The sequence below is a fragment of the Mobula birostris genome, chromosome 23 (assembly GCF_030028105.1).
Source record: "Mobula birostris isolate sMobBir1 chromosome 23, sMobBir1.hap1, whole genome shotgun sequence".
Lineage (NCBI taxonomy): Eukaryota > Metazoa > Chordata > Chondrichthyes > Myliobatiformes > Myliobatidae > Mobula > Mobula birostris.
In genome coordinates this window covers 31,504,416-31,576,504 of record NC_092392.1, presented here as the reverse complement: position 1 = coordinate 31,576,504, position 72,089 = coordinate 31,504,416, and the positions used below count along the sequence as shown (strand labels likewise).

At 42.1% G+C, this 72,089-nt stretch overlaps 1 protein-coding gene across 1 annotated transcript; it reads right to left on the bottom strand.

Moving 5' to 3' along the window:
- Positions 1 to 53,572: 53,572 nt before the first annotated feature.
- mlc1 (modulator of VRAC current 1) lies at positions 53,573 to 71,383 on the bottom strand. Its single transcript, XM_072241860.1, has 10 exons — positions 71,204 to 71,383; positions 70,641 to 70,730; positions 69,505 to 69,558; positions 69,319 to 69,420; positions 63,925 to 64,026; positions 63,222 to 63,293; positions 59,530 to 59,646; positions 58,711 to 58,767; positions 54,929 to 55,051; positions 53,573 to 53,764 (listed from the first exon to the last, which is right to left on the bottom strand). Exons 1-10 carry the CDS (start codon positions 71,381 to 71,383, stop codon positions 53,573 to 53,575), a joined length of 1,089 nt encoding a protein of 362 aa, XP_072097961.1.
- Between the last annotated feature and the right edge of the window lie 706 nt (positions 71,384 to 72,089).

Genomic DNA, 72,089 nt, shown 5'->3' with positions numbered 1-72,089 from the left:
ATAATTGTACCCCTTAAATATAAAATTCCAAAAGGCAAACTTCTAAAATGCCAAACTCACTTAGCAGCAAGTATCACTTAGGCAACATTCAATGTAATATTCGTTTTTCAGCAATTCTGCATTTACAGATGAAGTCAGAAGTTTACATACACCTCAGCCAAATACATTTAAACTCAGTTTTTCACAATTCCTGACATTTAATCCTAGAAAACATTTCCTGTCTTAGGTCAGTTAGGATCACTACTTTATTTTAAGAATGTGAAATGTCAGAATAATAGTAGAGAGAATGATTTATTTCAGCTTTTATTTCTTTCATCACTTCCCCAGTGGGTCAGAAGTTTACATACACTTTGTTAGTATTTGGTAGCATTGCCTTTAAATTGTTTAACTTGGGTCAAACGTTTTGGGTAGCCTTCCACAAGCTTCTCACAGTAAGTTGCTGGAATTTTGTTCCTTTCCTCCAGACAGAACTGGTGTAACTGAGTCAGGTTTGTAGGCCTCCTTGCTCATACACGCTTTTGCAGTTCTGCCCACAAATTTTCTATCAGACCACTGGGAAAGTGATGAAAGAAATAAAAGCGGAAATAAATCATTCTCTCTACTATTATTCTCACATTTCACATTCTTAAAATAGTGATCCTACCTGACCTAAGACAGGGAAAGTTTTCTAGGATTAAATGTCAGGAATTGTGAAAAACTGAGTTTAAATGTATTTGGCTAAGGTGTATGTAAACTTCTGACTTCAACTGTACATTCTTACTATAATACCAAAGGAAGTTATCATCCGAGATTCCCACAACTTACTATGTCTGCTTACTGAGAGTGAACCACATTCCTAATTTTGATTACCAAATTTACTCAGCTGAACAGTCCCCTTTCATGTTACTCCAGGTGATACAAGAAACAAGTCAGAACTCTCCTTTATTGTTCACACAATTTCTTACAAAGTTTGCAATCCAGATATAGATTTTCACTTTAGGTGTTTATCTTGCCTAATTGTCAGATGATAGTACACACTCTGTTGTAATGTGAGCATTTTTAAAAGTAAGTTAATACTAAGTAGGATAATGGAGGGGTTTATTTCAGTTCTTTTTACTTCCAGTGGACTTTGTATATAGTGTCCCTGCCATGCCGTACGGGTTGTGGAAGCCTCTGTACATACATAACGTTTTTGGAGTTCGAGGTAAAGTTGTTTCTTTGACATGAAGTTGTCGAGTGTGCCTTTTTCAAAGTAGAAGTTACTACATATTTTTGCAACAAGGTGAACTGGTTTTGTGGACGTGTCGGCACTTTTCGAGTGGGAGCAGCAGTGCCGATAATGGGCCTCACGTTCAGATGGCTACGTTTGAGACTATCGTTGAACTTGTGGATGTGCCGGAGGACTGACCAGAGTATGAGGAAAGGTTGGGACACTTTTCCTGTGTTAATGGAATTACAGAGGAGGCTGAGAGGTGTTCTATTCTCCTAAGTGTGTGTGGGGCAAAGATTTACAAGCTAATAAGGAATTTAGCCACACGGCGGAAACCGGGGGACATTCCATTTGACGAACTGGTCATGCTCGTGGGGAACCACTACAATCTGAAACCTTCTGTGATAGTCCAATGGTGTAAGTTTCACAGCCGTTTCAGGAAACCAGTCAGTCTGTGGCCAATTTCCTGGCCGAGCTTCGGCAGCTGTCGGAGCATTGTGATTTCGGAGCGGTGTTGGATGACATGCTCTGTGATCGATTGGTATGCGGCATTAATAATGACGATATACAATGCCGCCTGTTAGGGGAAACCCCACCACTGACTTTCAAGAAAGCGTTAGAGATTGTCCAAGGCATGGAGATGGCTGCTAATAATGTCAAGGGTATCCAGAAAGGACATGGGGGGGGGGGGGTGGAGTTGCATTCGGTGGCAGTTCACCAAATCAGGAGGGAGACTGGTAAACAGGCAAAGCGGGTGGAATGTTTCCAGTGTGGAGGGATGCACTCCGTAAATGATTGCAAATTCAAATACACTGTCTGCCATGCTTGTAGCAAAAAGAGGCATTTAGGTAGAAAGTGCAGAAGTTCAAAGGGTAAGTTTAAGCCTGGGCAGGGGAAAGCTGAACAGGCTCAGGCAGTCACACACCATCTAGAAGAAGCAGATGAGCAACATCGCAGCCCCCTCAACCATAGACAAACTCAGGCAAGTATTTGCAGTCCACGGGTTGCCTGACACTCTGGTCACTGATAATGGCCTGATGTTCACCATTGAGCTGTTCAATGAGTTCATGCAACAGAATGGCATTTGTCACATTCAGACGGCTCCTTTCCACCCAGCCTCAAATGGTTTGGCTGAGCAGGCTGTTCAGACAGTGAAGGAAGGCCTGAAGCGGATGACAGGGGACTCGTTTCTTGTTTAAATACGCCTCACGCCACAGACTACGACTGCCCGCACTCCAACAGAGATGCTGATGGGGCGTAGGCCCAAGTTAAGATTGGACCTGCTGCGCCCGGACATGAAGACAAAAGTGAAGAGAAAGCAGGAAAAGCAGAAGGAGGAACATGATCAACATGTGAGAGACAGTTAAAACCAGATGACAATGTCTATGTGAGAAACAATCAGCAATGGCTGCTGGGGTTATTCTTAAGCAGAGTGGTCCCATCTATGTTGTTAAGCTAACTGATGGGCGTGTTTTCCGCAGACATCAGGACCATGTGCACCTGCGTCATGATACCGGCTCAGAGGCGGACAGTTCCATGGAATTTCTAATGGTGAGACGGACTACGGTGGAAGCATGTCCACCAGTGACTTTGCCAGAGGGCGAGACGCTGGCAGAGGGGTCGGGGTCCCCTGAAGAGGATGGACATTCTCACGCAGACACACAGACCCCTCTCATGCCCCCAAAGCCAAATCCACCTAAAACACCCTCACCAACGGTGCCTGCTGGGTCACCAGGGGTAATGCGCAGATCACAGCGCACTCGTAAACCTCCTGACAGACTGAATCTTGACGGGACAGTTCTTTTTTTGTTGTTGTTAGATTGAATGTTGAATCTGTCATGTTTTCCAGGTGTTTTGTATTGATAAACTGTTGCTGAGATACTAGTATAAGTTTTCAGGGGTACGCAAGTTAATGACACCACTGTTTTTATTTCCTAGTTTTTTACATTTGGGAATGTTGGATTTTAAAGGGGGAGAAGTGTTGTAATATGAGCATTATTAAAAGTAAGTTAATACTAATTAGGATAATGGAGGGTTTTACTTCCGTTCCTTTTCGCTTCCAGTGGGCTTTGTATATAGGGTCCCTGCCATGCTGTACAGGTTGTAAAAAGCCTCTGTATATAAATAACAGTGATAAAGTGGTTTCTTTGGCATGAAGTTGTCGAGTGTGCCTTTTTCAAAGTAGAAGTTACTACACACACCAGTGTTGTAAACTGACGTCTGTGCTAACATGCTGGCTGCCAGTCATGTCAAGTTCACGTGAGAGGCAACTATTAATTGTTAAACTCCAAAAAAATCCTACAAAAAGGTGGTGGCTTTGGTCCAGTACATCACAGGTAAAGCCCTCCCAACCACTGAGAACATCTACATGAAACGCTGTTGTAGAAAAGCAGCGTCCATCACCAGAGATCCTCACAACCCAGGCCATGCTCACTGCTCACTCCTGCCATCAGGTAGAAGGTACGAGAGACTCAGGACCCGCACCACAGGCTCAAGAACAATTATTACCCCTCAACCATCTGTCATAGTTATTATTCTATAGATTTGCTGAGTATGCCCACAGGAAAGTAAATCTCAGGGTTGTATACCGTGACATATATGTACTTTGATAATAAAATTTACTTTGAACTTTTGAACTTTGAACTTAATTGACTCAAACTAGCTGCCACAGGAACAAACAGTCCCTTTCAATCTCTTCTTTGTACATTTTCCACATGACTTCATGGGTTTCTCCGGATGCTCTGGTTTCCTCCCACAGTCCAAAGGTGTACCGGTTGGCAGGTTAGTTGATCCTTGTAAATTGTCCCGTGCTTAGGCTGGGATTAAATCAGGGGATTGCTGGGCAGTGTGGATCAAAGTACCAGAAGGGCCTATTCTGTGCTGCTTCCCTTTTATTGATAAATAAATAATAAATCATGTAGACCTCGTCATTGAAAACTGAAAAACTTTGCTAGGTTGTCAATGACACGTGCACGTTGGTGCGAATCTGATAAATTTTATAACTTACTGTAGATACTTGCAGCCCCAATAACCCCCTCCCCCCAGTAACTATTCTTTGGGCTGTTTGCCCAAGTACCAAGTTTGTACAGGCTATTAGAGTTACAACTGAACTTCACACTACTGACATCCAACATCCACCCAAGCAGGTTCTAAGCCTGAATTCATCTTTTCTGAGGCTTAAATTCACCTAAGCCTTCCACACCCCAACTCAGCATGGAAAGCGTTCCTTCTATTCTGTTGTGTTTTCATCATCCAGTGTTAGGACTTGCTCAACTGCCTCTCAGCAACAAAAATAACGTATCATCTAACACATCTAACAAAAGCAAAATATCCCAAGACACAGCAGAAGCATGTCGAGAAACATTTGACAGCAAGCCAGCTAACAAGACATTGGAGCGGGAAACCAAAAATCTTGTTCCAAAACATGGCAGGATTTGAAAACAGGAAAGAGAAGCAGAGAGGTTTGGGAAGAAAATCTGGAGTTTAAAACAAGCTGAAGTCATGGCTTCCCATGCTGAAATTATTAAACTCATAGATGATCATGAAACTTGTGACAGAGTTTAAACAAAAAAGCAGAAAATGCCAAAGGCACTCACAGGTCAGGCAGCATGCACAGAGAAAGAAAGAGCACCAACATTTCAGGTCAATGACTCTTTGTCAGTTGTACTTTTCTCTCTACATGTTCTGCCTGACCTACAGAGAACTTCACGGAGAAGGTGCACAAACACCTTCATAAAACTCAAAGTTTGTAGGCAATTACAGAGGTTAAATGACCCAAGACTTTGAAAAATCTAAATAACAAGAACTACGTTTTATATCAAAAAATGATTATACCCATTGACAGATACTAAGAAATCAGACTATCTTTTGTACTAGGTTTCCCCCGCTTTTCGAAGGTTCGCTTTATGAAACCTCACTGTTATGAAAGACCTACATTAGTACCCTGTTTTTGCTTTCAGAAGATGTTTTCACTTTTACGAAAAAAAAAACGCACGGGGAAAATCAGCACGCTATAAAAGGCAGCGCACCACGCGCCCCAAGCAGCCGCTCTCCCCGGATTCGGAACTGCATTCTCGCCGGCATTGCTTAAACGCGTGCCTGTGAGCAGTCGTTTGCAAGATGAATTCTAAGGTATTGGAAAAGCCTAAAAGAGCTCGTAAGGGTGTTACACTTAGCGTAAAACTAGAGATAATTAAGCGTTTCGATCGTGGTGAACGAAGTAAGGACTAAGTGAGTTTGGCTTGTGGAAGTTGATGAAGATGATGTTGAAGAGGTTTTGGCATCCCACGATCAAGAACTGATAGATGAAGAGCTGATGCAATTGGAAGAGGAAAGGATAACAATCGAAACCGAATGCAGTAGTGAACAGACCGAAAATGACTGCATGAGATTTTCGCTGCAATGATAAAGTACGACTTTAATTTTGAAAGGGTACATAGGTTTAGAGAATATTTGCAGGATGGTTTGAGTCCTTATAAGGAACCGTATGATAGAAAAATGCGTGAGGCTCAGCAGTCAAGCAAGCCTTCCGCATCAGCCACAGCAGACCAAGAACCTCGACCTTCGACATCGAGGCAGGTAGTCACAGGAGAAGATGAGCTGCCTACCCTGATCGACAGTGAGATGACACCCCTGTGTCCCACCACTCCAACACCCAGGCCGCGGACAGATACTGTACTGATTCGCGGAGAATGCAGCAGTAGCCGGGAGGCACACAGCACATCTTTAACAAAAAAGCTGAAATAAACATGCTAATTAATTAGGTGCCGCCCGACACGTAATTAATTAGCATGTTTATTTCGGCTTTTTTCTTAAAGATGTGCTGGACGCCTCCCAGCTACCGCTGCACCCCGGGTGCTTCGCAGTTCGGTATCTGTCGGCAGCCTGGAGGGTGGGGGTCACTGCACCACCCAGTCTGTGATGACTCAGTCTAACACACCATCATCAGTGTGCTCGGCGCTGTCCCAATTCCGGTAAGTGATACTACACCGTACATACATTATTTCTACTTTATATCGGCTGTGTATTTTTACATGTTATTTGGTATGATTTGGCAGCTTCATAGCTTAAAGGTTACTGGAGAGCGCTTGTGCCATGTTTTTGCCAACAGTGCTTGCGTGAGATTTTCACTACGGAGAACAGTTCAGTAATGATTGTGGAAAAGTATTTCTACTTTATATAGGCTGTGTATTTATCATATCATTCCTACTTTTACTATATGTTAGTTATTTTAGATTTTATGTGTTATTTGGCATGATTTGGTAGGTTATTTTTGGGTCTGCAAACGCTCACAAATTTTTCCCATATAAATAAATGGTAATTGCTTCTTCGCTTTACGACATTTCAGCTTATGAACCATTTCATAGGAACACTCTACCTTCGGATGGCGGGGGAAACCTGTATACATGTTATTCATTATGCAAAGTAATGGATGACTTCATATGAAATTGGGTGCCATGGTAGTGTAGTGGGTAGTGCGACACTATTATTGCTTGGGACATTCTGTTTAGCCAGAGAGTGGTGAATCCGTGGAATTCTTTGCCACAGGTCACTGTGGAGGCCCCATCTTCATGAATATTTAAGGCAGAGGTTGACAGTCTTTCAATTGGTCAGGGCATGAAGAGACACGGGGAGAAGGTAGGAGATTGGGGCTGAGAAGTAAAATGGATCAGCCATGATGAAATGGTGGAGCAGACTCAATGGGCCAAATGGCCTAATTCTGCTCCCGTATCTTATAGCTGTCTGGTTCTGGAGTTCGGAGTTCAATTCCAGCACTGTTTTATAAGGAGACTCTCTACTTACTGTACTGAGATTAAGTTAGGGTTAATAGGGGTTGTGGAGTGGCAGGGGCAGCATGGCTTGAAGGATGGAAGGGCCTACTCTGCGCAGTATTGTTAAATCAATAAATAAATAAATAACCAGGCACATGGACTTAAACACCTAAAATTAATTTGAACTTTGATCCACATTTGATGATTCAACTCTTACTAGTGCACACCTTCATATTGTCTGCAAACTTTGCAGCAAAGCCATTAATTCCATCATCTAAGCCCCCCTGCTTCAGCTCCAGCTCCTTAATCCAGTTTTTTAAAAACTGCAGCTGGATGCACTTCTGACAGTTTTGGTCGTCAGGGACACTGGAGGTCTCCCTGCCTTCCCACATCCCACAAGAGGAACATTTCATTCTCCTGCCTGGCATCTCTACTGTCCTAGCTGAGCAGATATAAAAGAGAAGGGGGAGAAAAATGACTTTTTCTTTCCTTGTTTTCTCTGAGTGAAGCCTCTCTTCAATGAAGTCTCGAAGAGCTAAACCCTCAAGATCACCAGTTTGTCTATGCCCACTCTGAAGACAGCCACTGCGACGATGGCTGCTGCCTTTTCAGTTTAGTACCTGTTTTCTCTTGTTTTGTGGCCCCTTGTGGCTGTTATTTTGCAGTTTATTATTAAATTTATTGCTCACTGCTTCTCTGCCTTTGGGTCAAACCTCCTTTATATTTCCTCAGAATCATAACCAGAATCAGATTTAATATCACAGGCATATGTTGTGAAATTTGTTAACTTTGCAGCAGCAGTACAATACAATAAATGACAATAGAAAAGGAAAAAAGCTCTTAATTACAGTAAGTATTTATATAAATTAGTTAAATTAAATAAGTAGTGCAAAAATAGGAAGTGTTCATGAGTTCAATGTTCATTCATTGCTGAGGGTGGCAGACACCAACAGAATCAACAAACTCATTCGTAAGGCCAGTGATGTTGTGGGGATGGAACTGGACTCTCTGACGGTGGTGTCTGAAAAGAGGATGCTGTCCAAGTTGCATGCCATCTTGGTCAATGTCTCCCATCCACTACATAATGGACTGGTTGGGCACAGGAGTACATTCAGCCAGAGACTCATTCCACCAAGATGCAACACAGAGCGTCATAGGAAGTCATTCCTGCCTGTGGCCATCAAACTTTACAACTCCTCCCTTGGAGGGTCAGACACCCTGAACCAATAGGCTGGTCCTGGACTTATTTCCTGGCATAATTTACATATTACTATTTAACTATTTATGGTTTTATTACTATTTATTATTTATGGTGCAACTGTAACAAAAACCAACTTCCCCCCGGGATCAATAAGGTATGACTATGACTATGACAATGACATTCAGAAATCAGATAGCAAAGGGGAAGAAGCTGTTCTGGAATCACTGAATGTCTGTCTTCAGGCTCTTGTACCTCCTCCCTGATGGTAGAAATGAGAATAGGACGTCCTGGGCGATGAGGGTCCTTAATGCTAGATGCCTCATTTTTGAGGTATTGAGGCGTTTTTGGATCGGGACAAGAAGAGCGGCGTGAGAGCTAAATTCTGAAGGAAGGCAGATTTTTTTTAAAAACTTCTTCGAGTACAAGAAGGATGAGACTGCACAGGCGCGTGATGTAGACAGGACAGCACGGAGAGTTTAAAAAGGCGGCCACCCTATACATCGGGCAGCGGAGTGAGTGGCAGCAGAGTGTATGGCTTTGGCTCAATGGGCTTAGGTGGTAATGGGAAGAGGCGAGAGCGAGGCACCAACTCTTTCTTTTCACCTTGGCGAATCGGCCTGGACAGACAGAGGAACATCAGATCTCACACAGCTAACGGTATGAGCTAACGGTTTAAAAAGTTCATGTGTTTGGCAAGGTAAGTGGGTGAGTAGACTTATTTTTCCTTGTTTCACTCCTATAGCATTAGGTAGCATGTCTTCAGGGTTAGTGCTTTGCTCAGGGTGTCCGATATGGGAATCCTGGGAGACTTCCAGCCTCCCTGATGGGGACAACCACATCTGCGCCAGGTGCACCGAGATGCAGCTCCTCAGAGACCGTGTTAGGGATCTGGAGCTGCAGCTTGATGACCTACTGCTTATCAGGGAAAGTGATAGACAGGAGCTACAGGGAGGTAGTCATCCCTAGGCTACAGGGGTCAGAAAACTGGGTGACTATCAGGAGAAGGAAGGAAAATGCCCGGATAGTGGAGAGCACACCTGTGGCTGCCCCCCTCAGCAACAGGTATCTCGTTTTGGATGCTGTTGAGGGGGATGACCTGACAGGAGACGGCCACGGTGACCGGGTCTCTGGCACTGAGCCTAGCGCTGTTGTGCAGGAGGGAAGGAGGGAGAAGAGGAATGCAGTAGTCATAGGGGATTACATAGTCAGGGGGACAGACAGGAGATTCTATGAACCTGATAGAGATACCCGCATGGTGTGTTGCCTCCCAGGTGCCAGGGTACAGGATGTCTCTGATCGGGTCCTGAATATTCTGAAGGGGGAGAGTGAGCAGCCAGTTGTCTTGGTACATGTTGGTACCAATGACATAGATAGGAAAAGGGAGGAGGTCCTGAAGAAAGTTTTCCGGGAATTAGGAAGGAAGCTGAGAAGCAGGACCTCCAGGGTAAAAATCTCAGGATTGCTACCTGTGCCACGTGCTAGTGAGGGCAAGAATAGTCAGATCAGGCAGATGAATGCGTGGCTGAGAGACTGGTGCAGGGGCCAGGGCTTCAGATTCTTGGATCACTGGGATCTCTTCTGGGGGAAGTATGACCTGTTCAAAAAGGACAGGTTACACCTGAACCCGAAGGGGACCAATATCCTGGTGGGAAAGTTTAATAGAGCTGTTAGGGAGGGTTTAAACTAATTTGGCAGGGAGATGGGAACCGGAATGATAGAGCGGAGGAGGGAGAAAACAGAAATAAATCTAAGATAGTGAGAAGTAAAGATGTCAGGAAGGACAGGCAGGAGATGGGCAAATTTACAGCCATTGGGATGAGTTGCAGTACAACAAAGCAAAAAGTACCAAATAATGGACTTAAGGTGTTATACTTAAATGCACGCAGCATAAGGAATAAGGTGGATGATCTTGTCGTACAGCTACAGATTGGCAGGTATGATATTGTGGCCATCACTGAGACGTGGCTAAAGGATGCATGTCTCTGGGAGCTGAACGTCCAAGGATACACGGTGTATCAGAAGGATGGGAAGGTAGGCAGAGGGGGAGGCGTGGCTTTATTGGTAAGAAATTATATCAAATCAATAGAAAGAGGTGACATAGGATCGGAAGGTGCAGAATCTTTATGGGTTGAGCTAAGAAATTGCAGGGGTAAAAGGACCCTGATGGCAGTTATTTATAGGCCTCCAAACAGCTGCAGGGATGTGGACTACAAATTACAACAGGAAATAGAAAAGGCTTGTCAGAAGGGCAGTGTTATGATAATTGTGGGGTATCTTAACATGCGTGCCGATTGGGAAAATTAGGTCAGCACTGGATCTCAAGAGAGAGAATTTGTAGAATGTCTATGAGATGGCTTTTTAGAACAGCTTGTTGTTGAGCCCACTGGGGAATTGGCTGTGCTGGATTGGGTATTGTGTGATGAACCAGAGGTGATTAGAGAGATTGAGGTGAAGGAACCCTTAGGAGGCAGTGATCATAACATGATTGAGTTCACTGTGAAATTTGGGAATGAGAAGCCGAAATCCGATGTGTCAGTATTTCAGTGGGGTGAAGGAAATTACAGTGGCATGAGAGAGGAACTGGCCAAAGTTGACTGGAAAGGGACACTAGCAGGAAGGACGGCAGAGCAGCAGTGGCTGGAATTTATACGAGAAGTGAGGAAGGTGCAAGACAGATATATTCCAAAAAAGAAGAAATTTTCTAATGGAAAAAGGACGCAACCGTAGCTGACAAGGGAAGTCAAATCCAATGTTAAAGCAAAGGAGAGGGCATACAAGGAAGCAAAAATTAGTGGGAAGATAGAGGATTGCGAAGTTTTTAAAAGCTCACAAAAGGAAACTAAGAAGGTCATTAAGAGGGAAAAGATGAACTATGAAAGGAAGCTAGCAAATAATATCAAAAAGGATACTAAAAGCTTTTTCAAGTATATAAAGAGTAAAAGACAAGTGAGAATAGATATAGGACCGATAGAAAATGATGCTGGAGAAATTGTAATGGGAGATATGGAGATGGTGGAGGAACTGAATGAGTATTTTGCATCAGTCTTCACTGAGGAAGACATCAGCAGTATACCGGACACTCAAGGGTGGCAGAGAAGAGAAGTGTGCACAGTCACAATTACGACAGAGAAAGTACTCAGGAAGCTGAATAGTCTAAGGGTAGTTAAATCTCCCGGATCAGATGGAATGCACCCGCGTGTTCTGAAGGAAGTAGCTGTGGAGATTGCAGAGGCATCAACGATGATCTTGCAAAAGTCGATAGATTTTTGCATAGTTCCGGAGGACTGGAAGATTGCAAATGTCACTCTGCTATTTAAGAAGGGGGCAAGGAAGCAAAAAGGAAATTATAGACCTGTTAGCTTGACATCGGTGGTTGGGAAGTTGTTGGAGTCGATTGTCAAGGATGAGATTACGGAGTACCTGGAGGCATATGACAAGATAGGCAGAACTCAGCATGGATTCCTTGAAGGAAAATCCTGCCTGACAAACCTATTGCAATTTTTTAAGGAAATTACAAGTAGGCTAAACAAGGGAGATGCAGTGGATGCTGTGTATTTAGATTTTCAGAAGGCCTTTGACAAGGTGCCACATATGAGGCTGTTAAACAAGATAAGAGCCCAAGGAATTACGGGAAAGTTACATACGTGGATAGAGCGTTGGCTGATTGGCAGGAAACAGAGAGTGGGAATAAAGGGATCCTATTCTGGTTGGCTGCCGGTTACCAATGGTGTTCCACAGGGGTCCATGTTGGGGCCGCTTCATTTTACTTTGTACATCAACGATTTGGATTATGGAATAGATGGCTTTGTGGCTAAATTTGCTGATGATACGAAGATAGGTGGAGGGGCCTGTAGTGCTGAGGAAACAGAGAGTCTGCAGAGAGACTTGGATAGATTGGGAGAATGGGCAAAGAAGTGGCAAATGAAATACAATGTTGGAAAATGTTTGGTTATGCACTTTGGTAGAAGAAATAAACTGGCAGACTATTATTTAAATGGGGAGAGAATTCAAAGTTCTGAGATGCAACGGGTCTTGGGAGTCCTCGTGCAGGATACCCTTAAGGTTAACCTCCAGGTTGAGTTGGTGGTGAAGAAGGCAAATGCAATGTTGGCATTCATTTCTAGAGGAATAGAGTATAGGAGCAGAGATGTGATGTTGAGGCTCTATAAGGCGCTGGTGAGACTTCACCTGGAGTACTGTGTGCAGTTTTAGGCTCCTTATTTAAGAAATGATGTGCTGACGTTGGAGAGGATTCAGAGAAGATTCACTAGAATGATTCTGGGAATAAGAGGTTTAACAAATGAGGAATGTTTGACCGCTCTTGGACTGTATTCCTTGGAGTTTAGAAGAATGAGAGGGGACCTCATAGAAGCACTTTGAATGTTGAAAGGCATGGACAGAGTGGATGTGGCAAAGTTGTTTCCCATGGTGGGGGAGTCTAGTACAAGAGGGCATGACTTAAGGATTGAAAGGCGCCCATTCAGAACAGAGATGTGAAGAAACCTTTTCAGCCAGAGGGTGGTAAATCTGTGGAATTTGTTGCCACAGGCGGCAGTGGAGGCCAAGTCATTGGGTGTATTTAAGGCAGAGATTGATAGGTATCTGAGTAGCCAGGGCACCAAAGGTTATGGTGAGAAGGCGGGGGAGTGTGACTAAATGGGAGATTGGATCAGCTCATGATAGAATGGCAGAACAGACTCGGTGGGCTGAATGACCAACTTCTGCTCCTTTGTCTTATGGTCTTATGGTTGCTTGAAGATATCCTGGAGGCTAGTGCCCATGATGGAACTGACTGAGTTTACAACTGTATGCAGCTGATTTCAATCCTGTGCAGTCGCTCTCCGCCCCTCCCCCCATACCAAACGGTGATGTAACCTGTTAGAATGCTCTCTACGGTACATCTGTCGAAATTTGCAAGTGTTTTAGGTGAAATAACAGTAAATGTTGCCAAAATTCACAAGCTGCATCTTGTTTAAATCTGTTATGGATATAGGCATTATGAGTCATAGTTACATGGGAGCCTTTATCTAAAGACACAAGTAAATAGCTCTTTCACTTGTTTTTTTTATATAAATTATATCCTTCTGTGGGAAAGTAACTAAATTTTGACTGATGAGAGGTGGAGGGGCAGTTAAAATCTAGATTGTAAATTACTGCCCTTTTTTACAGTATCAACCAAGAAAGAAATCATTTGTTGTTTTAGAGAGAACTACTAAGAAGAGTTGGGTGGTGGGGTGGAGATACGTCTCTACCAAAGGTGGTGTTAGATGCTCCTTCCCTCCGCTAGTGTGCAGGTCAACCTTGGGCAAGGTGTAGCACCTGCTTAGCCCCCAATCAGGGCCACACGAAGCCATGGGAGCAGGTGGTGGATGGTCGTATGAGCAGCTGGTACATATCACAAGTCCTGGTTAAGTGACCACTGACACCAGGCAGACAATCTCTGAAGAGTATTGATAATGGCTGGGGTCACCCATCTTGTAAAGACACTGCCCAGAAGAAGGCAATGGCAAACTAGTTCTGTGGCAAAACTTGCCAAGAACAATCATGGTCAAACACCATGATCACCTATGTCATACCAAAGGGCACAGAATGAACAAAGAAAAGTGCTGCAAGTTGGTGCCAATATAGGCAAGAGAGGGTGTATGAGGAAGTAATTTGAACACTTGTCTCAATTATTTGCTCCTGAAGTTCTTGACTAAAACATGCCTATTACAAGATTCCTCTGACTCACCTTCATTCTACCCTTTTCTCTTTAAAGGTCATTCAGATTCTACTGCTGTTGTCCAGCAGTAGCTTCATTTTCTCATTCACACATCATCCCTGAATAATCCCACCCATCAGTATCAACGTCTCTGATTCACGTGAAGTCATCCATGACATTGCCTAATGAATGAAATGTATAAAATGTAGTCAGATTTCTTTGTATCAATCTATGGTACAATCATTCGTGAATATAATGGCTCATTCATTCATTCATTCATCTATCTAGGTATTTATGTATTTATTGAGATACAGCGAGAAGTAGGCCATTCCAGAACTTTGAGCCACGCCCCACAGCAATCCCCAGATTTAACCCTTGCCTATATAACCACATAACCATATAACAATTACAGCACAGAAACAGGCCGTCTCAACCCTTCTAGTCCGTGCCAAACTCTTGCTCTCACCTAGTCCCACCGACCTGCACTCAGCCCATAACCCTCCATTCCTTTCCTGTGCATATAGCTATCCAATTTAACTGTAAGTGACAACATCAAACCTGCCTCAACCACTTCTGCTGGAAGCTCATTCCACACAGCTACCACTCTCTGAGTAAAGAAGTTCCCCTTCATGTTACCCCTAAACTTTTGCCCTTTAACTCTCAACTCATGTCCTCTTGTTTGAGTCTCCCCCATTCTCAATGGAAAAAGCCTATCCACATCAACTCTATCTATCCCTTTCATAATTTTAAATTCCTCTATCAAGTCCCCCCTCAACCTTGTATCCTCCAAAGAATAAAGACCCAACTTGTTCAACCTTTCTCTGTAACTTAGGTGATGAAACCCAGGTAATATTCTAGTAAACCTCCTCTGTACTCTCTCTATTTTGTTGACATCTTTCCTATAATTCGGTGACCAAAACTGTACACAATACTCCAAATTTGGCCTCACCAATGCCTTGTACAATTTCAACATTATATCCCAACTCCTATACTCAATGCTCTGATTTATAAAGGCCAGCATACCAAAACATTTCTTCACCACCCTATCCACATGAGATTCCACCTTCAGGGAACTATGCACCGTTATTCCTTGATCCCTCTGTTCTACTGCATTCTTCAATGCCCTGCTATTTACCATGTATGTCCTATTTTGATTGGTCCTACCAAAATGTAACACCTCACATTTATCAGCATTAAACTCCATCTGTCATCTTTCAGCCCACTCTTCTAACTGTCTCTGCAAGCTTTGAAAACCTACTTCATTATCCACAACACCACCTATCTTAGTATCATCTGCATACTTACTAATCCAATTTACCACCCCATCATCCAGATCATTAATGTATATGACAAACAACTTTGGACCCAGTACAGATCCTTGAGGCACACCACTAGTCACCGGCCTCCAATCTGACAAACAGTTATCCACCACTACTCTCTGACATCTCCCATCCAGCCACTGCTGAATCCATTTTACTACTTCAATATTAATACCTATCGATTGAACCTTCCTAACTAACCTTCCGTGTGGAACCTTGTCAAAGGCCTTTCTGAAGTCCAAATAGACAACATCCACCGCTTTACCTTCGTCAATTTTCCTAGTAAACTCTTCAAAAAATTCAATAAGATTTGTCAAACATGACCTTCCACGCACAAATCCATATAGACTGTTCCTAATCAGACTGTGACTATCCAGATAATTATACATACCATCTCTAAGAATACTTTCCATCAATTTACATACCACTGATGTCAAACTCACAGGCCGATAATTGCTAGGGTTACTCTTCGAAACCTTTTTAAACAATGGAAGAACATGAGCAATATGCCAGTCCTCTGGCACCATCCCCGTTTCTAATGACATTTGAAATATTTCTGTCAGAGCCCCTGCTATTTCCACACTAACTTCCCTCAAGGTCCTAGAGAATATCCTGTCAGGACCCGGAGACTTATCCACTTTTATATTCCTTAAAAGCACCAGTACCTCTTCTTCTTTAATCATCATAATTTCCATAACTTCCCTACCTGTTTCCCTTATCTTACACAATTCAATATCCTTCTCCTTAGTGAATACCAAAGAAAAGAAATTGTTCAGGATCTCCCCCATCTCTTTTCGTTCCACACATAGCTGTCCACTCTGATTCTCCAAGGGACCAATTTTATCCCCCTCTTGTCGCTCCGATTCTATCACATCTGAAGCAATTAAATCCAGGAATATTTAGTTGCCAAACACACCCCTTCTGCAACCATGTTTCAGTAATAGCTCCAACATCATACTTCCAGGTATCAATCCATGCTTTAAGCTTACCCACCTTCCTTATAATGCTCCTAGCATTAAAATAAATGCATTTAAGAAATTTTCCACCTCTTACTCTCTGTTTATCACTAATGGTGCAAACAATTTCACTATTCTCTTTTTCTTCCTTCTCCCCTACATCTGTTCCTACACTCTGGTTCCCCTCCCCCCTTGTATCTAGTTTAAATCCACTGGAGCCTCTCTAGCAAACCTACCTGCAAGAATATTTGTCCTCCTCCAGTTCAGATGTAAACCTAGTGAGGGGACAATTTACAATGACCAATTAACCTACCAACCGGTATGTGTTTGGACTGTGGGAGGAAACCGGAGCACCCAGAGGAAACCCACACAGTCACAGAGAGAACATACAAACTCCTTACAGGTAGCAGTGGGAATTGAACCCAGGTTGCTTCAAGCAGATGGAGCACCTCAACTGTGGTTGGAAGCTGATCGAGGAGAAGGAAAACTCTGATCTCAAATCTTCGCTGCCTTGCAGCTATACCCATGCATGGGGAAGGCTTTGGGAGTAAACCCCGAGGAAAAAATTCAGAGCTGGAGTCCCTAGGGCAGTCCCACGTTGAGTTCAATGCTGATTGGCAACTCCTGCGATGCTGCTGGTGCCAAAATGTATCGGTCTCTGCCGTTCCCTTTGGATTCATCAGATGTGTGGACCGGGGGAGTCTGCTGCATGAGCAATAGCTTGCTCTCATATCGTACCATCCCGGCTTGTGTATCATGTAGCCAGTTAAGACACAATATCGATGTCTAACCTTGGATTTCCAACTCAAACCTAGAAATCCTGCTACAAAGTTAGAAACTTTTGAATGTACTAGTTGAAGAGTTAAATGAACAACATACAGGAAGACTCCACTTATCTAGCAAGCTTGTAGCCCTGGTGATGCAAACCGACAGATTTTCCAGACTACGGGATATTATTTCCAATTAATGCCCGGAAATGATTTGAATTCACTTTCTTTTTAACCTGTTGCACACCAGAATAATAATTTTTCAGGTGAACCATGTATGCTTAAAGAAAACATGAAGTGTTCTGGTAGGTTTAAAAGGACTGGGGAAAATGAGGTCTCTGAGAGTGAATGGTTGGGCAGGAACAGGGGCCAGAGTGTGATCGTGCTTAGTGAGCTGGATACTGAATTAGCAAGATTTACAAATATTCGGGTGACAGATTAGCTTTGCAGGCAATCATTCCTGTATCTGTCCTGTAACTGTTTATCATACCTGTAGCGGCAAAACTAATCCAAAATCAAAACCAAAAACAATTGTTGCTTCCCTGTGCCTGTACGGATTGTTGTACTTGTGTGACATGCCCACAGCTCAAATGATTGTTGCAAAAGTCGAACCCTATATTCAATCCTTCATTATCAATTAGCAAACATATGCAAAGATAAGCATTATTGAGCATTATCTCAGCAGTCAGCAAAGATATGACCCTTGCTGGTCCCAAGCTACAAACTGCCATGAAATATGCAAGAATATGTAACTTATTCCCTTTGTTTTTACCACGCCCGCAGACACGTGACGAGTTACTATAATAAACATAATAAATGTGTTACAATATCGATAGAGAACAGATACATGGTTCCTGCAATACCTAAATGTGTGACAGGACTAAATTACTTAAGAACTGTTTGATTTGATTTGATGTTCAAGAAAAAAATTGCCCCAATTTCTATTGAGTCACATGAATTTGAAGGTGTGAGGGAGCAGGAATTTATGTTTCTTCTTTCAAGTTAGGATCATCAGTTCACTGGAAAGGATTGAAATTTATTCCACCTCTCTATACCCACTTCCTCACACGTTATTTGTGGTAATGTATTAAAATGGCAGGATTTGCAGTAAAACAACTGGCTTTATATGCGGGACTTATCTCCAGATTAGGACACCTCATTAACTTCTCCAAGCATTTGCTTTCTATGTTGATCAATTTTAGTTTCCATCCTACATATCGATAATGGCTCCCTTTAATCACTCCAGTCTGGGTGGTGGAGTGGAGATACTGTACATCGCTACCAATGGAAGTGTAAGGCGTTCATTCCCTCCGCTGGTCTGCAGGTCACCCTTGGGCAAGATGTAGCACTTGCTTAGACCCCCTTGATCAGGGTCACATGGAGCAGGTGGTGGATGGTCATATGAGCAGCTGGTGCATATCATAAGTCCTGGCTATGCAACCACTGCCGCCAGGCAGATAATCTCTGAAGTATTGATAATAGCTGGGATCACTCATCTTGTAAAGACACTGCCCAGAAGGAGGCAATGGCAAAGCACTTCTGTAGAACAATTTGCCAAGAACAATCATGGTCATGAGACCATGATGGCCCACGTCATACGACACAGCACATAACAAACAAATAAGTTCTACCTCAGACACTAAATTCCCCTGATAGGGACAGGAATGAAGTGCTGTTGTCTCAATACTTTATCTAGAGATGCAGCATGGACCTGGGCCTTCTGACCCTTCAAGCCACGCCTGCCTGTAACACACCGATTTGACCCTAGCCTAATCACAGGGCAATTTACAATGGCCAGTTCACCTACTAACTAGTATGTCTTTAGACTGCGGGAGGAAACCCTCGTGCACACAGGAAGGAATTTACAAACTTGCTTACAGAGGACGCCAGAATTGAACTCTGAACTCCAATATCCCAAGCTGTAACAGTGTCGCATTAATCACTATGCTACCATAGCACCCCAAATGGGTTCACATTGCAAGCAAGTTCATCAGCAACAAGAAGAAATCCAGCAACTGAGTTCAGATGGGCAGTAGCAATGCCTCCCATTTGACAGTGGTACAGTGTCCTCCATCTGGATTGCTTTAAAGCAGGTGTTCCCAACCTGGGGCCCATGGACCCCTTGTTTAAAAGTAGGGCACCATGGCATAAAAATGGTTGGGAACCCCCTTCTCTAAAGGATCCGTCTGCTACCTCTCAGCAATCATGTCTGCCTAATGAATTCATCACATTGAGTAACACACACAAAATGCTGGTGGAACGCAGCAGGCCAGGCAGCATCCATAGGAAGAAGTACAGTTGACTTTTCAGGTCGAGACTCTTCGTCAGGACTAACTGAAAGAAGAGATTGTAAGAGATTTGAAAGTGGGACAGGGAGAAGGAAGACCTGAAATGATAGAAGAAGACAGGAGGGGGAGGGATGGAGCCAAGAGCTGGACAGTTGATTGGCTAGAGAAGGGGGAGTATCAGAGGACGGGAGGCCCAGGAAGAAAGAAAGGTGGGGGAGCACCAGAGGAAGATGGAGAACAGGCAAGGAGTTATTGTGAGAGGGAGAGAAATAAACAGAGAGATAGATCGTTAGATAAATTAATTAATTAATTAATTAATTAATTAGGGATGGGGTAAGAAGGGGAGGAGGGGCATTAATGGAAGTTAGAGGAATCAGTGTTCATGCCATCAGGTTGGATGCTACCCAGATGGAATATAAGGTGTTGTTGTATCTGCAATCACATTGAGTAGCTTACTTTCTTAGAGGTTAGCCTTCAATGTTCAAAATAAATTTATTATCAAAGTATACAACCCTGAGTATAATTTTCTCACAGGCATACTCAATAAATCCACAATAGAATAATAAACATCATAGAATCATTGAAAGACCTCCCTGCTTGGGCGTTCAACCAGAGTGCAAAAGACAACAAACTGTGCAAGTACAAAAAGGAATCGTTCCTGAACCTGGTGGTGAGAGTCTGTACCTCCTTCCTGATGGCAGCAGTGAGGAGAGAGCCTGACCTGGGTGGCGGGGGTTCCGGATGATGGATGCTGCTTTCCTGCGATGGAGTTTGACACAGACGTACTCAATGGAGGAGATAAGAGAAAGCAGCATGGAGATCCAAATTCAGCCTGCTTTTACGCAGAAGACCCTCTGGTTCCTGCACACACTCCATTTTTAAATGTAGTGACAGTCTGATGACAGTCACCCTTCCTCAATTACTCCAACGTTCACCCCTGTCGTACAGTCGTCCCTCGGTATCCGCGGGGAATTGGTTCCAGGACCCTCCGCGGATACCAAAATCCACGGATGCTCAAGTCCCGTATATAAAATGGCGTAGTATTTACATACAACCTACACACATCCTCCGGTATACTTTAAATCATCTCTAGATTACTTATAATACCTAATACAATGTAAATGCTATGTAAGTAGTTGTTATACTGTGTTGTTTAGGGAATAATGACAAGGAAAAAAAAGTCTGTACATGTTCAGTACAGATGCAACCATTGTAGCCCTTCTGCGAACGCTGATGCTGCCTGGGCATTAGCCGATGCAGATTCTCCCGTGATCTTTAAGTTCCTGAGGCTGTAGTGCTTTACGTAGCTAGCCAGCCATCCCTTACTAGCCTTAAACTCCTTCCTCTCGCTCACAACACAAGTAGCGAACGAACGAGACGCGAGGCGAACAATGCTCAAACAATGAGTGCTGGAGAGAGACTGTGAAATGGCGGGAAGCTACAGCAGGGTACAGGTGTCCCCCGCTTTTCGAACGTTCGCTTTACAAAACCTCATTGTTAGGAAAGGCGATTGCCGATTGCGTCGCCTCTGATCTGGGCTGACATTTACGTGCCGGGTAGCACCTAATTAATTAGCATGTTTATTTTGGCTTTTTTCTTAAAGATGTGCTGGATGCCTCCCGGCTACCGCTGCACCCCTGCATGCTTCGCGGATCGGTATTGGTCGGCGGCCTGGAGGGTGGGGGCCACTGCACCATCCCAACCTCCAACGACTCAGCCTAACACACCATCATCAGTGTGCTCGGCGTCTTCCCGATTCCCGTAAGTGATACTACACTGTACATACATTATTTCTACTTTATATAGGCTTTGTATTTTTAGGTGTTACTTGGTATGATTTGGCAGCTCCATAGCTTAAAGGTTACTGGAGAGCGCTTGCGCCGTGTTTCTGCCGAGAGCGCTTGCATGAGATTTTCGCTACGGAGAACAGTGCGACAATGATTTGGAAAAGTATTTCTACTTTATATAGGCTGTGTATTTATCATATCATTCCTGCTTTTACTATATGTTACTGTTATTTTAGGTTTTATGTGTTACTTGGCAAGATCTAGTAGGTTATTTTTGGGTCTGCGAACGCTCACAAATGGTAATTGCGTCTTCTCTTTGCGACCTTCCGGCTTACGAACCATTTCATAGGAGCCCTCTACCTTTGGATGGCAGGGGAAACCTGTATACCTACACATCACTTCATTCAGATGGATTCACATGCACGCAGAAAATTCAAGTTTTGCTTTTTGGAACTTTCTGAGATTTTTTTTTCAAATATTTTCGATCTACAGTTGGTTGAATCCGCGGATATGGAAGGCCAACTGTACTCACAATGGAATGCATTCAGAAATCAAGCCTGGAGAATGGGCTTTACACGATCAAATTTGTCAAGTTCTAGCACCATTCATTTCATTTATTTTCTTTTAAGTAGTCTTTGGCATCTAATTCTCTATATTCCTAATTTAGCCTTGGGTAGCCTGGTATTCAGACCTTGTGATTTCCACTCCAACAGTTAATGACAAAGCTTCACACTAACCAATGTTGATTTACCCACTTTGTCCCTCTTTCATAACCATCTATGCAGAGGCTCCTGATAATCCACTGCTTGATACTTCTATGTATCATCTTACCAAGTCACCTGGTTGAGTTCCAAATAAGCACTTCACTTCATCACCAGTACCAGGAACTACTGAAAGCTACCACATCCTGCTTTCCTGTTTTGCTAACCCAAATCTTAAAAGAATAATGGCTAAATATTTGCATGCTCTGTCAAAGGAAGCTAACCCAGATTCTGTGGTTTTGCCTTTTGTCCTAATCCTGCCAAGTTCATGTATCAAGCACTTGTTCAAAATGTGAAATGAAAAGTTTCAAAGGAGGTTCAACAGATAAGAATGTACATATAGCCACACCGAATGCAAATCATCTGGCCTAATTTCTACACAGTCATGTGATGAATCTGGGATTAGAGGTACTGTTTTCCTTAAATCATTTTGTCACTCTTTGGTGTGGCACATGAATTGGTTCTGATATCTAAATCAGTGAAGCATTTATCTTGTTTCAACCCAAATATTATAAAATGGAACAGTCTGTCTTACCTCTAGTGTTGTTTGACTAGCATTGCCTTTGTTAGCCCTTTGAATGTAGAAAACAATGTCAATCTTTTCTGATCACTGAGAATCATTTTGATCAGAGGTCAAACACTTCGAATGCATCTCCAATTTTTGAAGATTAGATACAATGTTTTCTATGCACCATAGAAAGTATTTTTCCAGGGTGCATCACAACCTGGTATGGAAGTTGTCCTGTTCAAGACCGGAAGAAGCTGCAGAAGATCGTGAACACAGCACAGCACATCACACAAACAAATCTTCCGTCCTTGGACTCACTTTACACCGCACGCTGTTGGAGCAGTGCTGCCAGGATAATCAAGGACACGACCCACCCAGCCAACACACTTTTGGTCCGCCTTCCCTCCGGGAGAAGGCTCAGGAGCTTGAAGACTTGTACGGCCAGATTTGGGAACAGCTTCTTTCCAACTGTGATAAGACTGCTGATCGGATCCTGACCCGGATCTGGGCCGTACCCTCCAAATATCCGGACCTGCATCTCGGGTTTTTTTTGCACTACTTTACTTTCCATTTTTCTATTTATGATTTATAATTTAAATCTTTAATATTTACTAATTTTAACTATTTTTAATATTTAATATTTGTAATCCAGGGAGTGGGAATCGCAGAATCAAATATCGCTGTGATGATTGTACGTTCTAGTATCAACTGTTTGGCGACAATAAAGTATAAAGTATCACAGAGTCACAGAGTCTGGAAACAAACCGAACCAACTACATGTCGAGCTTCCACATTGCACTCCTATACTAATGCCAGATTTTGTTGCCCTCTCCTTGTTCTCATCAATTCCTCTGAGAATGTACCATGGACAATGGTGGCGTGTACGTACAGTACCATGCAAATGTCTTAGGCACATACATACAGCTCGGGTGCCCAAGGCTTTTTGCACAGTACTGTATTTGTCAAGGTGGAGTAGAGAGCCAGTTTGTAAACCCAGAGATCAAAGGATGTTGGGAATGGTGAGGGTGGAGCACCACGGGAGGGCATGGGACAAGTGGCAGAGAAGGAGGAAAAGGAGTACCAGGTGCTGTGGGTGGTGCGAGTGCAGGCACACCCAGCCCTGAGACACCAGTCAGGGTCATTTGATTCCAAATAATTGATTTATTGATCATTGCAGCATGTCCCTCGGGTGCTTCCTGCTCCCTTCCCTCTTTTCCCAACCATGATTCCCCTCTCCCTGCCCCCTTCCCGCTCTCATTGCACAATAGAGACCCATATCAGAATCATGTTTATCATCACTCACATATGTCATTAAATCTGTGTTTTTTTTGCGGCAGCAGTGCAGTGCAATACATACAATTACAGCAGTACTAGGCATCTCAGCTATATACATGTGTCTAAGACTTTTGCACAGTACTGTACGAGGATCGACATCAGCCCAAGCAACAATCACCAAACTATTACAAATTGATTAACTCATCCGGATGTTGCTTCATCATGTTCCTCCTTCTCGGTAAAGATTGAAAGAAAAACAGTAGAAATTAGTCAGAATTTAGCTGGGCTTATGAAGCAAAATGAGTCTAGACAAAGTTAGGTAATAGAATATGCATTGGGATTTTGTCATTGGCTCAAATGTTCCTATGTGCAACTTTTTGCAGACTGTCCTGATCAAAGGCATAGCCATTCCAACCTTTGAAACTCAAGTCAATCTCAGACTTCAGGTACATGCAGAAAAATGTGGAAGTGCCAAGCATTTCGTGGCTCCCTGGCTGTGGACTCACTTTTGTGTCCTTTAGTTCTGAATTTTATTTCTTTACTTCTTATTTTTTTACACGATTTGTTCTTTTTTTTTGCACATTAGGTGTTTTTTAACGGGCTTCTTTGATTTTTGTGGCTGCTTGTAAAAAGAGGAATCTCAAGATTGTACATAGTATACAAAGTTTGATAATAAATGTACTTTGAACTTTGAGCTAATTCAGAAGATCATGTTTATCAATTCACACTAACACTGGGATCCAGAAGTTGCAGCGACAGTGCACAGTCTTCCTGGAATTTACCGTCATTCCCTCTGCTGTCTGTAAGGCATTTGTACCTTCCCATCATGACCGCGTAGGTTTGCTTCCAGGTGCACCAGTTTCCTCCTACGATCCAAAGATGTAGCGGTCGGTAGGCTAATTGATCATTGTAAATTGTCCCTTGATTGGACTAGGGTCAAATTAGGGGTCGCTGGGCAGCGCAGCATGAAAGGCTTGTTCCACACTCTATCTCAACAAGTTTTTAAAAAATGTATATATCTTGTATGTTTTTAGTTAGTAATAAATTTTTTTGCAAAGAATTATAATAATTCTGTTATATTTTCATCATTTATTACAATATTAAGATCAATAATGATTACACAGCCGGCAAAGGTCTTCAACTCATTTTGCAAACTGTCAGAAGCCACCCAGCCCAGATGTTGCCCACGCCACACAACCAGACTTTCAGAATAGAGAGAGCCAGCAAAAGGGACCACCATCGTTTGGGTCTGCTAAGCCTGTCTGGATTCTGGACAGTGAGACTGGCCCAGGGCAAGTCTCCGTATGTAGTGACCTATTGCTCACCATCAGGGTCGTTTCATTCCATGCTCAGATCTTGTTAAATGCTTCCATTGTTTATCAACAACAAACTGCAGAATCACTTCTAATTGGGTTGTAAAAATGCTTTCCCGCAATAATGATTATCATTTGATCTTTGTGTAAATAGCAATGGCCAATTGCATCCCTTCTCAAAGTAGGGAGTTTCTTTTGCTGTCATTTTTGACTGAAATAAAAAATAAATTGAAATTGAATTTGCCGAGTGGGCACCACAGTGGCGTGGAGGTTAGTGCGACGTTATTACAACTCGGGGCACTGGAGTTCGGAGTTCATTCCCAGCATCCTCTGTAAGGCGCCTATGCACGATCCCTGTGGAGTGTGTGGGTTTCCTCCCACAGTCCAAAGAAGGACCAAGTAAGATAATTGGCCATTGTAAACTGGCCTGTAATTAGGCGAGGGTTAACTCAGGGTTGGCGAGGGTTGCTGGGGTGACACGGCTCGAAGAGCTGGAAGGACCTACTCCACACTGTATCACTAATAATAATAAAATATTAAACCATCAAATGATAATTAATTATTCAGCTAAGTCATTTTAGGAACATGCAGATAAATTGGGAGGTCCCTCATGAAAGGTCTCGGCCCGAAACGCTGGCTGTTTACTCTTTTCCATAGACGCTGCCTGGCCTGCTGAATTCCTCCAGCATTTTGTGTGTGTTGCTGTGAAAAGTCCCAGTCATTTCATTCTGAGAGGAAACTGTAATATTTATTATTAAAGCCAAATAGCAAAATACAACATGACATTCATACTAACCACTGTTCGAGTTGATTCATTGGCACAACCTGTCAGGCATAACATTGTACTTCTTAAAGCAGTGGAATTCCTTACACCTAGTGAGGCTTAACGCCACCTCTCTCACCCACATCAATCTACCTGTAGGGTGCACATCCAAAATAAACTAATTCAAGCTTTGTAGCTTTTGTACCTTCAGTAACCATGTTTCTTTCCCATGGTTACCACAAACAGAATCATCAATCAGTGTAGTGTAACAATTTCATCCTGTATCTACACAGACATGTTCTATGCAGAGCCTCTTTAATTCTTTCTTGGCTTCTGTTGCTGGGGGTCGACTATAGATGGTTGCGTCCTGGCTGTCTACGTGATATGCAAGCCACAGGGCAGCACGATACGGAGAGCAAGCTGTCTACGTGATACACGAGTCAGGGCAGTACGATACGGAGAGCAAGCTGTCTACGTGATACACGAGTCAGGCCAGTATGATACGGAGAGAAAGCTGTCTTCGTGATACGCAAGCCACAGGGCAGTACGATACAGAGAGCAAGCTGTTGCCCACGTAGCTGGCTCCCCCTCTCCACACAGCTAATGAGTCCAAAGGAACAGCAGAGACCAATACATTTCGGCACCAGTGACGTCACAGGAGTTGCCAGTCAGCGTTGAACTCAACGTAGGACTGCCTTTGGGACTCCATCTCCGGGCTTTCCTCGGGGTCTACTCCTGAAGCCTTCCCCATGAGCGGGTTTAGCCGCAAGGCAGTGGATGTTTGAGATCAGGGTCTCCTTCTCCAACCACAGCTGATGAGTCCCATCTTCCTGGAGCCACTGGTTTTATGGCACCAGCAACCCACCTTTGCCCCTTTCTCCTGTCAATAGAAATGGTTCTGCAGGGCTTAGTAGCGAAGCCACAGGAGCTGGACTTGGTTGTCAGAGGCTATTTGAGGCACACACTATTGGGGGCATTTAACAGGTAATGGGAGCTTACTCCCACTACCACCCCCTCCAGCAATGATAAACTTAAGGAACAGCCTCTTTAATATGGCAAAGCATTCCAAGTTACTTCTGATTTAAAACATTATCAAACAAAATTTAACGTCAAATTACACAAGGGCACATTTGAGTTCGTTAACAAAAATAGTTTAAACAGTCAGTCTAGCAGGGTCTCTCACAGAAGGAAAGAGATGTGGAGGCAGAGGGATTCAGAGAGGAAACTCTGGAACCTGCATGTGACAACAGCAATAGAGTGTTGATTAAATTCAAGGAATTTACACACAGTGTAATGGAAACAATTACCTCTGGAAATTATAAGAACAAAAGTGATCACAATAAACAGGAAGAGCAAATCTTAAGGATAATTTGAAAGCTTTGGGTGATGTTTTGAAGTTGGAGCGCTGTTCACCTGTAAACAAGCACAAGTGTGATGCGAGTTTGGACTTTTAGGTTTTGCAGCAACTGTAACATATTGTAACTCCCCAATATAGTATATCGGGTGAATTATAAAGTAAATCCTGTCCTTAAGGGAGATACGTTGTTGCAGAAACAATGTCATATAATCCTTTGTATCACAACCATTTCTTACTTAAAATTCTTTGGTAATAGAATATATCTACAACTTGGTTGTAAAGTTATTAAAAATGCTACAACTTGAATAATTTCTTGTATTCAATAAAAATATTGTTATCATATTATGAATCATGAATGCCTCCGAGACAAAATCTACTGAACTCAAAGGCATGTACCAACAAATGAAATCATACAGTTTAATGCATCAGATGCTAACAATAAAGTGTACAAAGCTCTGTTGATTATCGTGTTGGCGATCAGTGAAAAACATGTAAAGTCAACCACACATGAAAATGTCCATGAAAACAGAAACCTTTCTATCTGTGAAAATCACTATCTCAGTACTTGCCTTTCAACTCCATTTGTTGATAAATACTGTGACTCCTTGAGGTTGTCATTGCCAAGGGGGGGATAAGCTTGCACTACCTATTAAATGCCCCCAATGGCGTGCGTCTCAAATAGCTTCCGACAACCTAGTCCAGCTCCTGGCCTTCATTACTAAGCCTAGAGGAACAGTTTCTTCTGACAGGAGAAAGGGCAAAGGTGGGTTATTGGCACCTTAAAACCAGTCGCTTTGGGCAGATGGGGCTCGTCAGCCACGGTTGGCAGCTCATCTAGGAGAAGGAAAACTCTGATCTCAAACCTCTGCTGACTTGCAGCTATACCCGCTCAAGGGGAAGGCTTTGGGAGTAAACTGTGAGATGGCGTGCTCGAGCAGCTCATCGAAGGTCAGTGGAAGCCGCTGGCTTTTTTCAGCCGGCACCTACGACCCCCGGAACTTAAGTACAGCGCTTTCAACAGGGAGCTGCTGGCCCTGTACCTTGCCATCCGACACTTCAGGTACTTCCTGGAGGGGAGGGAGTTCAAGTTCTTCACAGACCACAAGCCCCTCAATTTCACGTTTGCCAAAGTGTCAGACCCGTGGTCGGGCTGCCAGCAACGCCACCTGTCGTACATCTCAGAGTTTACCACCACGATCAAGCACATCTCCGGGAAGAACAATATGGTGGCAGACGCGCTGTCACGTACCTCCGTCCAATCAGTGCACTCTCTCTCTCCAGGGGTGGATTATGCGGCGTTAGCTAAGACGCGAGATGCCGGCGTACCGAACCGCAATCTCAGGACTCTGCCTTCAAGACGTACCCATTGGGCCCGAAGGTAATGAGCTCCTTTGCGATGTGTCTACTGGGCAACCTCGGCCCATTGTTCCGACCGCTTGGAGGCGCCACGTTTTCGATGCCTTGCACGGTTTAGCAAACCCTTCTATCCGGGCGACCATCCGGCTGATCGCGGACAGGTTTGTGTGGCACGGCCTATGCAAGGAGGTCAGGCACTGGGCCAGGACATGCACGCACTGTCAAACTTCCAAAATCCAGAGGCACGTGAGGGCCCCACTGCAACCCTTCCAGCCGACACATAGGAGGTGTGAACATGTCCACGTGGACATCGTCGGCCCACTGCCGGTTTCGAGAGGAGCGAGATACCTGTTCACCATGGTGGACAGGTTCACGAGTTGGTTGGAAGCTGACCCACTCGCTGACACGGCCACGGAGACATGCGCCAGAGCCCTGCTTACCACCTGGGTGGCACAGTTCGGACTCCCAGCCCACGTCACTTCAGACACGGGTGTGCAGTTCACATCGGCCTTGTGGTCTGCACTGACACAACTCCTCGGAACCCAGCTCCACCAAACGACTGCTTACCACCCGCAGCTTAACGACCTGGTGGAACATTTCCACAGGCACTTGAAGTCGGCCCCGATGGCACGCCTCCGAGGGCCAGACTGGGTTGGTGAACTCCCCTGGGTGCTGCTTGGTATCCGCACCCAAGGAGGACCTGGCCGCATCATCGGCCGAACTTGTTTATGATGCCCCGCTCGCAGTTCCCGGTGAGTTTGTGCCAGCTTCCCGTGGCCAGGAGGACAAACCTACGGCTGTCCTAACTAAACTCCGGGAGCAGCTTGGAACACTTGCCCCAGTCCCAACGTCCCATCACGGAACAACACCCTCTCTTGTGCCCAAGGACCTACAACAGAGCAAGTACGTTTTTGTTCACCGGGCACACACAGACCACCCCTGCAGCGACCATACGAAGGACCCGACAAGGTTGTGCGCCATAATGGGACAACCTGCGTTCTCGACATCGGCGGTCGTGAAGAGATTCTTACCATTGACTGTCTCAAACTGGCACATCTAGACCCTGAACGCCCGGTTGCGGTGCCACCCCCACGACGACGAGGCCGGCCACCTAAAAGAACTGACAGTGTGCAGGCTGTGGACTCTGCACCTCCTAGCACCGGTTCTGGGGAGGTGGGGGGGGGGGTCATGTGGTGGCTCGCCCTCACGGCAAGCGAACGGGCTCCAGCAGTCGCGGGCGAGTCCGCAGCCAGCAGCAACCGAGAGGGCTCTGAGTGCGGGGCAGACCTCGGCCCAGAAGCCGACATCACTTCCACCCCGCAAAGAGCAGGGGATGCTGGGAGCAGGCACTTAAGCGTGCGCGGATTGAAACAGTAAACAGTTCAACCAGACACTGCTCGACTCAGTGTGTTGCTTTCACTCGGTGCATACCAGTGCGAATCCAATATATTCATTTTTTGCACTATTTTTAATCTATTCATTATACATATACTGTAAGTGATCTACTTATTTATTTATTTATTGTTTTGTTTTGTTTATTTACTTTTCTTCTATATTATCTATTGCATTGAACTGCTGCTGCCAAGTCAACAAATTTCATGACACATGCCGGGTGATAATAAACCTGCTTCTGAGAACCAGTGATAAGGCAGGACACATTAACCTGGTTTTATTTGTGCTTTGCATTAGAGATACGACTGTTACTGAGACAGGTTGGGAGCAGCTTTCCAGCACAATCCAGATCATGTGCCGTATGAAGTCGCTGACTGTTGAGATTTGCAGCTTTTGTGAGACAAAGACGTCTGTAGTTGTGCATTCCTCTGGAGAGCACGGTTCCTGTCCTTCTTGATGCACTGAGTGCCTGCTTGTCCTGAAAGAAGACTGATCAAGCTTAATGAGCGTGGACTTAAAGGGAACAGAAGTAACTGCTCATGGGGGATATGTATGCAACAGGATTTTAACTGCGAATTATGGCCACTGACTGTCAATTTTTAGAATGTGGAGCTAGTCCTAGCAGTCAAAGTTCAAAGTTCAAAGTAAATTTATTATCCAAGTACATATATGTCACCATATTCAGCCTTGAGGTTCATTTTCTTGCGGGCATACAAGAAACACAATGAGACCGCCCCCTTAACAATGTGCAAAAGACAACAAATTGCGCAGGTACAAAAGGAAATAATAATAATAAATAAATAAGCAATAAATATCAAGAACATGAAATGAAGAGTATTAATGGCGGAGATGTGAGTGTTTCACCTTGCCTAACCTGCACAGGCTGTTGAAATATGTGTTGGCACTCATAAACGCTGATTCCTGAACCTCTGGCACAGGGTTCCTGAGATCACTGATGAGAACAAATCCCCTTGCATCCAGCCAAATGTAACAGGTGGTTTTTATTTCCAGGTACACCTTGGGTGTCGGAGTGGAGATACATCTCTACCAAAGGAGGTGTAATGCGCTCCTTCCCTCCGCTAGCCTGCAGGTCACCCTTGGGCAAGGTGTAGCACCTGCTTAGCCCCCTGATCAGGGTCACATGAAGCCATGGGAGCAGGTGGTGGAAGGTCATATGAGCAACTGGTGCAAATCACGAGTCCTGGTTATGTGATCACTGACACCAGGCTGACAGTCTCTGAAGAGTATTGATATTAGCTGAGGTCAACCATCTTGTAAAGACACTGCCCAGAAGAAGGCAATGGCAAACCACTTCTGTAGAAAACTTTGCCAAGGTCAATCATGGTCATGAGATTGCCCATGTCATACGACACAGCACATAATAAATGAACACCTTAATATTTTTTGAAAATATAAATTAATAAATTAATCATTTGCCATTTAATGTAGATCAATGTGTCATAGATTTAAGTTATGCTTCTGATTATTTCTAATGAAGGAATATTAATTGAGTTTTCTTGTCTGAATGAAGGTATATAGCTCCGTACTGCCACACTGTGGTAGGATGTAGATTCACAGCTACAGGTCTCCATATTCCAATTTTAATTACAGATTTTTAGTCATGTGTTTCTGAAGATTTTTGTTTCATTTTATTTATTTATTGTGATACAGTGTGGAATACGTCCTTCCTGCCCTTCAAGTCACACCACACAGAAATCACCCAATTTAATCCAAGCCTAATCAACAGACAACTTACAATGACCAGTTAACCTACGAACCGATACGTCTTTGGGCTGTGGGAGGAAACCAGAGCATCCGGAAGAAATGCACGCAGTCACAGGGAGCAAGTACAAGCTCCTTACAGATAGTGGCAGGAATCTGACGGAAATAAGTAATTAAGTATGAATTACCAGCCATTGTTGTTAAATTTGGGGCAAGATAAGGGTGGTCACTTTCGTGAGTGAGTAAGGCCTTCGTCAGTAAGGGTCGACCATGGATGTTGCATCCTACCTACCTAGATACACAAGGCTGGGCAGAACAATATGGAGAGTGAGCTGTTGCCCATGTAGCAAGCCCCCTCTCTCCACACAACTGATGAACCCAAAGGAACAACAGGGACTGATAGAGCTGGGCACTAGCAGCATTCCAGGAGTTACTAGTCAGTGTTGAACTCAACATAGGACTGACTTAGGGACGCCAGCTCTGGATTTTTCCCCTGGGGTTTAGCCCCGAAGCCTTCCCAGTGAGTGGATACTGACGCATGGCAGCGGGGGTTTGAGATCAGAGTTTTCCATCTCCCAGATGAGCTGCCAACCATGGCTGACAAGCCCCACCTGACCGGATCTATCTATCTATCTATCTATCTCTCTCTCTCTCTCTCTCTCTCTCTCTCTCTCTCTCTCTCTCTCTCTCTCTCTCTCTCACTTACTGTCCCCAAGGGAAGGTCCTTGCATGCCAATAATCTCACTCTCTCCCTTGATGCTCTCGGAGGATGCTGCTGGAGCAAGGTTTAATCCATGAGGTATATAGATGGGACCCTAACCCATGTTTATGATGTGTTCTATTTTCTAGTTGCTCCTATTTTTGTTGCAATCTGTTGGGGATTTTTGAACTGGGACGGCCTGCAAGAAATGAACACTGAGCTGACCTGAAATATACCTTTTGATTTTTTTTTAGATTATGAGAACACTCAGTCCTCTTTTATTGTCATTTAGAAATGCATACATGCATTAAGAAATGATACAATGTTTCTCCGGCGTGATATCACAGAAAACAGGACAGACCAAAGACTAACACTGACAGAACCACATAATTATAACATATAGTTACAGCAGTGCAAAGCAATACCATAATTTGATGAAGAACAAACCATGGGCACGGTAAAAATAGTCTCAAAGTGCCGAGTCGATGACTCCCAAGTCCCCGATAGCGGCGGCAAAAGGGAGAAACTCCCTGCCATAAACCTCCAGACACCGTCAACTTGCCGATACCTTGGAAGCAGCTGACCACAGCCAACACTGAGTCCATCCATCCGAAAACTTCGAGCTTCCAACCAGTCCCTCCGATACAGCCTCCCGAGCGCCTTCGACCTAGCCCCGGCCGCTGAAACAAGCAAAGCTGAGGATTCGGGGCCTTATCCTCCGGAGATTCTGGTTACCACACAGTAGCAGCGCAGCGAAGCAGGCATTTCAGAAGTTTTCCAGATGTTCCTCCGTACTCTCACATCCGTCTCCACTTGTGTTTTATATTCTGGGTTTTGGCTTTTTCTTTTTTCTTGCGGTTTGCGCATCTTGTTTTTTTTAAGCTTGTGGGGGTTGATGTTTTTCTTTGAACAGGTTTGATGCTTGTTCTTTGTTTTGTGGTTGTCTGTGAGGAAAACAAAATGCAGGGTTGTGTACTGCATGCTTCCTTTGATAATAAATGTGCACTGAATCCTTTGAAACCAGATAGGATGATTAAAGCTGATCTCCATTTCTTAAAGGGAAATTGCCTTGTGATTTTCAGCTGTTCGTGAAGATAGACATAGAAAATAGGTGCAGGAGTAGGCCATTCGTCCCTTCGAGCCTGCACCGCCATTTATTATGATCATGGCTGATCATCCAACTCAGAACCCCGCCCCATCCTTTCCTCCATACCCCCTGACCCCCGTAGCCACAAGGGCCATATCTAACTCCCTCTTAGATATAGCCAATGAACTGGCCTCAACTGTTTCCTGTGGCAGAGAATTCCACGGATTCACCACCCTCTGTGTGAAGAAGTTTTTCCTAATCTCGGTCCTAAAAGGCTTCCCCTCTATCCTCAAACTGTGGCCCATCGTTCTGGACTTCCCCAACATCGGGAACAATCTTCCTGCATCTAGCATGTCCAATCCCTTTAGGATCTTATACGTTTCAATCAGATCCCCCCTCAGTCTTCTAAATTCCAACAAGTGCAAGCCCAGTTCATCCAGTCTTTCTTCATATGAAAGTCCTGCCATCCCAGGAATCAATCTGGTGAACCTTCTTTGTACTCCCTCTATGTCTTTCCTCAGATTAGGGGACCAAAACTGCACACAATACTCCAGGTGTGGTCTCACCAAGGCCTTGTACAACTGCAATAGTACCTCCCTGCTCCTGAACTCGAATCCTCTCGCTATAAATGCCAGCATACCATTCGCCTTTTTCACGGCCTGCTGTACCTGCATGCTCACTTTCAATGACTGGTGTATAATGACACCCAGGTCTCGTTGCACCTCCCCTTTTCCTAATCGGCCACCATTCAGATAATAATCTGTTTTCCTATTTTTGCCACCAAAGTGGATAACTTCACATTTATCCACATTAAATTGCATCTGCCATGAATTTTCCCACTCACCCAACCTATCCAAGTCACCCTGCATCCTCTTAGCATCCTCCTCACAGCTAACACTGCCACCCAGCTTCGTGTCATCCGCAAACTTGGAGATGCTGCATTTAATTCCCTCATCCAAGTCATTAATATATATTGTAAACAACTGGGGTCCCAGCACTGAGCCTTGCGGTACCCCACTAGTCACCGCCTGCCATTCTGAAAAGGTCCCGTTTATTCCCACTCTTTGCTTCCTGTCTGCTAACCAATTCTCCATCCACATCAATACCTTACCCCCAATACCGTGTGCTTTAAGTTTGCACACTAATCTCCTGTGTGGGACCTTGTCAAAAGCCTTTTGAAAATCCAAATATACCACATCCACTGGTTCTCCCCTATCCACTCTACTAGTTACATCCTCAAAAAATTCTATGAGATTCGTCAGACATGATTTTCCTTTCACAAATCCATACTGACTTTGTCTGATCATTTCACCACTTTCCAAATGTGCTGTTATCACATCCTTGATAACTGACTGAATGAAGATATGACTGAAAAAGGGCAAGAACAGATGCTTGGAATTCCTGATACAGCTCTGGGGGCCACTGAAAGAGAAAGGATGGGAAGATCTCTAAGCACAAGGAAACCAGCAGAGAAGTGAGAAAGTAAAAGGAGATACCAGTTAAGGTGAAAACGTGGAGCAAAGCTGTTGGAGCACAAATGCAATGCTGCAAGAGGTTTAACAGAGTTGGGCTCAGAACATTTTCACAATCCAAAGATAAAACTTTATTGAAAGCCACTTATTTATTCCTCCTGAAACAGGTGAATGACTTTTTTCAGATAATGGGCCATTTTTGAACTTCTAGTTCTCATAGGCTATGTTATTTTTCTTGAGGCTGTTCTCCCATTTTGCTGGTGGTTATAAACAATCAGTAAAGATAAATTCATTATCCTTCTGTGGGAAGGAAGTATATGTTCGAGAAATGACACTATCTTCAATTAATTTCTCCAAAATTACAACTTGTGCTGAGTGCCAAGAAATACGTGACAACTTTATAACTATTTCACAAAAATAAATCAGTGAAATTTGCAAGTAAAAACATTTAAAAACAAATGGAAAATAAATGAGTTTTATTATAAATGCAGTTTGAAATAAAAACAATTAGTTAGAGGCTTTTGATGACTCCTATCTGCCTGATTTCGCTGAGCAATATTTTCACTATTAACTGCATTTAATCCGTATAATTGGGTGGCAGGGTGGAGATATGTCTCTACCAAAGAAAGTGTAAGACGGTTCTTCTCTCCGCTAACCTGCAGGTCACCCTTGGGCAAGGTGTAGCACCTGCTTATCCCCACAAATCAGGGTCATGTGAAGCCATGGGAGCAGGTGGTGGATGGTCGTATGAGCAGCTGGTGCACATCACAAGTCCTGGTTGTGCGACCACTGACACCAGGCAGACAATCTCTAAAAAGCATTGATAATGGCTGGGGTCACCCATCTTGTAAAAACACTGCCCAGAAGAAGACAATGGAAAGCCACTTCTGTAGAAAAAACTGCCAAGGTCAGACATGGTCAATACAGAAGGAAGGTCATGAATGTCCACGTCATACCACATGGCACATAATGATGATGGTAACTGATCTCCACATTACAGGAAGGATGTGGAAACAATAGAGAGAGGCAGAAGAGGTTTATCAGAGGGCTATCTGGATTGGAAAGCTGTAGCTATAAGAAGAGATTCGATAGGCCAAATTTATTCTCGCTTGAACATAGGAGTCCGAGAGTTGACCTTATAAAAGTTTATAAAACTATGTAAGATATAGAAAGAGTCAGGGTCTTTTTTCTAGAGCTGAGGTTCCCAACTTTTTTATGCTATGGACTCCTACCATTAACCGAGAGGTATGTGGACCCCAAGTTGGGAACCCCTGTTCTAGAGTAAGAACGCTTCGAACTAGAGGACACAGGTTTAAGGTGAAGGTGGGGGAGAATTTAAAATAATCTGAGGCAAGTTTAACAGATAAATGAGGTAGTAGAGGTAGATAGAATCACCGTGTATACAAACCTCATACAAGTTAAATGGTTTTCGCATAATGAGAGAATTGGGATTATCACAAAAACTATCATGGCCAGTATGAACAAAGACGGCCAGAAGGGCCTGTTTCTGTGCTGTACCTTTCAATGATTCTAAATTTCTTTGAGCTGGTCAATTCCATTAAACCATCACCACAAGTTAATGAAGCATACTTCACCATGAATGTTATTCACTCTTCAGGCTAAGATTACTGTGAAGTCAGATGGCACCTGCACACAACTTTCCTTTGGTCGCCATCTTCTGGATAGATCATGAAACCATCTCTTTTACCGCTTTTTATGTCGTTTACATTTGCTTCTCATCTCAAATGTGATTCTGAAACTGCAGTTTAGGAACCTAGCGCTCTGCGGTGTCCGAGGCCACAGCCGGTGTTTGGCTCTATTTCACCGATTAAAGCTCCCAATGTTTGCTGATTAAAGCCATGGGGGAAATTGAAGAATCAAAGCAAGTGCCCAGGGTGAGCGCCGGCTGCTTGCCTTTTGATTGGTTGCTCTATACCGGAGAGGAGAGAGCCTGCCGCTACGTTCGGGAGTGTTGCCCAGGTTTTTTATGTGTTTTGGTTGTGGACTTCGGACTATAAATCTTATAGATTTTATATTCTGTGTTTTTCCCCCAATCGTCTCAGATTTTTTGTGCAGGGAGGGGTTTGGGGGTGGATGTGCCTGATCCGTTTTGTTTGGGGTTTTTGTGTGGGAGGAGGAATCTGGGGATCGATGTGCCTGATTTGTTTGAGTATTTTGTGCGGGAGGAGGAATCTGGGGATCGATGTGCCTGATTTGTTTGAGTATTTTGTGTGGGAGGAGGGGTTTGGGGATCACTGTGCCTGATTCGTTTTTTTTTGTTTTTTTGTGCGGGGAGGTAGGATTTTGGGGTTGATGATCGTGCTGCCTTTATTTCCTTTTGTTTCTTGGTTTCATGGCTACCAGAGAATCGAAAATTTCAGAGTTGTATACTTTGATAATAAATGAACCTTTGAACCTTTGAACGTAGGATGTCTTTGGATCTTAAGTAAGGAACAAAAACTTACTCATAAAGATGGTTAGATTTCAATCTGAGTATTGATTGCACTAATCCAAGGGTTCAACTTGGGTTTAATGGAAGGGGTCCATGGCATAAAAATGGTTTGGGACCCCTGGACTAATCAGACAAAGGCATTCTGCATGAGTTTGTCATGGAATTATTTTAAAGATAGGCTAATATAGATTTCATCAATTCTAATGAGGTAGGATTAATAAACAAGAGTTATAGGAAATTGTGGATGCTGGAATCTGGAGCAAAAGCTAAAAGATGTGTTTAAACATGAGAGATTCTGTAGATGCTGGAAATCCACAAAAACACACACAACATGCTGGAGGAACTCAGCAGGTCAGGCAGCATCTACGGAAATGAACAAACAGTCAACTTTTCGGGCCCAGACCCTTCTTCAGGACTGGAAAGGAAGGGAGGAGGTGCCAGAATAAAAGGATGGGGAAGGAAAAGGAGGTTAGCTAAAAGGTGATAGGTGAAGTTAGATGGGTGGGAAAGGTAATGTGCTGGTGAAGAAGGAGCAACACACACAAAATGCCAGAGGAAGTCAGCAGGTCAGGCAGCATCTATGGAAATGAATAAACAGTTGACAGTTTGGGCCAAGACCCTTCTTCAGGACTGGAAAGGAAGGGGTAAGACACCAGAATAAAAGTTGGGTGGAGGGAAAGGCAGGTAGCTAGAAGGTGATAGGAGAATCTGGGGGGTAGGAAAGGTGAAGGGCTGGAGAGGAGAGTGGACCACGGGTGAAAGGGAATGAGGAGGAGCACTAGGCAGAGGTAATAGGCAGGTGAAGAGAAGAAGTAAGAGACCAGAGTGGGGAATAGAAGAGGGAAGGAGGGGAGAACTTTTTTATCTTTAAGGATCTCTTTGAGAGCAGTGCTCATCACAGGTTAGAATTAGTCTGGGTAGAAGGGATTGATAGAATGTAGACTTGGTGCCATTCATGAAAATATCTGGAATATTGAAGAATTAATTCAATCATGTAAAGATAATTCTTGATTAAATTACAAGTGCCTAATATTTTGAATATGTTTTTCCTTAACCAGAACTTAGAGCTGCTGTGTTGAGAGTGTAGTAGGAAAGGAATTATTCTCTAAAATTAACCAAAACTTGGGAATGATCTTCATAAATATTGCTTGATACAATTTCAAAACATTATTTTAGATGGAGCAAAAGAAAAGTATTAATTAATCCAGAAAGGTATTGGGTTGTGTGAATAATACATCCCAAATACATTACTAAGGTCTGGTTTAATTCTAGGTACTTAATATAAAATCGGAACCCATCTTTAACAAGAATAGTTTAGATGTATTAATAGCTGGTCAAGCAAAATTTCACTTTTTAAATTCTTATTCTTCTTCCCAAATCTGTGCATGGCCTCTCTCCTACATATCTTGACAACCTTGTATGGGTTTTTAATCTCCCAGGATAATCTGTTCTTCCAAATCTGACCTCATATTTCCCCAGTCTTGAGCACACCATCAGTCACAGCCATGCTCTCACTGCACAAGAGATAAGTTCTGAAAGTCCCTTAGTTGATTAACATGTTTTATGGTTATATTGGCAGTAATAGCAACTAATATTTTTAACAAAGCAATTAAACTTCCTTCACAATTCAAAGTAAATTTATTATCAAAGTTCATTTTCTTGTGGGTATACTCAATAAATCTATAGAATAATAACCATAATAGAATCAATAAAAGACCACACCGACTTGGACATTCAACCAGTGTGCAAAAGACAACAAACTGTGCAAATACAAAAAGAGAGAAATAATAATAATAAATAAACAAGCAGTAAATATTGAGAACATGGGACTAAGAGTCCTTGAAGTGATCCATTGGTTATGGGAACATTTCAATGATGGAGCAAGTGAAGTTGAGTGAAGTTATCCCCTTTGCTTCAAGAACATATGTTTGAGGAGTAATAACTGTTCCAGAACTTGGTGGTGTGAGCCCTGAGGCTCTTGTACCTTCTTCCTGATGGCAGTGGTGAAAAGAGAGCATGGCCTGGGCAGTGGGGGTTCCTGATGGTGGATGCTGCTTTCCTTCTCAATAGTGGGAGGACTTTACCTTTGATGGACTGGACCGTATCCACTACTTTTTGAAGGATTTTCCTTTCAAGGGCATTGGTGTTTCCATACCAGGCTGTGATGCAGCCAGTCAATATACTCTCCACTACACATCTTTGAAAGTTTGTCAAAGTTTTAGAAGTCATGCCAAATCTTCGCAAACTTCTAAGAAATCAGAGGCGCTGTCATGTTTTCATCGTAATTGCACCAGGACAGGTCTTTGGAAAAGTAACACTGAGGAATTTAAGGTTACTAACCCTCTTATCCTCAATGAGGACTGGCTCATGGACCTCTGGTTTCCTCCTTCTGAAGTCAGTAATCATCTCTTTGGTCTTGCTGACATTGAGTAAGAGGTTATTTTCATAAAACCACTCAGCCAGGTTTTCAATCTCCCATTCATGTTCAGTTCCAGATCTCAGCCCAAAATGTTCACTTTATTCATTTCCACAGGTGCTGCCTGACCTGCTTGGTTCCTCCAGAATTTTGTGTGTGGTGCTTTGGATTTCCAGCATCCACTGAATTGCTCGTGTTTATTTCTACATGAGTTTGGTCTGCACTCTGACTGTGTATAAATTACAATGTTTGAAATATGCGTAAAAAGACATATACCAATTGCAGTTCAGAAATGCAGAAATATATATATTTCTACAACTAATAGCAGAAAATGAAATAAATAAAGGGAGAGACACAACTTCAGGGATAGTTCTTTCAGGAATAGCTTCTTCCCCTCTGCCTTCAGATTCCTGAACGGACATTGAACTCATAAACACTACTTCACTACTTTTTTCTCTACGCACTGCTTGCTTAAATATTACATGTAAGTGAAATTACAAAGAAAGCACAGCAGTGCCTCTACTTCATTTGGAGTTTTCAGAGATTTGGTATAACATCTAAAAGTTTGACAAACTTCTATAAATGTGTAGTGGAGAGTATATTGACTGGCTGCAACACAGCCTGGTATGGAAACCCCAATGTCCTTCAATGGAAAATCCTACAAAAAGTTCATCACGAGTAAAGCCCTCCCAGCCATTGAGCACATCTACATGAAAAGCTGTCACAGGAAAGCAGCATCCATCATCAGGGACCCCCACCATCCAGAACATATTCTCTTCTCACTGCTGCCATCAGGAAGAAGGTACAAGACCCTCAGTATTCACACCACCAGGTTCAGGAACAGTTACTACCCTCAACCATCAGGCTCTTGAACCAAAAGGGATAATTCACTCAACTTCACTTGCCCCATCGATAAAATGTTCACACAACCAATGGACTCACTTTCAAGGACTCTTCATCTAATTTTCTCAATATTTATTTATTATTATTGTTTCTTATATTTGCATTTGCACGGTTTGTTGTCTTCTGCACTCTGGTTGATTGCCCTAGTTGGGTGGTCTTTCATTGATTCTGGTTATTGGTTATTATTCTATAGGTTTGTTGAATATGCCCACAAGTAAATGAATCTCACGGTTGTATATGGTGACATATATGTACTTTGATAATTAAATTTACTTTGAACTTTTGAACTTTGAATATACATCTTACTGTGATATACAGTTTTTATCATTATGTATTGCAATGTACTGCTCCTGCAAAACAACAAATTTCATGACATATGCCGGTGATGTTAAACCTGATTCAGATCCTGATGCTGTGCACTTAACTCAAAGTTTTGCCTCAATTAAGTAACATGTACAGTACTAGCTCAGCAGGGAGATAATGTGAACAAAAATGTGCATTCATTACTGTCAACAAAAATAAATCCATCTATTTCACAATAGGATACCATCTAGGCATTGGAACAAAATTGTCAAGCAAATTCCAAAATAAAACAAAAATCTAAAAATAACACTTGCTTCATCAAGCCAGCATTGACAGGTGGTTAAAAGAGCAGTAAGGAAGAAGATGACAGGTTGGGCTCTGTCAGAGACTAGAGCTTAAAACCAACTAGAACAAGGTCATGATTATATTTAGTTGTCAATGGATGAGAAATGCAATTGGAAATGTCATTGTACAATACAGACGGTGGTGTCTGAAACGAGGATGCTGTCCAAGTTGCATGCCATCTTGGACAATGTCTCCCATCCGCTACATAATGTACTGGGTGGGCACAGGAGTACATTCAGCCAGAGACTCATTCCACCGAGATGCAAAACAGAGCATCATAGGAAGTCATTCCTGCCTGTGACCATCAAACTTTACAACTCCTCCCTTGGAAGGTCAGACACTCTGAGCCAATAGGCTGGTCCTGGACTTATTTCCTGGCATAGTTTACATATTACTATTTAACTATTTGTGGTTTTATCACTATTTAATTATTTATGGTGCAACTGTAACGAAAACCAATTTCCCCCGGGATCAATAAAGTATGACTGTGACTATGACTATGACTATGAATACAGATACCATTAGTGACATGTGCTTATTGTCATCAGGAACTGGATAATATTACAAACATGCTTTCCAGCTTCAGAAAGACAGACTCGAGATAAGGAAAGAGCTAATGCAAATGATTTTATTGGCACCCTGAATAACCCATACCATCAAAATATCAGAGTTTACAGAAGAAACATGATCATTAAGCAATGGCATAACAGCTTAGATGAACCAATGAAGTAAAATAAAGTATCATCAACTTTATAAACTGTAGAAACAGAAAGACAAGGGGCTCCAATGAAAACCAGGACATTAAAATGCTTATATTTTTCACTTTAGCTCTCATCTCATAAGCATAATTGCAACAGACAGAGCTGATTCCTGACTCTTTCCAGTCTGTTTTTCAGAATGGGCAGGAAAGTATTGGCATAAAAATTCTCTACACCCCCATCTACAACACACCCCTCCCCAGCCCACCATTGACAAAACAAATCCGTGCAAAAAGAATTATAAATTTGAATCATGAATGGATAAGGAATGTGATGGGAAAGAACCATCTTCAGTGATAGGGATTGCAACACAAGCTTATCACTATAAAGAACTGTGGTTTTTAAAATTTCACAACTTCTCTACAGAGGATGCCACATTATAATTTTCAAACATTCTTTTATTTGAACAGCCAGTGCTCCTGCCCAAAGTCACCAGCAGAAGGGCAGGAAATGAGTCAACGTTTCACTGTCTTGGAGCGTTTCCACGTCCAGCTGCCATGTCGTATTTGGACAGCAATGCCCCCGGGGCATCTCACAACTCTGCAGGTTAGTTTTCAATGTGTCTGTAGAAATACTATTACAGTTTATTTATAGAGTAATATACCGATATGATTGAAAGCAAAGGACAGTACCATTATCATGGAAAAAGATGAGATTATGAACAGATGGACTGAGTATATTCAGGAATTGTTTGAAGACAATCGAGGCGAAAAAACAGAAATTAAGAAAAACATTGAAGGTCCAAGTATTTTAAAATCTGAAGTTCGTAATACAATAAATAAGATGAAGAAAGGAAAGGCAGCAGGTCCTGATGAATTAGTAATAGAACAAATTATCACCCTTGAAGATTATGGAATTGAAAATCTTACTGATTTAATCAATGACATTTATTAGACTGGAATAATACCAGAAGAGATGAAAAAATCGGTATTTATCACTCTTCCTAAGAAAGCTGGAGCAATAGAATGTGAATTATATAGGACCATAAGTTTAGTGAGTCTTATCACCAAGATACTTCTAAGAATTTTGATGACAAGAGCTAAAAGTAAGATACAAGCTGAAGTAGGCAAAGAACAATGTGGTTTTGTGAAAGACAAGGGTACAAGAAACGCAATATTGATGTTAAGGATACTATCAGAACGAGCTAGTCAAGTGCAAAAAGATTTATTTGTTTGTTTTATCGACTACACAAAAGCATTTGATAGTGAAGCACAATGAGTTAGTTGAAATATTACAGGAAACTCTAGATCTAGATTCGAAAGACCTCCGCCTAATCAGAAATCTGTACTGGGAACAAACTGCCGCTGTCAGTTTACGAAAATCAAGAGAGGCATTAGACAAGGGTGTGCTTTCTCCCCTGATTTATTTAATGTGTACAGTGAAACAATATTACAAAAAATAAGAGACATCTTGGGAATCAAAGTTGGCGGTGAAAACATCAATAATTTCAGATATGCAGATGACACGGTGTTAATTGCAAATACGGAGGAAGAACTACAAAACTTAATTGATATAATTGTTGAAGAAAGTGCAAAAGTGGGTCTATCAATTACAAAAAGACAGAATGTGTGGTGATATCCAGAAAGAAGGAGGATCCTATCTGCAGGCTGAGAATAAACAGGGAAGACATAAAACAAGTACAGAACTTTTGCTACTTAGAAAGCTGGGTGACATCAGATGGCAGGTGCGACTTGGACATCAAAAGAAGAATAGGGATGGCAAAAGACACCTTTACGAGAATGAAGAGTATACTGACCAATACTAAACTAGGCATGACAACCCACCTCAGAGTACTGAAATGTTACATTTATCCAGTTATGTTATATGGCTCAGAATGTTGGACAATATCTAGTAACATGAGGAAACGAATTGTAGCAACAGAGATGTGGTTTTTGACAAGGATGTAAAGAATATCATGGACAAAACGAATATCTAACAAGGATGTCATGAACAAAGCAAACACAAAAAGAGAAATAATGTATGAGATCATGAAAACGCAACGTACTTTCATTGGACATGTGATTAGGAAAGCGCAGTTAGAACGCACGCTAATTATGGAAAAGATTGAAGGGAAGAAAGCAAGCGGAAGACAAATGATGATGGAGGCAGCCGCCAGTGAAATGGAAATGAATGCCAATGAATTCATCCACTTGACCTGAAACAGGAGTGTGTGGGCCATGGCAGTCAAAGCTCAAACTGGGCATGGCACCTGATGATGATGATGATGAATATACCGATAAATGAAATAGTGGGATAATTATAGACCATAAATACGCCAGAATGTTTTATTTCCAACAAAAACATTCAATAAAACATAAAAATATACAGTTTCAAATGAACCAAATCAAACACATGGTGAATGACTTATTGGAATACATGTAGAATGTAAATACTCTAGGACATATACAGGTTCAAACTAAGCTAAATATGTACAGGTACCTCTAGTTAAGTTGCATTACATCTGGCAAACAAAGCTAAAAACTCCACAGGTACCTGATGGGCCAGAAACAGGATTCTAAAGTTATGAAGCATCACTACGACAGACGGCGTTTTTGAAGACTTCTTCAAGTGTCATCTGTCTCATTAACATAAGTTTATGTCTAAGCAATCTCTCTTTAACTGAGTAAACTGCCATAATCTCTTGCTCACTGATAAATGCACATTGTTCAAGGCCAGCAATTAACTGATCACATATTTTCACCATATCGTCTATGGGGATTTTTTCACCTGTGTTCACTATGTCATCATCATCACTACTATCTTCATGCTTATCTGTATTTAACACCATTTCAGCAATTTCCCCATCATTGTAGGCCAAAGTCTGTGCCAAGCATTTGTCAATATTAATTTATCAACACCATTCCAAGCATTAGCAACTGCGTAAATGAGATCCTTAACATTGAACTCTTTCAGGAGGTCTTGGATTCCTACTCCTCTGTTGACTGCAGGAAGCATACAATTCAAAAAATAGTCTTTATACTTGCTCTTCATGGAGCGTAAAATTCCTTGGTCACAAGGCTGTAATATAGATGTCACATTGGAGGGCAAGTAAATTGCAAAAATTACTTTTCACAAGAAGTTCAGCAGGGGGATGTGAGGAACAGTTGTCCAGCTCATGATAAAATGGCGGAGCAGACTCGATGGGCTGAATGGCTGACTTCTGCTCCTTTGTCTTATGGTCTTATGGTCTTATGGTTGAACAATAAAATTTTACAATTTTCTTCCAGTCCAGCTTGCCTGCAATGAACTCGTGCCGCTGGTACGAAGTGGTTATTGAACCAGTCAGAGAACATTTCTCAGGTTACCCATGCTTTCTTGTTTGCATAAGTAAATTGCGTACACCTTTCAGACATCTCGGATGTTGGTTTTTTCCAATCACTGCCAACTTCACCTTGTGTGTGTCTGCTGCATTGGCACACCCAAAAATAATTAACCTGTCCTTAGCATCTTTAAAACAGTGAACACAAAATATCAGCAAACAGCAAAAGCCCGTGTAACCAGCACGGGCGCTGAGCCACAACTGACGTCTGGCGGCCTCTGCTAGTGCTGCCGCGTCACACCAGAGTGACGTCAGCTGTTGGCACGCCAAACAAGCCTTGTTACGACACGCTCCACACTCCACGAAAAAAACTTCAGTTTTCGGATTTCAGAATTTTGGATAAGGGATTGTGGACCTGTACTTAAATTGGTCTAAACAAATCATTTGTTTCATTCTAGTAGAGGAGAACTCTCAGGAATGGTGGCACAGCAGTGAGCATCAAGGGATGTTAAAGGCAGAATTAGCTCGAATGATAGTGTAATAAGCTCTTCTACCCAGTGTGGGGCGCCAGAGAGCATGAGCTCTGAGGTTTTTAGAGAACTTGATATGGTTAATTGTTGTTTAAAGAGGGTCGTTAATCATTTAGAGTCCCATGTGTTTTTCTCAAACAACTAATTGTTTGTAAAGCAGTGTTCTGGTACTTTTTATTTAAGTGTGTTAAGTTTATTTTGATAGTGTTGGAATTGATTGCTCTTTATGCTTTTAATAAGGTATTAAATGAATAATTAATTTTTAGCAAGACTAAATTTGTGGTTTTGCTAACATATTACTTGTATTCTAACCTGTATCTTTCACAGTATGTGGTGTTAGATTCGGTCTACAGCTGGGTAAAATGATATAACAGTTATGTAATGGTTTATCACCTTTCATTTTCCTTTGGCTAAGTGTTAAGCATGCTACACCTGTGTGTCTTCCAATAAACCCTCCCTTATTTCAGGATTTGTTCTCATCTCAGTATACTAGTGTCTGTTCCTGCAAAAATCGCCACCTAAGTTCTCTTTCTTCTTTAGTTTCTGTTCATCTGTGCTCTGTGCCTGTTTCTTTGTTTTAATTTTTCAATAAATGATTGTTAAGCAACAAGTTTCAACTCATTCTTGGACTCCTAAAAGAACCTATGAATTGGAAATCACCAGGTCCAACAATAGGCTTGGGGATTCCATGTTGCTTGTATTATTGAAGCGGATGCCCAACTTGCATTAATCGCAGGGCCCTTCTGCAATGACGTGTGCGGGCAATATCGGAACCCAAGTGCAGAGGAATGGTAGATTCTGATGTAGACATGGTGACGAGAGTTTATTCATAACAATTCCAAAAGAACATCGGCAGTTTGGCCGAGCAACACTGCAAGAAGTAACATTCTCAAAACTAGGACCCCGTGATTAGAACCAATCAGGCATCCACTTAAATAATACAAGTAAGATGGAAACCCTGAGTCTATCAAAAATAAATCTAACAAACTTAAGCAGGAAAGACTAGGAGACTACTTTCACTCGAGAATAACGCAAGGAGCGCTGAACAATTAATGACTCCTATTAAACAACAATTAACCAGTTCAGGTGCTCTAACAACCTCAGAGCCTAACGTTCTCAGGCTCCCCCGCCCCACCCACCCATTGGCCTGAAGAGCTTATTACAGATAGTCTTGCAATGTGGCTGGCAAAAAGCAACAAGACTGAAAATTGAGAAACCTTAAATTTTCCAAAAAGGCCAAGAAATTAATTAGAGTTAAAAAGCTATATAGTGAAAAACATTTTTAAAAAGACAGTTAAAGCTTCTATAAATATGTTCAAAGGAAAAGATTAGGAAGAGTTAAAATGGATTTCTTATAGACAGAAACAGGGGAAATTACATCAGGCAATAAAGAAATAAAAGAAAGTAAAAAAAATAAAAATTTGTTTTGATGGAAAACAACACAGGAGGCCGCCCAGAAATAGTGCAGAACATTAGGTCTGTAGTGAATGAGGAACGGAAAGAAAATTGTATTAGCTAAAAAGAGAAATTAATGGAATTGGAAGCCAATAAATCCCTAAAGTCTAATCACCTGCAACTGAAGATCGTGAAGGAGGTCGTCCTGCAAGAAGTGGGACCACTCAAAGTTTCAGCACGTAATCAGAAATGCAAGATACATTAACCTTATCACAAGATAATTTGAAGAATGGCTATCTTACTGCCATAATAGAGGAGGTACAGGACCCCGAAGGCACACACTCAGTGATTCAGGAACAGCTTCTTCCACGCTGCCATCCGCTTTCTGAATTGGCATTGAACCCATGAACATTACCTCACTATCCTTTTTTTTTTGATTTTTGCACTACTTATTTAATTTAACTATTTTAAATATATGTATATAATAGTTAAATTAAATAATTAAATTACTCACTGTAATTCACATATATTTTTTCTATTATTATGGATGCATTGTACTGCTGTCAAAAAACAACAAATTTCACAAAATATGCGAGCGCATCGGGAATATTACATACAGGACAGGTCTCCACACGCAATGAAGGATACACTTGCAACAGAGGGAATGCAATAAAGCTTGGCCAGATTGATTCCGAGGATATGGCGTTTATCTTGTGAGGAATGTTTAAACAGATTGTGCCTATATTCGCTTTAGGCGTGCTTGCTATCTATATGTGCTTGTTATCTTATGTATGCTATATGTGCCTTGTGCTGTGTCTGACTATTGGTACTCTGTTACCCATCTGGACCCTGGGCCGGAGCAATGCTGGTCCATCTGGCTGAATTCATGGGTATTCATGTGTGGCTTACTCTGTTATGCACTTCACTGAGGCTGTGGGCCTGCTGTGGATGCTCTGGGCTCTGTGTCTGCAGGCTCTGCGACATTTACTCTGCTACTGGCTGAACTGAGGCTGAGGCTGTGGGCCTGCTGTGGATGCTCCAGGCTTTGAGTCTGAGGACTCACTTTCATTCTAAAAGCTATTTGCTATATTTTATTGTTTGCGCTGTTTTTTTCTCTCTCTCTGCATATTAGAAACATAGAAACATAGAAAACCTATAGCACAATACAGGCCCTTTGGCCCACAAAGCTGTGCCGAACATGTCCCTACCTTAGAACTACCCAGGCTTTACCCATAGCCCTCTATCTTTCTAAGCTCCATGTAGCCATCCAGGAGTCTCTTAAAAGACCCTATCGTTTCTGCCTCCACCACCACCGCCAGCAGCCCATTTCACGCACTCACCACTCTCTGCATAAAAAACTTACCCCTGACATCTCCTCTGTACCTACTTCCAAGCACCTTAAAGCAATGCCCTCTCGTGCTAACCATTTCAGCCCTGGAGAAAAGCCTCTGACTATCTACACGATCAATGCCCCTCATTATCTTGTACAACTCTATCAGGTCACCTGTCATCCTTCGTCGCTCCAAGGAGAAAAGGCCGAATTCACTCAACCTATTCTCATATGGCATGCAGCATGCTCCCCAATCCAGGCAACATCCTTGTGAATCTTCTCTGCACTGCAGTATTGAGTGTTCATCAGTCTTTTTTTAATGGATTCTTCTTTTCTGGCTGCCTGTATGAAGACGAATCTCAAGGTTGTATAATGCATACATACTTTGATATTAAATGTACTTTGAACTTTGGTTGAATGACATTTAAACTTGAACTTGAAAAATGTGAGATGATTTCACTGAAGGATTCTTAATTCTTACAAGATTTGAGGGCTTAATGAGAGAATTGGCATTCAGAGCTGAGATGAGAAGGAATTTCCTCATCTGGAGGTAGTGAAACTTTGCAATTCGCTACTCAAGAGAGCCCTGGAGACTCAGTTAGTGAGTTTATTCACAGCAAAGATCAAATACTGATTAAGGGCATCAAGGATTCTGAGGTAAAAGCAGAAAAGTGAGGCTGACATAAACAAACACCCATGATCTTATTGAACATCAGAGCAGGTAGGAGGTTCATATCAATATGTACTTCATTCATAGGGTCAATCAAGAGCTGAGGTGGCCCTAGATATTAGACTAAGAAAGGTTCAGTTGCCTGCTGCTAAAGTCAGACATAACTGTAAGTTGGCACTAGGGAGCAGTGCTTCATGGATTAAGAGACAATACTCCCAGTAACACTGTCTCAGCTTCACCAAGGCAAAGATCTCAGCAACAGTACATTGAATAGAGACAGTAACCAGTTGGCTATAGTAAGATACAGTATTTACCAGAGGCTCCATTCTACGACATCTCAGAGGGTTTCAGCAGAGAAGTCATTGGTTATTGAGTACTTTGTTATTAATACCAAAAATACCCAACAGATGAGACCACCAGACCCAAGGATGGTGAAAAGATGAGCAATCTGTGACAAGACACTTGCCAATCTCACAAGCCTCCGTAAGAGCTTAGACTGAAAGTAAAATGCTACACATTGGTGAAATTGTATCCTTTGTCCCAAGAAGGTACAAAAAATTATTCTATGTATTATGGCTGAGTCAACTGAAGGAGTAAAGATAGCTGTGTGATGCATGAAATGCGGTATAAGCTTTTTGATTGCATCTCACCCGACTATGATAAGATTGAAATCTCCCACAATGCTCCCACTTCCCTTTTCTCATCTTAAGTTTATTTTCCACCACAGCAAATCTAATCAGACTATATTTATAGAACCTGATACAGAGATTCTTGGCTGGTTTGAGAACTCAAACAAGTACTCAAGAGTTAACTTTTCAGTAGGTTGTGATTAATTTTCAGGACTGTTAATTCTTAACTCATTACCATGACTCATTCTTTAACTGAACTAGATTGTAAAATTGCAAAAAAAAACAGATGACTATGTAGCAAGTTGGGCAGATGTCAATTAATGCTAAACATCATAGAGTCATGGAGCATTACAGCACAGAAACAGGCCCTTCAGCCCATCGAGTCTGTGCTGAACTATAAATCTGCCTAGTCCCATCAATCTCCACCTGGACCACAGCCCTCCATACCCCTCCCATCCATGTATCTATCCAAATTTCTCTTAAATGTTGAAATCAACCCTGCATCCACCACTTGTGCTGGCAGCTCGTTCTACATTCTCATCACCCTACAAGTGAAGAAATTCCCATCATGTTCCCCTTAAACAATTCACCTTTCACCCTTAACCCATGACCTCTATTTGTAGTCCCACCCAACCTCAGTGGAAAAAGCCTGCTTGCATTTACCCCATCTATACCCCTCACAATTTTATATACCTCTATCAAATTTCCCCTCAATTTCCTACTTCCTAGGGAATAAAGTTATAACCAATTTAAACTTTCCCTATAACTCACTATTCTCAGGAAATTCTAAATTGTTTGATTTGTACTGAAATATTAAGTTTTATTGTTGCTTTTATCAGCAAAAAAAAAGCAGAATTAGTATTCATCATTGCTTATATATATTTCCAATTATTCTGGTACACAATACAAAATCAACTTAAGTCCAGGCTTCCCAACTTTTTTTATGACATGAAGCTTTACCATTAACCGAGGGATCTGTAAACCTCAGGTTGGGAACCCATGATCTGAATTAAAATCAGTCACAGTGTAAATTAGAGCAACATGATGTAAAATGCAATTTTGCAGTTAACTTAAGTGAAACTATTTTTTTAGGATACAGATCCGCGTGTTAATGTCAGTCTGGTACAGAAATTCTAAACTAATTGAACAAAAATTTTATTATTTACAATGTTTCCCTCAAGCTTTCACATTGGGATGGTATCATGCTCAGAAACGATCAATGGTTAAAAGAAACAAAATCACACATCAATTGTTGGTACTGTACTATAATTTGAAGGCTCATCCGAGAAACACCCTGCTCCTACTGCACCATCTGAACCATAACTGCTTTCCACGCTTTGTCTTTGTCAAAGTCCTTTGTGGCAGATTTGGGTATCTAGGTGACAAGTATAATTTTTAATTAGTTGGAGTAACAAAGGGACCAAGTCAGCCCAAAATAAAAATGGAAATTCTGGAAAAAAAAACAGCGGATGCAATATCTATACAGTAAATTGAAGGAATACAGCCTCCATTTCAAGTTCACACACACAAAATACTGGAGGAATTCAGCAGGTCAGGCAACTTCTTTAGGACAGAGTAAACAATCGACATTTCAGGCCGAGGCCCTTTTTCAGGGCTGAGAGGGAATGAGGAGATGCCTGAATTAAAAGGTGGATGGAGGGGAAAGAGGCTGCCTGGAAGGTGATAGGTGAATCCAGGTGGGTGAGAAAGGTCAAGGACTGGAGAGGAAGAATCTGATAGGAGAGGAGAGTGAACCATAGGAGAAAGGGATGGGGAAGGGGACCCAGGGGGAGAAATAGGCAGGTGAGAAGAAGTAAAGGGTCAGAGTGGGGGATAGGGAATGGGGGTGTGAAGTTTTGTTCACTGGAAGGAGAAATCGATGTTCATACCATCAGGTTAGAGGGTACCCAGACAGAATATAAGGTGTTGCTCCTCCATCCTGAGGGTGGCCTCATCTTGGCACGAGAGGAGGCCATGTATCGAGACATTGGAATGGGAATTGGATTTAAAATGATTGGCTGCTGGGAAGTCCTGCTTGTGGCAGATGGTGCAGAGGTACTTGACAGATTAATCCCCCCAATTTATGACGGGTCTCACCAATGTGAAGGAGGCCGCATCAGGAGCACCAGACACAATAGATGACCCCAGCAGATCTGCAGGTGAGTTGTTGCTTCACCCGGAAGGACTGTTTGTGGCCCTGAATGGAGGAGGTATATGGGCAGGTGTAGCACTTGGGCTGCTTACAGTGATAGGTGCCTGGGGGGATATTAGTGTCAAGGACGAATGGACAAGGGAATCGTGGAGGGAGCGATCCCTGCGGAAATGGGAGGGGGGAGGTAAGGATATGTTTAGTGGTAGGGTCCCTTTGGAGATGGCAGAGGTTGTGGAGGATAATGTGTTGGATGTGGAAGTTGATGAGGTAGTAGGTAAGGACAAGAGGGACTCTATCACTGCTACGATGGTGAGAAGATGGGCTGAGCATGTATGTTTAGGGAATGGAGGAGATGCAGGTGAGGGCAGCATCAATAGTAGAGGGAGGTAATCCCTATTCTTTAAAGGAGGAGGACATCTCTGATTTCCTGGAATGGAAGCCACGACTTGGGAACAGATGCAGCAAAGGTGAAGAAACTGAGGGAATAGCATTTTTACAAGAGATAAGGAGAGAAGAGTTATAGTCGAGATAACCATAGGAATCAGTAGATTTATAAAAGATTTTGGTTGACAACTTGTCCCTAGAGATGGAGACAGAAAAATCAGGAAAGGAGAAGGGAGTGTCAGAGATGATCCAAATGAACTTAAGGGCAGGGTAGAGGTTAGAGGTGAAATTGATGAAATTGACGACCTCAGCATGGGTACATGAAGCAGTGTCAATGCAGTTGTCAATGTAGCAGAGGAAGAGTTGGGGAGTATAACTGGGGAAGACTTTGATCATAGACTGTTCTACATAGCTGACAAAGAAGCAGGCATAACTTGGGCCCATGCTATGATAAGCTTTCATACTAAAACATTAACTCATTGACTCTCCACAAGTGCTTCTTGCTCTGTTATTTCTTGTATTTCTATTGTTATTTTCAGATTTCCAGTATTTACAGTATTTTGCTTTTGGATTAACTTTGAAGGGATTGTTTTTGTTTGTAATATTAGTAAATGCAAAATAAAATATTTTATTAATTCCTTATTTGAAACAAAAATATATTTCATGAATTGGTGAGGATTGACCATGGATGTTGCGTCCTGGCTGTCTACGTGTTACAAAAGCCAGGGCCAGTTGGATATGGAGAGCAAGCTGTTGTCCATACAGCAGGTTGTCCCTCTCCACACAGCTGATGAATCCAAAGGAGTGGCAGACACTGATACAGTTTGGCACCAGCAGCGTCTCAGAAGTTGCCAGTCAGCAATGAACTCAACTGCCTTAGGGTCTCCAGCTCCAGATTTCCTCTTGGGGTTTACTCCCAAAGCCCTCCCTATGAGTGGGTATAGCCACAAGGAGTGGAGGTTTGAGATCAGAGTTTTCCTTCTCCTAAGTGATCTCCAAACCTTGGCAGATGGGTTCTGTCTGCCTAAAGCGACTGGTACCCACCTTTGTCCCTTTTCCTGCCAGTAGAAACAGTTCCACCAGGCTTAACAGCTAAGCCACATGTGAAGGCCAGGAGTTGTCAGAGGCTATTTCAGATGCACGCCATTGGGAGCATTAATAGGTAATGGGAGCTTATCCCCACTACCACCCCAGGCTACAACAACCTTGAGGAATTATGAATAGAAATCTTACAAAATCCCTTCCAACTTTTCAGTCATGAGGTGCTAGATACAAACTGTATCTGTAGTTCTTCTATACTATATTTACATTCCTGTCATAAACTACCAAGTAGAAGCCTCTGGCTTTGATTTATTGGGCATTCATTCGTGGGTTTTTATACTTGCCTCAACTGTCTTACAGCTCTCCTTTGGGAAGTCTGACGTATTCCACATTGACTCGTAATATTTAACCTGCATGTTGTAGTTCACACAGTGGACGATTGTGGCGAGCATCAGACTGGACTGAACCAGCAGGAGAAGCATTAGAGCAAATACCAGGATGTCATAAGACTGCTGTAATAAGAAATATAGATAAATTTACATTACAATACAGTCAGGGAAAAGTACATCACAGAAACAGGCTATTCAGCCTATCTAGTCCTTGCTGAACTATTTAAACTGCCTACTGCCATTGACCTGTACTGGGACCATAGCCCTCCATACCCAAGGAATGCTTAACTGAAATACCTCTGCAGAAAGAGTAATATTTCTTTGAATAAAAAATAGGCAGATTCAAGTGACAATGTTGCTATGACAGCTCTGGAGAGTGGTTAAAGACAAAATTCGACCAGTGATCATGTGATACAAATCTCTCAGTTAGGATCCCAAAAACAAATGGAACAATAAACTCCTCTTCAACGTGACATGGTAGGTACAGGACAATACATTACAATACCAGCTACTCAGGTTCAATTCCTGCCAGTGCCTGTAAGGAGTTTGTATCTTCTCTCCAAGACCGGGTAGGTTTCTCAAGGTGCTCCAGTTTCCTCCCACAGTCCAAAGGCATACCGGTTGGTAGGTTAATTAGTCATTGTAATTTGTTCCATGATTTTTTTTTAGGTATCCGTTAGTCTCGTGAGATTTGCACCTTGGAAGGTTTCCAGGGCACAGGCCTGGGCAAGGTTGTATGGAAGACCGGCAGTTACCATGCTGCAAGTCTCCCCTCTCCATGCCACAGATGTTGTCCAAGGGAAGGGCACTGGAGCCGATACAGCTTGGCACCGGTGTTGTCGCAGAGCAATGTGTGGTTAAGTGCCTTGCTCAAGGACACAACACGCTGCCTCAGCTGAGGCTCGAACTAGCGACCTTCAGATGACTAGACCGACGCCTTAACCACTTGGCCACGCGACAACATCCTGTTCCATGATTAGGCTAAGGTTAAATCAGGGGTTGCTAAGCAGTCCGGCTCGAAGGGCCAGAATGGCCTACTCTGCGCTGCATCTCAATAAAATTTTTAAAATACGTAAATAAATTATACTACATAGACAGGAGGAGCTTATTACATACGTACCTTAAATATTCTCAGCTTTATTTTACACTTTGAAGGCACTAATTTGAGGACACCATTCAACATTGAATTTACCTATGTAATATCTAGCACTTCAACACTTCAGCGTTAAAATTAATTTAAAGGTACAATAATAAAAGATGCCTTTCCTCCTCAGTTGACATACTTACAAACAAACTTGTTGAACGCTGCTCAAAAATGTCAATCAACTTCATAACACTGAAGGATAGGTAGCCAGAGGCCGTGAATAGCATTGGACTTGTAACACTGCTTATTGCAATTAAGGCTTCTATCTAAATACAAACAAAATAAATGCAATAATGATCAAAAGGGTCCATTGGTAGGATGTTCTTTTGTTTGCAATCATTGCCAAAATGCAAATTCACTGTGATAAGTGAGTTACATAAGACCATAGGATTTAGGAGCTGAATTAGGCCATCTGGCCATTCAAGTCTGTGTCATGGCTGAATTAGGCCATTTGACCATTCAAGTCTGCGTCATGGCTGATCCATTTTCCTGTCAGCCTCAGCCTCCTGCCTTCTCCCCATATCCCTTCATGTCCTGACTAATCAAGAATCTATCACCTCCGCCTTAAATATACCCAATGTCCTGCCTCCATAGCCGCCTGTAGCAATGAATTCCATAGATTCTCCACTGTCTGGCTAAAGAAATTCCTCCCCATTTCTGTTCTAACAGAATGCCCCTCTGTCCTGAGACTGTGTCCTCAGGTCTTAGATTCCCCCACCATAGGAAACATACTCTCCACATCCACTCTGTCAACGCCTTTCAACGTTCAATAGTTTCAATGAGGTCATCTCTCATTCTTCTAAATTCCAGTGAGTACAGGCCCAGAGCCATCAAATGCCCGTCATATGACAAGCCTTTCAATCCCAGAATCATTTTCATGAATCTCCTTTGCACCCTCTCCAATGTCAGCACATCCTTTTTTAAAAAGGGGCCCAAAACTGCTCATAATACTCCCAAGTGAGGCCTCACCAGTGCCTTATAAAGCCTCACATTACATCCTTGCTTTTATATTCTAGTCCTCTTGAAATGAACGCTCACATTGCATTTGCCTTACTCATACAAAAGGTATAGTCTATTTACAATGTAGATAACTACATGGAAATCATGATTCATTATTTATGTGTACAAGGACAGTCAGAACCTCTGACTGTGAAAATAGTTGTTACATTTGTCGTGTTAGGAAATGATGCTGCCTGGCCTGCTGAGTTCCTCCAGCATTTTGTGTGTGTCGCTCAGATTTCCAGCATCTGTAGATTTTCGCAAACATGAGGAATTCTGCAGATGCTGGAAATTCAAGCAACACACATCAAAGTTGCTGGTGAACACAGCAGGCCGGGCAGCATCTCTAGGAAGAGGTACAGTCGACGTTTTGGGCCAAGACCTTTCGTCAGGACTAACTGAAGGAAGAGTTAGTAAGAGATTTGAAAGTGGGAGGGGGAGAGGGAGATCCAAAGTCCTTCCAGGTGAGGCCCCAGACAGTCCTTCCAGGTGAGGCGATTCTTCACCTGTGAGTCAGCTGTGGTGATATACTGCGTCCGGTGCTCCCGATGTGGCCTTCTATATATTGGTGAGACCGGACGCAGACTGGGAGATCGTTTTGCTGAACAGCTACGCTCTGTCCGCCAGAGAAAGCAGGATCTCCCAGTAGCCACGCATTTTAATTCCACATCCCATTCCCATTCTGATATGTCTATCCACAGCCTCCCCCACTGTAAAGATGAAGCCACACTCAGTTTGGAGGAACAACACCTTATATTCCGTCTGGGTAGCCTCCAACCTGATGGCATGAACATTGACTTCTCTAATTTCCGCTAATGCCCCACCTCCCCCTCGTACCCCATCCGTTATTTATTTATATACACACATTCTTTCTCTCTCTCTCCTTTTTCTCCCTCTGTCCCTTTGACTATACCCCTTGCCCATCCTCTGGGTTCCCCCCCCCAACCTTTTCCTTCTCCCTGGGCCTCCTGTCCCATGATCCTCTCATATCCCTTTTGCCAATCAACTGTCCAGCTCTTGGCTCCATCCCTCCCCCTCCTGTCGTCTCCTATCATTTTGGATCTCCCCCTCCCCCTCCCACTTTTAAATCTCTTACTAACTCTTCCTTCAGTTAGTCCTGACGAAGGGTCTCGGCCCGAAACGTCGACTGTACCTCTTCCTAGAGATGCTGCCTGGCCTGCTGCGTTCACCAGCAACTTTGATCTGCAGATTTTCTCCTGTTTAAATATGTTGCAAGATGTTTTACAGTTTGTATAATTCAGATTTTTTTTCCTTTTGTTAATTTTACTGTCACAATTTGCCTTAAAAACAATGATGTTTCATCAAGGTACTCTTTCGAAGAGCTCCGAAGTCTGAAGGAAGTAAGCTAATTAGTACATACAGATCTGGAGACATGACTGACGTTCGCTTCAGGAATATAATCCCAGTGCTATCGTTAAACCTGGCGTCTAATCCTAGTTAATTATCAAAACTATATTTTTAATCTACAAAAGTAGGCCAAAGTATCAAGGGCTGTTAATATCAATTAGATTCATTTTGAATAATTCTACCATGAATAACAATGGCCTTGAAAATGATGATCTGCCCACACTCACTACTCCAACATCCAACAGCAATCTTGACCTGAGTGTGGTACCAGCTCAGTTGGTGCAGTGATGCAGATTCCCAGTCTCCCATCATACAGAATTTTAATAACAGGCAGCTAAGCTATGATTCCATTGTGTTTACTGTGAATGCCTGAAAGAAAATGTATCTCAGGGTAGTATATGGTGACATACGACCAGGAGGGGAAGATGGTGGCGCAACGCAGCTCGCAGCGGCCACTCCGGTGGTGATGTCTGTTATTTGTCAAGTAGGGTGCCGTGCACAATCCTGATTTGATGGAGACGGACGTGAGAGCATGGAGGAACATCTGGTGAAACTTCTGAAATGCCTGCTTCACTGCTGCTGCTACTGTGTGGTCCAGAATCTCCAGAGGAGAAGGCCCCGGGTCCTCGGCTTTGCTTGTTGTTCGGCGGCCGGGGTGGGGTCGAAGCACTCGGCAGAGCATGGTGCTCAGAGAGGCTGTGTCAGAGGGGCTGGTCAGAGGCTCCAAGTTTTTGGACGGACTCAGAGTCTGGAAGCAGTCGTGTGCTTCTAATGGTGCTGCATCGGCGACTTGGCGGTGCTTGGAGGTTCATGGCGGGGAGAGCTCCTCCCTTCTGCCAGCTGCGTGGGATGATGAGTCTATCAGGACTTTGAGACTTTTTTTTACCGTACCCATGGTCTGCTCTTTATCAAATTAAGGTATTGCTTTGCACTGTTGTAAGTCCTGACGAAGGGTCTCGGCCTGAAACTTCGACTGTACCTCTTCCTAGAGATGCTGCCTGGCCTGCTGCGTTCACCAGCAACTTTGATGTGTGTTGCTTGAATTTCCAGCATCTGCAGAATTCCTGTTGTTTGCGTTATTATAATTATGAGGGTTTTATCAGTTTTAGTCTTGGTTTGTCTTGTGCTTTCTTGTGATATCATTCTGGAGGAATATTGTATAATTTTTCAATGCATGCATCTCTAAATGACAATAAATGGAAACTGAACTGATATAGAGATGATAATTGGGTGGTGATACGTCCCTACTAAAGGAGGTATAAGGCACTCCTGCTTACTGCTATCCCACAGGTCATCCTAGGGCAAACTGTAGCACCTGCCTCGCCTCCCCACCCCGCCATACGACCACCCACCACCTGCTCTCATGGCTTCACATGACCTTGATCAGGGGGGCTAAGCAGGAGACGAAATGTTGGTGACTTAGCCGTCAGGCTCAACAAACAACCCAACAAGCAAATCACAACTTGTTGTAAAAGTGAACATACTGTGTCCCTCGGGGCAATCTTTGATGAAAATAAAGCAATTGTATCACAGAAATTCATCACATATTTCAACTTACCATGAACTTGGAAGGATGTTCTGCTGCAACATGACTTGCAATAGCTCCAGGAAAACACTGGAAAACAAAACAGTCACATCAAAGGTGCAGTGAAGAATACACCGGAACATGTTCTAATATGAAACCTCATGACTTGTTGAGTATGCCAACAAGACAATGAAACTCAAGGTTGTATTTGGTGGCATACATGTACTTTGATAATAAACTTACTTTGAACTCTGAACTTTGAAAACAAGGTTAAGAAAACCTGTACACAGATGGTTTGCTGCCTGGTGTGCTGAGTTCCTCCAGCATTTTGTGTGTGTTGCCTGCAAACAGACGTAGCCACTGGACGGTGCAAAGGTATACCAGTGGGTCTCTTGTCCTTGAAGCACAGCCTTAGTGGAAGTTGTCCAGCCAATACCTCTCAGACCCCGCTTCTCAAGAGCAGTCACTGTTAGAGTAACCATTCAATCAGCCAATGAGAGTGCTTTACATACACTCTGAGCCACTCATAGCCGATCACGTATTAGTTCACGCTCTCACACACAAAATGCTGGAGGAACTCAGCAGGCCAGGCAGCATCTATGGCAAAGAGTACAGTCGATGTTTTGGGCCAAGACCCTTCAAGCAGGACTCTTCAATTTTCCAATGCTTAGTTAATAGATGTGCTCACAGTCTTTTACCACCTAAAAAGCTGTCCAAATTGGAGAGAATATTTTGTACATAAGATCATTTTTCCTCCTAATACCAGATTTTGCATTGGTGTTTTACTGATGATGAGAACATAAAATTAACATACTGTACCATACTGTACAACTAAGCGACAGTTTGACTTACTGCTGCCAAAATCCAAAAGAATGTCACCGAGAGGTAAGGCCCAGGAACCAAGGCACCCATGTTTAGAGCAATAATTCCACCAAACACTGCACAAATTGCCACAATCACTTCCACCACCTGCAGAGAAAAGATTGACAGTCGATAAACTGTTTAACCCAGCCATTTAAAAGGGAGTCATGTTATGCAAACCTGTGGAATTATTGCCACAGGCAGCTACGCAGGCCAAGTCTTTAAGTATATCTAAGGCAGAGGTTGATAGATTCTTGATTGGTCAGGGCATGAAGAAGGCAGGAGATTGGGGCTGAGAGGAAAATTGGATCAGCCATGATGAATTGGTGGAACAGAGGAGATAGCAGGGGTTAGTTTTTACGCGGAGAGTGGTGAGTGTGTGGAATGGGCTGCCGGCAGCAGCAGTGGAAGTGGAAACGACAGGATCCTTTAAGAGACTCCTGGATCACTATACGGAGCTTAGAAAAATAGAGGGCTATGGGTAAGCCTAGGTAACTCTAAGGTAAGGACATTCAGTACAGCCTTGTGGGCCGAAGGGCCTGTATTGTGCTGTAGGTTTTCTATGTATCTATGTTCCTAACAGACCCAAAAGGCCAAATGGCCTAATTCTGCTCCTATATCTTATGGTCTTATGTCATGATGTTAGTCCGAACAGCTTTAGTCCTAACACCTTACAGCTCCAAGCCTCATCACCCACAAAACACTGTGGTAGGAAAGCAGCATCCATCATCAATAACCCCCAACCCACCACCACCCAGGACAAGCTGTCTTCAAAGTATTGCACACTACCAGGTTCGGGACCCCTCAACCATCAGACTCTCTTGAACTAAAGGGGATAACTTCACTCAACTTCACTTGCCCCAACCTTGAAAGATGGACTCACTTTCAAGGGCTCGATATTTTTCACTTATTGATTTATTATTATTATTATTCATTTCTTTTTGTATTTGCGCAATTTGTTGTATTTTTCACTCTGGTTGAACGCCATAGTTAGTGCAGTCTTTCACTGATTCTGCTATGGTTGTTATTCCATGAACTTGTTGAGTATGCCCACAAGACAATGAATCTCAGGGTTGTACATGGTGACATACATGTACTTTGATAACAAATTTACTTTGAACTTTGAACTATATTACCCAAGCCATTATAATTAGATTGCAAATGTATCTTTCCTTTCCATGGTTGTGATGTAACTTCACTCCTTCAACACCCACCTCCCTTCAAGCTTCTACCAGTTTTTAAAAACCCAGGCTTAAAAGTATTGCAGAGACACAGGTGTTACTCATAACCAAATATAACTGATTTGTACTCAGGAAATGGATGACATTTCAAAAAGTGGATTCCTGCGAGGTTCTGGGCTCCATACCAATGGATGCTCAGCAGCTCACTTTTGCCAGGAATGTTAGCTGAATTCCAAGAATGCAGTTCCTAGAAAGATTGAAATAAATGAGGTTCTTGCTAGAAAATTCTCCAGAAAATGGAAGATTAAGATCTAGAAATTCAAAGTTCAAAGTACATTTATTATCAAAGTATGTTTACTATACAGCCTTGAGATTTGTCTCCTTATGGGCAGCCACTCAACAGAACCTATTAAAACAAAAGAAGACTGTTAAACATCCAATGTGCAAAGAAAAACCAAATTGTGCAAACAATAAATGTAAGCAAATAATAATTCAGAACTAAAGTACATGAAAGTGTGTCCTTGGCCACAAAGCCGGTCACAGCCAATTCAGGAGCCTGTTAGTTGAAGGTCACAGCCTCAGTTAAGCGCAGGTACAAGTAAACCTCACCGAGCCGAGAGCTGACCACGAGTCTGCCCTTCTCCTCTGGCCCCAGCAACCTGACCTTTTCAATCTGGCCCGGAGTTTAAATTGGCCTGGGACTCACCACCCTGATTCAGCCCAAGCCCAAACTTTTCAATCTGGCCGAGGTTTAAATTGGCCTGGGACTCACCACCCTGATTCAGCCCAAGCCCAAACTTTTCAATCTGGCCGGAGTTTAAATTGGCCTGGGACCCACCACCCTGATTCGGACAAGCCCGACCTTTCCAATCCGGCCTGGAGTTTAAGTTGGTCAAACATTGGCCTTTCTTTGCTCCTGGGCCCAGGCCTTGCCACCTCAACTCTGCCTCTTGAAATCACCTCCAAATCCGCCCCAGCAATGGGCAAATATTCTCTCACACAATGGAAACTAATGCAATTAGAACTATCTCCAAGCACTATCCCATTTAAAATTCAACCCAGCACACGCCATCCTTGCATGCCAGATACAGCTTTCAAATCAGTTAGGCACTGGGTTAGGATATGTAACACTCCTCCTGGACCACTGTGGGTCAAATTAAACAGCATTGTCTCCTGAGTAACCATTCCACAATTAGTCCCATGGCAAGCACATTGCTCTAATGCACCGATAAACTGTCAGTTTAATTACTTTTAATTCTTCTAGACCTCTGTATAATGCAAGGACAACCTCCATCATCCCTGATCTTGATCTCAACCCCACAAAACCTCAATTACTCAGACACCCAATACCTTTGTAGATGTTAAATCAGCAATTGTTTGATCAACATGTTCAAATCTCCACCCTCACATGATTCAGGAAATTCTTCTAATTTGGAGAATACCCAACATCAGCATCATTATAGTTATAGTCACAGTCATAGTCATAGTCATACTTTATTGAACCCAGGGGAAATTGGTTTTTGTTACAGTTGCACCATAAATAATTAATTAGTAATGAAACCATAAATAGTTAAATAGTAATATGTAAATTATGCCAGGAAATAAGTCCAGGACCAGCCTATTGGCTCAGGGTGTCTGACCTTCCAAGGGAGGAGTTGTAAAGTTTGATGGCCACAGGCAAGAATAACTTCCTATGACGCTCTGTGCTGCATCTCGGTGGAATAAGTCTCTGGCTGAATGTACTCCTGTGCCCACCCAGTACATTATGTAGTGGATGGGACACATTGTCCAAGATGGCATGCAACTTGGACAGCATCCTCTTTTCAGACACCACCGTCAGAGAGTCCAGTTCCACCCCCACAACATCACTGACCTTACGAATGAGTTTGTTGATTCTGTTGGTGTCTGCTACCCTGTGTGCCGTGTGCCATGTCATATGACGTGGACATTCATGGTCTTTCCATGACCATATCGTTCTTGGCAAATTTTTCTACAGAGATGGTTTGCCATTGCCTTCCTCTGGGCAGTGTCTTTATAAGACGAGTGACCCCACCCCCCCCGACACCTGTCCCACACCACTCCCGCGGCACCCATCCTCGCCATTCCCAGCATACTCTTCTTCCGCCAGATTTATAATCTCACCACCTGCTCCACGTTGACAAGTACAGTACTGTGCAAAAGTCTTAGGCGCTCCAGTTATATTTATGCACCTGAGGCTTTTGCACAGTACAGTATATCTGTAACTGATTGATGATCCATTTTGTCCTTTCCCCATCCTATAGAAACAAACATTACATCACACTACCCGGTCACTGTCCTGAGCAGAGGGATGAATTAGTAACTCTAATATACAGCGCAAAAACAAAATTAAGTATGAACGTATTTGAATACCTAGCAGGTAAGATCCAACTGAAAAATACTAAATTATTAGATTTTTACAAAAACAATAATTAGCAAAACATCACTTTCAAGCTTTATAGATTTTTAATATTATCTACTTACCGAATAGGACTTCAGAGTACGAGATGGGAACTTTATGTGACAAAAGAATGTTGTTTCATTGTATGACAACACCTGCAGATAGAGTAGATTTCATTAGTGATTAACTCATATAAGATTGGAATGCACACCCCAAACAAGGAAGAAAGAAAATGGAGTCTCAGAAATTTCACCACTCTTACTCTATACAATGCAGCATATTAATCCTTAGCAACATGCACAAAATGCTGGAGGAATCCAACAGGCCAGGCAGCATCTATGGAAATGAATAAACAGTCGACGTTTTGTACTGAGTCTCTTCTTCAAGATTCATCCTCCTTCCCCTTCCCCTCCCTCTACCCTTTTATTCTGGCATCTTTCCTCTTCCTTCTTAGTCCTGAAGAAGGGTCTTGGCCCAAAACGTTGAATGTTTAATCATTTCCACAGATGCTGTCTGATCTGCTGAGTTCCTCCAGCATTTTGTGTGTGTTGCTCTGGATTTCCAACATCTGCAGACTTCCTCATGTTTATGACCTGTTAGAATTGTTTTGACTTAGAATTTAATGGTAAAATAAACTTCTAGATTTGGTTTATATTAACTAATTGCATCCATTTGGAAAAAATGGTACATAAACATATTTCAATGTTATTCTTAAATTGAAAATCAATGCTTCATTTAAGAACCATATTGCTCTGAAAATGTAAACATTATAATTGGAATACTCGCTTTCTTTCTCTTACAGCACTTTGTGTCGGACCTTGCTGACAAGATGACTTTACTTGCCATCAGAATTTCCAAAAGTACAAGTAAAACCAGGTTAAAGTTTATCTGTGAAAAGAAGTAAATGGTACATTATGCAAACAATAGATGAGCAAAGTTAACTAACAAACTGTTTTCTTTTTTAATTAAAATCCAGTGTGAATCTTATGGCATAATACCCTGAATATTTCATTAGGAGTGAGGCGATTTAGTATGTCACCAAAGGCACATGCTGATTTCGACAGATATACCGTGGAGAGCATTCTAACTGGCTGCATCACCATCTGGTATGGTGGAAGCAGGGGGTGGGTGGCTACTGATCAGGATCGGAATAAACTGCGGGAAGTTGTGAACTGTCAATTCCAGCATAGGCACTAGCCTCCCCAACATCCAGGACATCTTCAAGGAGCAATGCTTCAAAAAGGGGCCATCCATCATTGAGGACCCCCAGCACCCAGGACATGCCTTCTTCTCATTGTTACCATCAGGGAGGAGTTACAGGACCTGCAGACACGCACTCAATGATTCAAGCAGACACTCAACAATAGTGCAATAGTCCTCCCTCTGAGTGCTGGCTGTTCCGAGTTTAATAGCAGCATCTCACCTTCTCTATTTATTGATTTTATTTGAAAAAGACTGCGGTAAGTTTCTTCTAAAGTGATGGTAGAATGTTTGTCATTATAAATACATACTTAACAATCATTGCTCTAAACAGAAACTCTAAACTGCATTTTGGTCAGTGAGAAAGGTTGGTGAATAAACTTCGAACAATCGGCTCTTTCATTCGCTGACTACGTCCACCATTTTGTGGACCTCATCCAACTAATTTCCAGAAGCTGCATTTAAAATTTGGTTGGTTGAATGAAAAAAGCAGAATCCTCTGGAGTAGAGAATAATGATGCTTCTTAACTCGCCATAGATTTTGTCACACTGACCCATAATCACAATAATATATTTTTTATCTCATTCAAATTTTAGTTTAGTAACAGTTTAAATCAAAATGATCCTAAGTTAAGATGGAAATTATATTGCTTCTACAAATGCATGAGAGTCAATCATACATTTCTTAAATGCAGAATTATCTTCCGAGGTATTAGAAAACTGTGGACAATTCAAGACTGTTTAATGTAATTTCCTGCACACAAGTGTAAAGAAGAATGAAATATTTGTTACTCCAGATCAGATGCAGTGCAAAGAAAACCTAGAAGATATTATACTTAATATCTAAATATTGTAACATCTATAAAATAACATCTGTATTAGATATAATCACAGCACAAAAGTTCCGTAAGGTTGTTATAGCTGGGGTTGATAGTGTGGATAAGCTCCCACCACCTACTGAATGCTCCCAATGGTGTGTGCCTCTAACAGCCCAACAACCAAGTCCAGATCCTGGCCTTTACATGTGGCTTAACTACTAAGCCCAGTGGAGCCATTTCAGGAGAAGGGGCAAAGGTGGGTGCTGGCGCCTTTAAAACCAGTCGCTTTGGTCAGGATGGGCCTCATCAGACATGGTTGGCAGCTCATCCAGGAGGAGAAAAACTCTGATCTCAAACCTCTGCTGTCTTGCATCTATACCCACTCATGAGGAAGGCTTCAGGAGTAAACCTGGGGAAACCAATCTGCTGCTGGAATCCCCAGGGCAGTCCTACGATGAGTTCAATATTGACTGGCAACTCCTGCGATGCTGCCGGTACCAAACAATATCGGTCTCTGCCATTCCTTTGGATTCATGAGCTGCGTGGAGAGGGGGAAAGCTTGCTACACGGGCAACAGCTCGTTCACCATATTGTACTGCCCTGGCTTGCATATCTAGACAGCTGGGACGCCACATCATGGTCAATCCTGACCAACAGAGGCCTACTACTACTACTAAAGGTAGCCACTTCTTATAGAAATTATGCCAGCTCTTTTGTAGACATCACTCCCCTGTTTTTTCACTCATATTTCTTTCTTTCCTTCAAATATTTATAGTTCCTTTTTAAATGTTACATGAAATTGCATACCTCCTTCCCAGATTATAGCAGTTATGATGTGACAGATCAGTGAGTTATACCTTGCAGAAACAGACTCTTCAGCTTTGGGATGGAGTTGTTCCTTGTGCTAGGACACACATCAAGTTCATGCTAACTATTAACTACACATTTACACCCATCCTATTTTATTCTCCCAACATTTTCATTAACCTCCCCCAGGTTCTACCAATTACCTACATGTTAGGGACAATTTCTAAAGGCCAGTTAACCAAAAACCCAGCATGTTTTTGAAATGCTGTGGTTTATGGATTGGACTATGGACTCTTCCAGTTTGTTATTTTTTTTTACATATTCTGTGTTTTTGACCATTCTTTCTTGTTACCATTTGGCACAATTTGTTATTATATTTTGCAAGGGACGTTTGGGGTTTGATGTTCTTGCTGTTTCCATAATGTGTTTTTCTGCATGGAGGCGGTTTGATGTTGCTCTCCGCACAATTTATCTTCTTTTGTGTGGGGGGAGGGTGGTTTGATGCTTCTCTCTGAACGACTTCCATGGTTTTCTTTGTTTCGTGGCTATCTGGAGAAGACAAATCTCAGAGTTGTGTGCTGTGCACATACTTTGATAAGAAATGAACCTTTTAACCTTTGAAATGTGGGAGGAAATCTCAGCACCTGGGGCAAGCTCAAGCAATCACTTGGAGAACATGGGAATTTCCTTCAGGATGCACCGGGGATCAGGACTGAACATGCACTACTTTGAATCTAGTTGCATGTTTTCAGAGAATTATCACACTGGACTGCAAATAGTATCACTGTGAACTCCAAGACCTTTAACTGAGCCAGTCCAGCAGCAGTTCTGCTGAGATTTCTGGATCCTATATCCTTCTGGAGGAAGACCACAACTTTAGCTTCAATGGGGGTTAGATGGCAAAGGTTTAGGAGGCAAAAAGGAATGTAAATTATTTTTCTTTAATTTATTTTCCTCTAACTTAATGTCTGATTATTTGTATTTTAAGTAAGTTATATTTTTTAGAAAACAGAATCTTAGTTATTACAACCAAAATATTTTAAACAGCTTTGAATGTTGTTAAAAAAAATCATTAAAATCAATAGGTTTTGCAGTTGACCAGGTCCTGTCGCATATCTTGCCAGATGTCATAGGGACTACAAGGCAAGGCCTCCATACTGTGGCATCTGAGCCCTGGTCACCCTTCAGAAAATGCAGCAAAACAAAAGAACCAGCAAGGTAGGACATCCATCTCCTGCTCAAGATAAGAATGAATGTGGATGGCCCACAAGGGCATAGCACTGGGTTAGCATGCTTTGACCAATGACTCCATAGGTACTCAATATAAAATATTCCAGATTTATAATAGTGAACCTCCACCAACTCCGTACGCAGAAACACAACCAAATGCAGAATGAATCTTCCATGCACTGCCATCTACAGCACGCAAATCAGGAGTGTGACTGACTGTTCTCCAAAGCTTCAATGAGAACATCTACATCAGGGGGTCCACGGATCCCTTGCTTAATGGTATTGGTCCATGGCATAAAAAAAGGTTAGAAACCCTTTATCAACATCATCATTTATGAAACTCGGCAATTTCAGAACAATGGAGACCGGTTGATTAGCATTAGTCTTCCACTGTAAACATTCTCGTAATCCTTCACTAATAAACTAGCTACAACATGCACAACTTTCAGAAAATTGATCTGCAGTTTCTAACCACAATTTGTAAAATTAGTCAGCTCCATCATGGGTACTAGCCTCCAAGGTATCCAAGACATCTTCAAGGAGCGGTGCCTCGGAAGAGGGGGCATCCATCAATAAGCACCCCCGTCACCCAGACATGCTCCCTTCTCATTGTTACCATCAGGAAGGAGGTACAGGATCCTGAAGGTACACACTCAGCAATTCAGGAACAGCTTCTTCCCCTCTGTCATCAAATTTCTGAATGGACATTGAAACTATGGACACTATCTCACTAGTTTTTTTAATTCTGTTTTTGCACTATTTATTTAATTTAACTATTTGACATACACATATACTTACTGTAATTCAGTTTTTTCTCTATTATTATGAATTGTTTTGTACTGCTACTGCAAAGACAACAAATTTCATGAGATATACCAGTGATATTAAACCTGATTCTGTTCTGATTCAACAATTTCTACCTAAACCAGGGGTTCCCAACCTCTTTTATGCCCCTACCTTTAACCGAGAGGTCTATGGACTTCAGGTTGAGAACCCCTGACCTAAACTAAAGGCCAAAAAATTCAAGGAAACTAAATCATCTTCAAGTCCTCCTCAAAATTATCATTTTGTTTCCTTGGAAATATATAATCATCACTCCATAGTTGCTGCATCAAAGTCCTGGACTCCGTAACCAACAGTACTATGGTTCCTGATTCATTATATGAACTCCAACAACTCAAGAATTCAGCTCACTAATGATTTTGTAACTCTAAGTAGGGGAATAAACAGTGCCTTTGCCATTGTTAGCTGCTGCATATTATAATTTATATTAAAAAGTTCGAAGTAAATTTATTATCAAAGTACACATATGTCAGTGTATACAGGTACAACCCTGAGATTCATCTTCTTGCAGTTAATCCATGATAGAATGTTAACCATAATGGAATCAGTGCGAGGCTGCACCAATATGGGTGTTCAACAAGTGTGCAAAATATAACAAACTGTGCAAATACAAAAAGAAAGAAATAATAATAAATAAATAAGCAATAAATATCGAGAACATGAGATGAAGAGTCCTTGAAAGTGAGTCCATAAGACAGAGAATAAAATAATATTTTTATATTTAAAGGAAGATATCACCAAACCTCAGAAACAAAGATTATGAATCTTTGGAGGTTTATACCTTTCAATTGTTGATCTAATAATGTTGCCTAAATAGAGATGGCAGGGTGGAGATAAGTCTCTACCAAAGGAGGTGTAAGGCGCTCCTTCCGTCCACTAGCCTGCAGGTCACCCTTGGGCAAGGTGTAGCACTTCCCTTAGCGCTCCCCCCCCCACCCACCAATCAGGGTCATGTGAAGCCATGGGAGAAGGTGGTGGAGGGTCGTATGAGCAGTTGGTGCATATCACAAGTCCTGGTTATGTGACCTCTGACACCAGACAGACAATCTCTGAAGAGTATTGATAATGGCTGGCATCTCCCATCTTGTATAAACACTGCCCAGAAGAAAGTAATGGCAAACCACTTCTGTAGAAAATTTGTCAAGAGCAATCATATTGTTTGGAAGACCATGAACACTCACGTCATACAACAAGGCACATAATGATGATGATGATGCCTATATAAATGTAATAATTATAATTGTTCATTAATAAAAGCTTATGAAATTCGAAGATCACTTACATTTAATGCAGCAGGATTGAGGAGCAGTTTGCACCCATACCAAATCATGCACGTTGTTGTGATAGTGAACGTGGAGATAAAGAGAAGCTGGAGGTGTGGTAACTAAAGAAAATGATGAATTAATATTCTGTAATTTTATTCTTTGAGCATACATGTCAAAAATACAGCTTGTAATAATGTACCTACTGCATTAACTCTTCTCTTAGCTGTAGCAAACCCGACAATTGCTGCAGGAATACACTAGGAAAGAAAGTAGCAATTAAAATAATAGTTTGACGAGAAGGAAATCAAGCTACTATCACATGTACAATAAATGCCCAAAATATAAGCAAGTTGAATGGAAAGAAATATTTCATGCTTATTTTCACTAGGAGCATACTTGAAAACAAATTGTTAACCTCCATTTTTTGTATAGCCCTGGGTTTCAGTAAGGATAAGCAGATTAACCAAAACATTTATTTTGTGCTCTCACTCTTTCTGTCATCTGGAAAAGTTGAATTGAAATGAGTCTGGAATGCTCCTAATACAGATCCATATAGTCTCCATTTTAAAATTAGCAGATATTGATTGTCACATCTAGAGAACTCATAGAATGGGAGGAGCACGAAATGGGAAAATTCTCAAAGAGTTTGTTTTTTATTAAGTTAGAAGACTTATTCTGGAACAGCAAAGAATAAAGTTGGCTTGGAAATTTTTAGCTTCTAATTTACCATGACGCCAAAGCTAGAAAAAGAATTCAGATTTTTTTTAATGTATTTATTCCAGGATTAATAGTCATCATTTTACGTAGTAGAAAGATATTTTCTTGTTTACCTGTACTTTCTCGGTTGCTTTTACACTTTATTCTGCATTGTTATTGTTTTACCTTTTTCTAACTCAATGCTCTATATAATGATTTGATCAAGACAATCTTTTTACTGTATCTCAGTACACATGACATTAATAAACAAATTCCAATTCCAAAAAGTCCAATAAATATTAATATCAAACACTTACTACAAATAAACCATTTCAAATATAGTCATTTAGGCATCAGTTTGGATGACCAAGAAATTAAAATTCAAATTTCACTGTGTCTTGGTCATGTGACAATAATAAACCAATACTAATAACAAAATATGGAATAAATATTAATACCAAAGGCTTACGTAAATTATTTTTAAATAGTCATGAAGCAATCAGCTTGAATGAACAAAAAGTTAAATTTCAAATTTACATGTAGCTTGAATATTTTCAGAACAATTTCATTCTCTGTGAAGTATTTTCAACTAAGCAGAGTTAAGACAAAAAGCTACGAGTAATCACATTGAAACAGTGCTTACTGAACCTGCAGCACAACGCAAGTAGTCCATTTCATCAGGAAATACATTTCCCAGGTAAACTGAGAAGGCAGTAGCTATCAGAAGGCAACTCTGTAACACAATTGAAATGTAATTTTTACCTGATGCAGAAGCACTTTACACTAACGATAATATCACAACCTCCGAACTACACCGGTGATTACTATTGTGCCAAAAGTAATACAATAGAAAACATCCTAGAATATATTGCCTATAACATCTAAACAAAAAAAAGCACAAAAATTACATGACAAAATATTTTCAAAAACAAAATCTTTTTGCCACTTATCAAGGGTTATTTTCCTACATACCAATTATTAACCTTTTTATTGTGAATATTGCTTAATCTAGACTTTTTTAAAATAATATTTCAACTAAAGCAACCTTCCTAGGTCCCTTATAACTTCCACTTCCCATGCCAGTATGTTCACGGTAAATTTTGTAAGTAATGTCAGATTTGCATATCACCATAGCTTTGAGTTAATACTCATGTGTTTACTCAGAATAGATTAATTTTACGTAAAGACTTATGTGGGTACATTTACCCCAATTATCAGAGTGTAGATCCATCCCCTGTGATGAAAACAAGTATGACATTTTCTGTCCCTCTGATGATCACTGGATTGAAAATCAGTGGTATAACTTCCATCTTCCTGTTTTCTTCGTTCCACTGTAGACATTTTATCATAGACGAAGTCTTCTTTGTAACCATCTTCCTTGGTCATTTTCCTTTTCACTACAACAAAAAGAAGTTAGCCATAAACATGGGAACAGTTCATAAGAAGAAAAATAAGTGGTCGTTTCAAAGGTAAGTTCACTACCGTTTTGATGAGCAAAACTGCAAGTGAAAGCAATCTGAGTGTTGGGCACCAGTGTTTTGTGCTCCAGAAGATTTTACAGTGCAGTGGGCTTCTTTTGAAAAGTTTGCTCATCAACTTTGGCTTTGGGCATAATCTATTCAAGTTGCAGACAAAGCTCCAGCTCAGAAACTGTGAATTAGTGCCAGGAGAGTGGAGTGCATCCTGAATTTAAATGAGATGAAAAGCCCAGAACAGGATCTCCTCTGAATTTACTTTACTTATTCACAACTTTATACATTCACGTACTTAACATTGAATGAAAACAGACAATTGATGAAATTGTTATAGCGAAAATGTATGTGTGAGTTTACATTTTATATCTGCCCAGGCCGCCTAAAAACGTAATTGCATTTGTGAGTGTTTGGCTACAAAATGTATGAACGTGCAAGACACATCTTTGTTGGACATTTTAGTGATTAATGTTCACAAGGATAGACAAAAGCATGGATTACTTCAGATATTTTCAACCACTTCGCAAATGTTATACTCAATGTTTTCATGAATGTTGCTAGAGAAGCATTTTCACTACATTTCCTAGCAAGAGATCCTGTGCTAAATAATCTTCCAGTGC

Coding starts and splice junctions, on each gene's coding strand:
- mlc1 (XM_072241860.1), bottom strand. CDS start 71,383: ATGACCAAGGAAGATGGTTACAAAGAAGACTTCGTCTATGATAAAATG. Junction 63,294..63,924: donor AGTGCTGTAAGAGAAAGAAA/GCGAGTATTCCA, acceptor CTCTATCTGCAG/GTGTTGTCATACAATGAAAC. Junction 53,765..54,928: donor AGCGTTCAACAAGTTTGTTT/GTAAGTATGTCA, acceptor TTCTTATTACAG/CAGTCTTATGACATCCTGGT.